The 72,089-nt window shown below is 40.6% G+C and overlaps 1 long non-coding RNA gene across 1 annotated transcript; it reads left to right on the top strand.

Moving 5' to 3' along the window:
- The first annotated feature begins 43,907 nt into the window (after positions 1-43,907).
- Positions 43,908-45,882, top strand: LOC133240362 (uncharacterized). The gene is made up of 2 exons (XR_009734204.1): positions 43,908-44,585; positions 45,512-45,882. It is a non-coding gene; the product is annotated as an uncharacterized LOC133240362 (long non-coding RNA).
- The last annotated feature ends 26,207 nt before the right edge of the window (positions 45,883-72,089 follow it).

Genomic DNA, 72,089 nt, shown 5'->3' with positions numbered 1-72,089 from the left:
AGAGTAAGTGTTCATCTGTGACATTTTTGAACAATTTATGTGGATAAACAAGCACTGATGAAAAGACATAAGATCCAAGAAAGCATTTTGTAAATGGATAAGAGGTATAAAAATTCTACTGGAGAGCCCAGGAGCGCTATATTTATGATAAAATTATTCACTAGCGAATTTACATAATCCCAACATCCACCCAAGCTACCTTTGCTTTACTAATTAAGGGAAAAGTGGCACACCTGCAAAGTCCCACAGAGAAGCTCCAACACACTCATTGTCCATTCTTACTTCTACAACTCCCTGCACTTCCTGACCCAGAAGGCCCCCCTTTCAGTAATGCTAAAAAAATAAAAGGTGATCTGAACCAAGATGAATGACATTTACTGCATCACCCAGAATTTCATCCATTTTTAAATTTTCAGATGGATTTAAGAGTTGTACAAGTGTGTACTACTCAGAGCTGGAAAGAAATGAGGACAGAGCTCAGAGAAGTCAGGTAAGGGCATGAGCCTAACATAGAGAGCAATACCCATATAAGTTGAATTGGTGCTTGCAGTATGGCGAGTTGGATCAGATGACTCTAAAGCCTTCTCCAATTTGGACATTCTTTGTTTCTACTTCTTTCAGTTTTTCATAGCTGTAACTCTGAGAAGCAGCCCCAGCCCCTTTAAGAGGCATTGGTAAGTGTAGGGAGATGTAAGAATGTTGAACATGATGTTTCAGTGGTTTATTAAAAAAAAAAAAAAACTCTACTCATCTACAAATAGAATTTTCATTCAGGAAGCATTTGTTACTAGCCTATTGTTTACAAATAAGTGTGCTAAGGTGCTAGGAGGAAGGGCAAGAAGAAATGCAAAGAAAAATAGTCATACTTGCTGCCTTTCAAGAGCTTATAATTCACTGAAAATTATGTGGTGTCACTGTGCGCTTTTTGTACCAAGACCCCTCTTTGTAAACAGTATCCTTTACAGACTGACTAGTGACAAAGAACTCTTCTTGCCTTCAAGGAGCTTTTAGTTCTTTATTCTGTCACTGATTCATTCAACAGTCTACACTGCACTAGACTCTGTGCTAGGTGCTGTGGACACCATCATGAGAAAGATTTACAAGGTCTCTCCTTCAGGGAGCTGAAGGGAAACAGGATGACCTAAGTCTCTATTTAGTTTCTATCATGCTAGTTCTGAATCTTCTCCAAGTCTTTTCCTCCTGTAGTCATAGTGCCATTTTGGAAAATCACATCTGACCAGGTCATATGTCCCCTGTTTCAAACTGTCCAGTGGCTTCCTTTGATGTGTTAAAGTGTTAGTCACTCAGTCGTGTTCAACTCTGTCACCCCATGGACTGTAGCTCGCCAGGCTCCTCTGTCCAAGGAATTTCCCAGGCAAGAATACTGGAGTGGGTTGCCATTCCCTTCTCGAGGGGATCTTCCTGACCCAGGGATCAAACCCAGGTCACCAGCATTACTTGCAAATTCTTTACCATCTGAGCTACCAGGGAAGCTCCCCAGGTGTGTAGTTCAGAGTAATGCAAATAAGGTCCCTGCGTCATCTGGCTCTTGGCCATTTTCATTTGAAAGGCCTTTAAGTGGCACAATGGCAACTGCTTACAATCTAATTCAGCCTGGACAGATTACAGTTGTTGGAATGTAGGCTGAAGTGCTATCACCAAACTTACCATAAATACTCATAAGTATTTAGTGATCATCTTTACCAAGAAATCCAGCAGGAATGTGGTAAAGATCCAGAACTGAAACCCATGGAAAAGTAGATCAAAGGCAGTGCAATAATCTAGCACAAATGATTCGCCTTTTATTGCTCCAAGGTAAGCACTCTCGCCTCAGTGAAATAGATATATAGGTGGAAGAAATGAGAAATGAGAAAACATGTTATCCTGAAAGGATAATAGTGGCAACAATTTTTATCACCTTCTTAGACCTTTGAAGCACTCTCAGAACAGTTACTTGAGATGTTCTTGGATCCTCTTAGGCTGCTTTTAAAGACCGTGGGCAGAATTTGACTCTTTATCTAAGAGATGATCTAAACCATAAATGTGCCTCAAAGGGTCTGTGATCTCTGCTGCCATCCATACAACATTCATCAAATTCCCTAAGTAATTCAGTAAAGGTTAAGAACCATAATAAACAAGCCAAGGCTATGGACATAATTCCAATCTGAATTCAGTTCTCTTTGTTAATAAGGAGGGAAAACCAGATTATCAAGTTAATATATGAGCAAGTGGTCCCTGAAATTTTTGAGTGTCTGAAGCTCAGTTTTCTTAGCTATGATTGGGACTGTTAGTACTTATTTCACGGGGCTGTTGTAAGGATTAAATGAAATGATGTATGTAAAGCACTAGGCACAGTGCTTGAAACTTGATGGGCACTCAAATGGCTGTTCACACTGTTACTGTTTCTCTGATTCTCACATGTTAGGGCCTGCAACACTGCGAATGTTTTCACCGGGACCCTCCTATGTGCTATTTCTATGCTCCTTTTGTCCTTCATGATAAGCAGTCTTTTAGGTCTTCAGAGTCTGTTTAAAAATATAGAATATTCAACCCAGAAAGAATTTGGAGGAAGCTCTTTAATAAGGACAAATATGCTAAGGCCTGAAGTCTTATCCAAGGTCACATGGCTAATTAGTGGGCAAAACTAGATCTTGACTGTCTCCTGACTCTAGTCCTGTGGCTCTACTGTTATTATCTGCTGCATTATTATTATCTGAAATTGTGAGGGACACCCTAAATCAATACATTAGTATTTATTTACTGAGCATCTACTTAAGTGAACCTAGAACTGCTAAAAAAAATTTTGGAATGTATTAAATAAGTATGAGACATGTTCTTTACAATTGAATTATTTTAATTTATTCCTTGAGTGAATCAAATTGCTTCTCTCACTGCATACATCTTTCCTCATTAATTTTATACTAATTTTGTGTTCTCTTTTTTATGTTTCTATCTTCAACTATGAGAGTATGGAAAAGCAGTTATATACATGAATTCTTGCTAAGCTGTTTATAGCTGGTTATTGCTATGCAGAAAACTCTATTATTAGAGTCAGGCACACATTCACACATCATCCAATTAGATCTCCCAATAATCCTATTTTATAGTTGAAATATAAAAGGCATGGAGACGTGAAGTAACTTGCCCAGGTCCCTCTCAGATGCCAAAGCCCATGTTTATACCACACATTCCTTTGAACTGTTTAACTTCAATTTTAATCCCCAGAAGCAAAATAAATAAAAAAGGACAATACAGAAGTATGATGCATATAAATTGCTTAATTAGTAGAAATTTATTCCACAAACATTAGTTATTTCCCAAGCTACATCTTAAGAGGGTAAAATGAGTATTACAGCAATAGCCACATGTGGCATTTCCTTCATTCTGCCCACACCCCCACCATGGCAGCTCCTGCCTCAAGGTCTTGCCAAAGGCCCTCACCTATTTATTTCTTCTTTTTCTGTTTCATTTTCTGAATGATCAAGTGTACTGCTCAGGCCACTGTGTCCTTGACTTCTTTAGGTTCTAGAAGTTTTCTCAAGGGGGGAAAGTTTAGTTCACTCTGACCTGTAATATTAAGCTGGTTACAAAGCCATGCGGCCTTGTGTTCTTGATGTCCTACAAATGTGTAAATGAAGGTCATTTATCTTTTAATGTTAGTTTAAGCATGAGACCCAGAGTCAGGACCATAGGTCGTTTGAGTAGCTGACGCATTCAATATCCCCCTCCTTATGGAGCCTGGCCTGTAGCCTCCAGTCTCGAACCTGGAAGAGTTCTTGCCCAGGAGCCTCCTCAGTTCTTCATGCTAATAGACAGTGGTGGGCCAGTCCCAGAGACCATCAGATATTCTCATTCCCAAGTGTGAAGAACATGCAGGATCTCAAACCATTAATTGTCACATTTTCCTATGTGATCCAAAAGAGAGCATGACACCATCTCCACCAGCAAAAAGTCCACTTTTCTTCTCTGCTAAACCGGGCTCCCAGATCTCTCCTGGGTTTATCCATTCATTAAACTCTTCCTCTATCTGGACATCTGAAACAAAGATTCTGAGCAGCGTGACTAAGAATTCAGTCTCTCCACACCAAAACATTTTTTTTTTAACTATGATTAATTAATCTTTACTATTTGTCAGATACTAATGGTGCTTTCTTTGCATGTATCATTGCAAACCTCTAAAGAGCATAATAATGAAGATTTGAAAAGGAATGTTTAGAAAGGGTAAATAATTTCCCTCAGGTCATTCAGGTCTTAGGTAATAGAACTGGCAATAAGACCAAGTCTGACCACTTGTGACCACAAAACTCCTTTCCTGCCTAGTACGTTACATTGCGTTCCTTTAACTGCCTTAGTTTAATACTAATTTCTGAAATGAAAAATAGATAAAAGAACAACACGAGTAAGAGGAATACAAATGCATAATTAGCATGAGTAAAGTGTGCATTATCATTTTTATGTCAAGCCCATTTCTGTGAATGTTCCATTATGAGAGCATTTTAGTTGATAAAAATTCAAAGATGCACATTTGCTAGTTGAAGCAAGAAAATGTCAATAATCCCACTTTATTTTATTAATTTAGATATGGTTCAGGCAAGTACAGCTGGTACTGCTATTCTTGGAGCTGGAAGGAATGAGGGGGGAGGTGGGAATATTTCCATTAACAGATAGACTCAGATTAGACTAGAGAAGACTCCACTATTCCAAATCTCTAGTCCTCCCTCATCCTGCTCTGCCCCTAACAAATCATCCACTGCAAACTGTGCCAGAGAGATGAATGCGAGAATGGAATTAATCAAAATAAGATGAGGGCCCAGCAGTCTATCACAGGTGGCAGTTTGATTAATGAAAGCCAGAAAGCAGCAAGTACAATTTGGGAAATCAATGAGACCCAGCCGAAGGCAAAAACAACAGGAAAGCTCTAGCTCTCCATAGAAAAAAATAAAAATAAAAAAACCCTTTGTATTTGTTTAGATCTTTTGACCTAAGGATGTCAAGGCATTTCACAAGCAATTTCTTTTTTTCTTGTCTCTGTTACAGAGAAACCCATACAGACATTAATGCAACTTTTCCTCTGAGCTAAAAGAAGAAACAGAAGAGAGAAAAAGAGTCAGGGTTCTCACAGCTTTCCTTGTAATTAATGCCTCCATGAATGGGCAATCAAATCTTTATGTAGTCACTTTAAGATTTAAGTAGGTATCTTTGCGGAAAGTGAAAGTTGCTCAGTTGTGTCCGACTCTTTTTGACCCAATGGACTATACAGTCCATGGAATTCTCTAGGCCAGAATACTGGAGTGGGTGGCTTTTCCTTTCTCCAGGGGATCTTCCCAACACAGGGATCTCAGTTGGTAAAGAATCTGCCTGCAGTGCAGGAAACCCCTGTTGGCCTCCTGGGTCAGGAAGTGGGTAGGCTACCCACTCTAGTATTCTTAGGCTTCCCTTGAGGCTCAGCTGGTAAAGAATCTTTGGGGGCATCTGCCAAATTCAGAACATTTCTTCTCTAAGTTAAACTACTCCCTTTATTCACAGAAATGGCTCATGGCTGCCATGTTTGTTCTGTGTATCTTCCTTTATCCCCACCATGGCCATGATTGATTATCTCATGGGTAGACACCTGATCCAACTGGGGCCAGTCTAACGACTTGAAATTGATATTACTCAATATGTAAATTATTCAGTATGTAAACCAGGCACTTTGAGGTGGGCAACAGCAGAGAGTCTGCAGAGAGATAAATGAAGCAGTTGTTTAAAGAACTGAGCAGATATACCCCCTTGGTTCATGACAGTTGTCCAGTTTCTGATTCTAGCCCCCTGTGAGGCCCAGCCACATGGTCTGCCTATGGATTTAAGTGAAACACTCCTGAATTCTGTAATTAAATTCTCCTCTTCCACTTAAGTGAGCTCAAGTGTATTTCTGCTTCTTGCAACTGACAGTATCATAAGAAGTACTTTACTGATGGGTGTGTTGTGTCCACATTCTCATAGAAATGTCTGCCTTGCGATCTCTTAGTTATTCTTCTATGTCTCCATCTATTTCTCAACCTCCATTAACTGTGCTGCTTTTTCTGCTACCCCTTAAGTATAGGTATTCCCTAATGATTTGTGCTCAACCCATCTCTGACCTTTTCAGAGAATCTCACCTCCTCCACAGTTTCAGTTCATACCTATGAGCACCTAAATCCCAGATTTTCATCTCTAGCACGTATCTTGACTGATACTGCCAAGCCACTCTGAAAAGCCTCACAGGCTGCTTAAATTAAAAAAAAAAAAAATCTGAAATCATTGTCCTGTTTCTCATCTCAAAAAAATCTGCTCTTTTCTCCCATATTTTCTATTAGAAAATGGCATTACTCTCTCACCAATCACCCAGGCTAGATGGCACAGAGTTATTTTTAATGGCCCTCTCTCTTACCCCTCGTCATCATTCAGTCTTCATCTCTTAGTTGGATAATTTATTATAGTTTCCTAAGAACTTTTCCTTCTACAATCTCATATAGTCATCTCTAACCATTGTCAGTCCATCCTCTATACTCTGCCAGAGTGTACAGCACTTTCATTTCTGTTTCATTAATTTATATGTCTGTACTTAAGCCTACTACCCTGGCACTGATTCCTGTGGCTTTCCAGTAAGTTTTGAAATTGGAACATGTGAGGATCTTTTCTAAAATGTAGATTCTCAGACTTCCCTGGTGGTCCAGTTGTTAAGACTCTGAGCTCCCCAATGCAAGGGGTGCAGGTTCAATCCCTGATAAGGGAACTAAGATCCTGCATGCCACTAGGCACAGCCCACACCACCCCAACCCCTGCCAAAAAACAGTTTAAAAAAATGAAGATTCCTCAATTCCACCTTCAGAGATTCTGATTCAATCAGTCTGATGTAGGCTATGAATGTGATTTTTCACAAGTTCCCTCAAAGTGTCTATTACAGAGTTCCAAGGATGCTTTAGAGTTATGGTTAAGACTGTGGGTTTTGGAGCCTGACTGAATTCTGGGTGTGCTCTTACTTGCTGGGTGGCACTGGGAAGGATGTATGCTTCTCCTTTGGTAAAATAAGGATGATACGGCAAGTACTTTTCATATGAATTAAACTCTCTAATTCATGTAGACTTGAAGGGTGCCTGGGACTCCATAAATGTTATGTAATTATTTTTACTAATAGAGAGCAGACCATGAGGAAATGCAGAAAGATCAAAGAAAATATGTGCCAGTCTGATGACATCAAAAAACTTTCCAGTGATTGGCAGAACCTAAAAAACTGTTCTTGAGTAGCAAGGAAACTGAATGCTGACTGAGTAGGTGATCTGTTTTGTGTGGTAAATATATATGGCCTAAAAGTTGCTGTTTTAGCAATTTTTAAGGGTATAATTCAGTGGCATGAATTACATTTGCAGTGTTGTGCAACCGTCATCTCTATTTTCTCAGAGCGCTAAAGAAGCTGCAGCAATTAAAAAATAATTCCCCATTCCACTCTCCTCCCAGGCCCTGTTGTATTGTTGTTCAGTTGCTAAGTCATGTCCAACTCTTTGCAACCCCATGGACTGCAGCACGCTAGGCTTCCTTGTCCTTCACTATCTCCCAGACTTTTCTCAAACTCAGGTTCATTGAGTCAGAGATGCCATCCAACCATCTCATCCTCTGTCATCCCCTCCTCCTCTTGCCCTCAATCTTTCCCAGCATCAGGGTCTTTTCCAATGAGTCATTTCTTTGCATCAGGTGGCCAAAGTATTGAAGTTTCAGCTTCAGTCCTTCCAATGAATATTCAGGGTTGATTTCCCTTGGGATTGACTGGTTTGATCTCCTTGCTGTCCAAGGGGCTCTCAAGAATCTTCTCCAGCCCCACAGTTCGAAAACATCTGTCCTTTATGGTCCATCTCTCACGTCCATGCATGATTACTGGAAAAACCATAGCTTTGACTATACAAACCTTTGTCGGCAAAGTGATGTCTCTGCTTTTTAATATGCTGTCTAGATTTGTCATAGCTTCTTTTCGGAGGAGCAAGCATCTTTTAATTTCATGGCTGCAGTCACTGTCCACAGTGATTTTGGAACCCAAGAAAATAGTGTCACTTTATTTTCCAATTTTTCCCTATCTATTTGCCATGAAGTGATGAGACCAGATGCCATGATCTTAGTTTCTTGAATGTAGAGTTTTAAGCCAGCTTTTTCACTGTCTTATTTCACCTTCATTAAGAGGCTCTTTAATTCTTCTTCACTTTTTGCCATAAGGGTGGTGTCATCTGCATATCTGAGGTTATTGATATTTCCCCTGGCAATCTTGATTCCACTTGTGATTCATCTAGCCTGACATTTCACATGATATACTCTTCATATAAGTTAAATAAGCAGGGTATAATAATCTACTTGCTGTCTCTATGATTTTGACTATTCCAGATATTTCACCTAAGTGGAACCATGAAATGTGTTTTCTTTTGTATCTGGCTTATTTCACTTAAAGCAAAATTTTTGAGGTTTATCCATGTAGAATATATTAGAACTTCTTTCCTTTTTATGGCTGAAAAGCATTCCATTGTATATATATATATGTATATGGACTTCCCTGATGGCTCAGATGGGAAAGCATCTGCTTACAATGCGGGAGACCCAGGTTCAATCCCTGGGTCGGGAAGACCTCTTGGAAAAGGAAATGGCAACCCACTCCAATATTCTTGCCTAGAAAATCCCATGGATGGAGGAATCTGGTAGGCTACAGTCCATGGTGTCACAGAGTCGGATACGACTGAGCGACTTCACTTTCACTTTCATATATATATAAAATATATACATGCCACGTATTGTTTATGCATCCGTCTGTTGATGGACTTTGGGATTGTTTTTACATGTTAGCTATTATGAATAATGCTGCGATGAACACTAACATACAAGTATCTCTATTAGTCTCTATTTTTAGTTCTTTGAGGTATATATCTAAGTGTAGAATTTGAGTAACTGATCTTTTAATAGAAATAAAATGCTGCTTCGGAGTAAAGAAAGCCTTTGGCTCTCTCTCACACACCCTGTCTGTATGACATGAGGCTGATACTGTCAGTCCTCCCTTGACCCCCATGTCGGCAGCTCATTGTAATTGCTGTCTGGACCCTAGAGCTGTGAGTGCCTCCGCAGGAGGGCAGGCTGGGAGATGGGGAATTCAGACTATTGCCAGGTGACAGATATCAGTGACAGACTTGAGGGAACTCAGGAGTCTTCCCTGTAAATCTTCTTTGCCTCCTTTCCTCTGATCCCTCTTGCTTTCGACAGGATGCTCTCTTCAGCCCAAGAGACCATGAGGTTATGTAAGGACTTGGAAAGAAGCGAAGAGAGACTGTAACTGTGTACATCTCTTGTCCCTGCCAGCTGCCAAGGCTATCGTTACAGCAGTGGGAGCCACTGAGGGAAAAGTGAAGGGGACATTGGGATGGGGCCGGCAGGGCAAGGCAGCTGCGGCTTGCTGAGGCGTTTACAAGGAAGGCGGAAGTTCCTGATCCAGATGTCCTCCCCACCCACCTCAGTACAGTACTGAAGGCCCGCCTCAGAGACTGTCCCATTGCCTCTGGGTTTACCTCCATCCCACACCTGGAACTGCACCTCCTGGTGCTGCTCTCATCTCCCTGACTCATAGTGACCTTTCCTCTTAGTTTGGTAAAGATGAATGCAGTTGATAGTGGTACAATTTACTATATCCTGGGATAGACAGATTGTTACTCTAAGCAATACAAAGAGAAATGTAAGTTGTGTACATAAAAGGCATAATATATGTGGTTGTTCATGATTGGAAATAATTCATATTACATTTTTTGGTAGAACAAAATATGTTAAAGTGGTAGAACTAAGCAAAAAATTAACTCATCAGTAATAAGAATATATCTTTCCCAGCCTATGTGGGGTACATAAGCTTGTTAAGGGAGAAGGAATTATATAGAGGACTTGAATAGTTGTGGTAGGTGTGGAGGGAGTTTGGGCTCTGTTAAGAGTCGATAGAGAATATTTGGGGCTGTGAATAGAAGGATACCTGAAGTGACATACTTGAGAGCTTCTGGGCATCATGCCACCCTATTGTTTGTCCACCAACTTAAGGAACAGTGTAAGTTGAGTGGTATCTGTAATTTCCTGTCCTGAGTGTCAAAACCATCATTGGATGGCAGAAACCCTGAAGTGTAGATAAAAAACTGATGGCTCTTGTAGATGGCATGGCTTGCTGGCCTTCTTGGTAGCTCATTTACTTCAATGCTTCTCTTGCACCTTGCTTGTATCAGAGAAGCTTACCTAGAGAGGGTAAGTCAACAGAGACAAGGAGGGGAAATAAAAACCAAGCAAATAAAAATTTTTTAATGTCCTAAGAAATCATGATTTTATAGAGTACAGAATTTTATTGCCAAGATTATCAAATACTGCCAATGACATTTGACTGCTGCTGCTAAGTCACTTCAGTCGTGTCCAACTCTGTGCGACCCCATAGACGGCAGCCCACCAGGCTCCCCCGTCCCTGGGATTCTCCAGGCAAGAACACTGGAGTGGGTTGCCATTTCCTTCTCCAATGCATGAAAGTGAGAAGTGAAAGTGAAGTCGCTCAGTCGTGTCCGACCCTCAGCGACCCGATGGACTGTGGCCTTTTGGGCTCCTCCGTCCATGGGATCTTCCAGGCAAGAGTACTGGAGTGGGGTGCCACCGCCTTCTCTGACATTTGGCTAGCATACATTAGAAAATCCCTCTTAATGTGCTCAACCCAACATTACTGGAACAGTATCTAGACTAGCATATCTACTTGTTAGGTGAGATGAAGAGCATCTTAGACACCTTCAGACCTGGGGGACTCATCTTTTGGTGTCTTATCTTTTTGGCCTTTTATGCAGTTCATGAAGTTCTCACAGAAAGTATACTGTGGGGGTTTGCCATTCCCTCCTCTAGTGGATCATGTTTTGCCAGAACTGTCTGCTATGACCCATCCACTTTGGGTGGCCCTGCACAGCATGGCTCATAGCTTCATTGAGTTACATAAGCCACTTCGCAGCGACAAGGCAGTGATTCATGAAGGGGCTGGGAAGCTTAGGGAACTAAATATGATCTATATTGAATTGCATTTTCCCCCTGCTTCTGAGTAACCAAGTGTCCTATTCTTGCTCATAACATTTATTAAAAGTTTTTCTTCATGTGATTCTGTGAGGCCTTTTATATGACCTTTCAGATTTCATTTACCATTCAGAAGCACAGTGTAGTGAAATTGAAAAAAACTAGAGTCTAGATTCAAGCCAGTCTGGCCCTGTGTCCAAGATCTATTCCATATCAGCTAACTTGACCTCTGGGCCTCAGTTTTCTCATATGTGAAGTGAGATAGTAATAATTCCTAAGTTGTTTTTTTCAATACTATATAGGATAATGAGTATTAGGTTAGTATCAGGTTCCCTATCTCCTTGTTGCTGCCTCCAAGAAAGCTCATCGTCCTCATGCAGTGTGAAGGTGATGAAGTTTCTTGTGGTCTCCTATGTTGAGGGTCCTCTTACATCTTGCAGAGTTCACATCCACGTTGAATTTCTTACATCAGAACTTCATACTATTGTTGGGAGGCCTTTGAAAGTTATGTTTTTTGAGGCATATTTAATCATATGAGGAAATGAACAGAACGTATTAGTGAATCAAGGAGATAAACTATACAGTATAAATATAGTTCTCAGAAAATGACATGTCTATACATTTATGTATGTGATGCTTGTTGGTGTCATATTTGCCTTCACCTGGATATTACGTGGTATCTGTGAAGCAAGATACCAACCTTTTTTTTTTCCCCTGCTTGTGGTATTTGTAGGTTGAGAAACACAACTGACTGTGTGGGGGCAGGAGGGGAATACAGTGGGACAGAGGAGTTAGCTAGGTGCTAAATAGAGAAGAAGAGTTTTTAAAGCAAAATGCTTTGTGCTCTCTGAGGCCGTTTCTACCCTTTTAATTTCATATGCTTGAAATTATTAGTAAAACGGAAATTTCTCATTGTGTGTGGAATGCTACATATAAGATGAGTGTGAGGAGGCTGCTGACAGGCTCCACCTATGTAGAGAGGATGGTCACACACATGCATTGGAAAAAGATTAGGAAAAAACACAGAAATGTCAACAGTGATCATCTCTGTGTAGTGATACCTTCTATGGAATTGCACTCCCCAAGTTTTAAATGCCTCTTGGAGTTAGATTATTTGACAAGCAGAGGTAATGGACCCATCGTGATACCAAGAAAAACCAAACCTGTCCGAGGTCAGAGTTCCCATCCCTCCACTTCCCAGGCACTTTGTGCTTTTGGTGGCTCCTCAGTAGAATTGTGTCTAATTTTGAATTTAAAGTTTTTCAACACCCAGTGTTTCTGATCATACAGCAACATACCACATGAAAAGGAGGCCACTTTTCAGAGAGACCCACCCAAAATCACATGTAATTAGTAGAAGCCTGGAAGCTTGACTTCATGTTACCTCTAGGCCTCTCCTTCCCTTGTTGCTTTTGATATCAGTATGCGTGAGCCTTAGGAAAAAACAGTGTGTGTGTGTGTGTGTGTGTGTGTGTGTGTGTGAACTGTGCTTGTGTGTTTGTATGTGTATAGAAAGAGGTAAAAGAAGTTATATATTTATAAGTACCAACATGCATACATATATATGTATATTTTTTCCTTAAGGATGCTACTGTCTGTACTTCCATGTGCCAGAAATGTCTCAAAACCTCTAAATCTCTATCAGGTTTACCCTGTGATGGAGCTGGAGCTTAGGAAGCCAGTAAGGAAGATGAGATCAAGAAACAATTCTTAGGACTTAGTCTCTCAAATAAAGACCTCATACATCATGCAAACCCTTCAGGGTCCAGGCTTGGAAAGAGTGGCTTTCCTCTTCAGGGATTGCCAGCAATTAGTCTCTGTTTGGTTTAGTTACTCCATCAGACACAGCCCTGAGGGGTCTCCAGCAGACATTCAGCTTCATTTTTAGCCATGGATTTAGCCTCGTTCTCTGTAGGGTCAGCCAGTCCCTCACACAAGAATTCTCCAAGTACAAAAGGAGACTGACTGGGTTGGAGAGGCTCAACTGCTTAGTTCAGCTCTCTTTCACTCCTAGGCCAGTACTAAATCCAGTGCTCATCCCTCCTCATTTTGCTTCACTGGCTCCAAACTTCTGCTGAGTTTGCATTATGATTGTGTCACAGGACAATCCTCCAAGAGAAGGTTAAAGTCCTAGAAGGAAAACTAAGAAGGGTAACCCATCTGCCCTTATAGGATAGGAACTATCCTATGTTAATAATTAAAGATCAGCAAAGGACAGATGTGAGTTTAACACTGAAAAGTCCTTAATTAAAGATCATCTAGATAGGGACTTGCAAAACTGTCTTGTGGTGCTCAGGGACTCCTTGGATGCTCGCTAGAGATGTATGAGTTGCCTTACCTTGCAAAAAGACTTAGGCTTTTGGCACTTCTGTGAAATTACAAATCTTTAATAAATTACATATTTGTACAAGGGCTCTTGTTCTGTTTATAACTTTATTCTCCTCTTTGATCCCCAAGTTATGCCTTTGTCTTTCTTTCACTGTATTACCAACACTGAAGCTGCATGTCACAGCACAAGGAGCATAGACTTGAAGCCAAGAAAACCAAACTCCATTCTCCAGGCTGCCATTCATTAGCCTGTGCTACTAATTCCATACTTCCATTTCCCTGTCTGTAAAATGGTGTGTGTGTTTGGGGGAAGGGTATGTGAAGGATTCAGTAAGGTCGCTGTTTGGGACAGTGACTGGTGTATTTTGAGAAATGGCTGCTATGATAATTACTGGTGGCCCAAGTGCCTGAGCCGGATTGCTGTACTTTGTCACCTGGAGGTGGAAAATTAATGCCTAATTTGACACTCAGAAAAGGAATGACATGAAAAGGAGAAAAATATTGCAACATCCACCCCTATTCTTATTTTTAGTACTTCATTAACATTGTTATTATTATTTTTGGAGTCTCCCAACCATTTCTGCAGAATTTTCTTTTTAATTCATGGATCATGGGACTCAAACTGGTATAATTCTTGCTTCATTATAATTTGCCATATGTGGGCATGTTGTCTATATTTAGCCTATGAATATAAAAACTTTACCATGTTGCCAAAGTGCCACATTTAAAAAAAAAATTGAATCTAGTCAAAAGTGTTTGGTTTGCAGAGGAATTAACAGGCCCAGAAATTTTTAAATACTTGCCAAAATAGATTGTACACCAGAATTTGGATTTTCTCATTCCTTAACATCTACGTAATGGAAAATTTACATAAGAGCCAAAGAGCCTCAATTTTAGTAAGATACCTAAGAAACACATTTAATTGTGATGTGAGTTTGCAACAGATGTAAATTTAAATAGAAATGAAGCTGCCCTTCACCCGGATGGTATCAGCACAGTCCCACATTATCCTTTAAAGGTTGCCAGGAGAAGCAGCAGCCTGAAGAATTAGGATCCAATGCCCCTTTCATAAGTCCAGGCCAGGTTTTTCTTTTCAAATTCTGGATTTAAAGAGAAAGAAAGAAAGGGAAAGGAAAATGGGGTGGGGGAAAACCCTTTATCATTATCTGGCTGATTTCCTCAGTCTTTTCCTAAGAATACCCGTTAGTTAGTCACTCTTCATGATACTGCATTTATTTCTCATATGATGAAAGGTTGGGAAGATCCTACATATTGTAAAGATGATGTCTAAATAGCCACTCCATTGAAAATCTTTTTTTAAAAAAGGGCTTTCATTTTTATTGTAGTGATTAATTTGAGTGAGGGTTTAAAAAATTTATTCTCATCATAGTTATTGTTGGTTGTTTGCTTGCAAGTAATGAACTTATTTTTCTAAAGAATCATCTTGACCAGGTAGCTGTCGAAATGTTTTAGGAATCCAAAAGAAGCTTAGGAAGGATGTGTTCTAAAAATAGCTTCCTACACACTAGAAGATTGATTAACACACAGACGTGTACACACGCACATCCTCTCTCCCTCCCTCCCTCTCTCCCTGTCTTTCTTTCCCTCCCACCCTCCCTCCATGTCTCTCTCTCTGGCTAATCCAGCAACTTGCTGTCATCAATAAATTATAAACGTGCCTCGTAGGACTTGCCTGCTGCATACTCCCGCTGCCATTCTCTTATTGTGGTTCATTGTGGAGATCGCAAGCTCAGCTGCGGCTTGGGATCTCCCAGGCTGGTCAAAGGTCGAATCATGCCATGCTTCCTGGCTTGCCTATTTCTAAGTATGAGTTACAATTTGTGACTTGGATTCGGCCTTGTTTCTGAGTCCGTTTCCTCTTTGCAACCATTTCCGGGACCCAGGCCCTTATTTTGGTCCCCTGTGCCACAGGCATCTATAAAGTGTAGCAGCTTTCCAGGGTGGAGACTCACTCCTATTCCTGTCAAAGTCTCGTAAGAACTACACCCCTGGGATTTTATTTCAGTCCTCCTTTATATCTATCCTGGACCTGTTGCCTGGATCACTGCAAATCACCTACTCCTGGACTAACTGTTGATAATTCTGCCCTGCAATTTCTTGAGCATCAATCATGTACCAGACACCAAACTGGTGGTTACCTTATTACAAGCAGTATACAGTCATGTGGTTGACAGTACTGACTCTGCAGGGGAGGTTCAAATTGAAGCTCCATGAATGATACCTATTTGAGAACAAGACACTTAATACTTTAGTGCCTTAGTTTCCTTATCTATATGCTTAAGTGGGGCGTATTATTATCCTCAAAATCATAACTAGCTCACATATTCACAATCACATAAACAGAATTTTAATACTATATTCTTTTAGAACCAGTTCTGGGGGTACAGTAAATAAAATGAAGTCGCTCAGTCGTGTCCAACTCTTTGTAATCTTATGAACTGTAGTCTACCAGGCTCCTCCATCCATAGAATTTTCCAGGCAAGAGTACTAGAGTGTGCCATTTCCTTCTCCAGGGGATCTTCCTAACCCAGGGATCGACCCCAGGTCTCCCTCATTGCAGGCAGACACTTTGCCATCTGAGCCACCTGGGAAGCCCTCAGTAGGTGCTTAACAAATAGTTGCAGAATCAATAGATAATCCATTGTTATATAGCAGACTTTGTTTGCTTGTTGATTTATTGTAATAAAAAAAAATCCCCACAACAGTTAGTCTCAATAAAGGAGGAGAATAGAAAATCAAAAGCAGATGATCATATCTCAAAAAAATTTATTTTAGTTTCAGAATATCTTTTGCTTTCCACAGAGTCTCAGTTATAAAAGAATGACAACTAGGGTCATACCCTTAATATACAACCTCCACATTGTATCTGATTTAAATTTAAATTTAGAATAGATTAAATTAAATTTAGAATAGATTGGCTTTTAAAGATATTTACAAGCCATGACCCACTCCTACTTTCTCGATCTCCTGTGTTGATTGTAGGAAGGCAGGGGATGGATAAAGGAAAGAGGGAACAAGGATGAGTCAGGGATTATTGGCTAAAAGGTCAGGCAGAGCTTCACAGTATGGTTTTGAGGGGCATGCTGGATATTGACCTGCCCAGCTTCTATTCTCCCTTCACCTGGTATTAGTACTTCTACTTTCTATTTGGGAACTCTCCTTCCCTTAATTCCCCACGAATTGGGAGAGGCCATCTCCCCTTCCAGCTGCAGTGAAAGTCTAGGATCCAGATCCCAGGTCAGTTGGCACATTCTGTTTCCCTAGGCTCAGTGATTAATTCAAGCTTAGAGCCATGTGACTCAAGTCAAGCCAGGTAGATACTGGTGCAGGATTTGGGGGTAACTATTGGAAAGAGAGATTCTTTTCTCACTGGGATGTCTTAGAAGTTAGGACTAATTTAAATCTTTTGACAACCATTTTTTCAAGGCAAAAGGAAAACCTGACTAAAAATGGAGCTAATGGAGGATAAAGCAGAGCCTACCAATGAAGAATGCAGTATTCCTAAGCAAATTATTCAGGCTTCTGAATCCAGCTTTTCTGAAGGATATGCCACCTTGAACTTGGAAGTTAAATGAGCCAGTAAATAAATTTCTGCTTTTGCTTAAAGAAGTTTGAGTTGTATTTCTGTCACTTGAAAACTAAAAATTCTGTGCTAATACAAGGAGTCATCACAGCCTTAAGATGCATGAACTTAAAATTGAGGTCTTTAGAAATGATTAGACACAAAGGAATTGGCTTGCATTAACCAAATTTAATGCAAATTGCCAACCTCCATTGGTTCATAGAAAAAAACAACAATTCCAGAAACATCTACTTTCTGCTTCATTGACTATGCTAAAGCCTTTGACCGTGTGGATCACAGCAAACTGTGGAAAATTCTTGAAGAGATGGGAATACCAGATGACTTGACCTGCCTCCTGAGAAATCTATAAACAGGTCAAGAAGCAACAGTTAGAACTGGACATGGAACAATGGATAGGTTCCAAATTGGGAAAGGAATATATCAGGCTGTATATTGTCACCATGCATATTTAACTTATATGCAGAGTATATCATTCAAAATGCTGGACTAGATGAAGCACAAGCTAGAATCAAGATTGCCAGGAGAAATATCAATAACCTCAGATATGCAGATGACACCACCCTTATGGCAGAAAGCAAAGAGAAACTAAAGAGCCACTTGATGAAAGTGAAAGAGGAGAGTGAAAAACCTGGCTCAAAACTCAACATTCATAAAATGAAGATCATGGCATCCGGTCCTATCACTTCATGTTAAATAGATGGGGAAACAATGGAAACAGTGACAGACTTAATTTGGGGGGCTCCAAAATCACTGCAGATGGTGTCTGCAGCCATTAAATTAAAAGACACTTGCTCCTTGGAAGAAAAGCTATGACCAACCTAGATAGCATGTTAAAAAGCAGAGACATTACTTTGCCAACAAAGGTCTGTCTAGTCAAAGCTATGGTTTTTCCAATTGTTATGTGTGTATGTGAGAGTTGGACCATAAAGAAAGCTGAGCGCTGAAGAATTGATGCTTTTGAACTATGGTGTTGGAAAAGATTCTTGAGAGTCCCTTTGATTGCAAAATCAAACCAGTTGATCATAAAGGAAATGAGTCCTGAATATTCATTGAAAGGACTGATGCTGAAGCTGAAACTCCAATACTTTGGCCACCTGATGTGAAGAACTGACTCATTGGAAAAGACCCTGATGTTGGGCAAGATTGAAGGCAGGAAGATAAGGGGATGACAGAGGATGAAGTGGTTGGATGACATCACTGACTTGATGGACATGAGTTTGAGCAAGTTCTGAGAGTTGGTGATGGACAGGGAAGCCTGGCATGTTGCAAAGAGTAAGACACAACTGAGCCACTGAACAGAGCTGAGCTAAAACAAGTTTAAAGGAGACTGATGAGTAATACGGCATATAAATTATATGAACCTTTGCAAGTGTCTAAATATTCATAGCTTCTACTTGGTGCACTTATTTCCTAGAATTAGGTTACCTGAAAAGTCTAAATCAGCAAACAAAAGCTTGCCTCAAGATTAGATGAAGTCATTCAGTCCTGCCTGACTCCTTGGAACCCCATGGACTAGAGCCTGCCAGGAATTCTCCAGGCAAGACTACTGGAGTGGGTTGCCATTCCCTTCTCCAAGGAATCTTCCTGACCCAAGGATCGAACCCAGGTCTCTCACATTTCAGGCAGATTCTTTACCAACTGAGCCACCAGGGAAGTCCTCAATATTAGGGATTAGAACAAAGAAAGGTGGCTCAGTTCAGTTCAGTCGTTCAGTCATGTCCAACCCTTTGCGACCCCGTGGACTCTTTGCCAGGCCTCCCTGTCCATCACCAACTCCCAGAGTTTACTCAAACTCATGTCCATTGAGTCAGTGATGCCATCCAATAATCTCATCCTCTGTCATCCCCTTCTCCTCCCATCTTCAATCTTTTCCAGCATCAGGGTCTTTTCCAGTGAGTCAGTTCTTCACATTAGGTGGGCAAAGTATTAGAGTTTCAGCTTCAGTATCAGTCCTTCCAATGAATATTCAGGACAGATTTCCTTTAGGATTGACTTGGTTTGATCTCCTTGTAGACCAGTGGACTCTCAAGAGTCTTCTCCAACACCACAGTTCAAAAGCATCAATTCTTCGGCACTCAGCTTTCCTTGTAGTTCAACTCTCACATCCATACATGACTACTGGAAAAACCATAGCCTTGACTAGACAGACCTTTGTTGGCAAAGTAATGTCTCTGCTTTTGAATATGCTATCTAGGTTGGTCATAGCTTTTCTTCCAAGAAGCAAGCGTCTTTTAATTTCATGGTTGCAGTCACCATCTGCAGTGATTTTTGGAGCCTAAAAAAATTTAGTCTCTTACTGTTTCCATTGTTTTCCCATCTATTTGTCATGAAGTCATGGGACTAGATGCCATGATCTTTGTTATTTGAATGTTGAGTTTTGACTCTTACCTTTCTCTAAACATTCAATTAGTTTCCATTTTCTAAATTGCAATCATATTCTCTTTCTGCCTTCACAAATCTATGTTCTGATCACCTTGGTAGAAACTACTGTTTTCACACTTTCCAGACACATATTTGCCAGAAGTTTTTTGGTTTGCACTCATAGGTGTCCAATTTCACCCACCAATGGTGATTTTTAGTAGTTTAGCTCACAGAATGGAAGGACACTTCACTATCATCCCAAATATTGCCTAAAGGGGAAAGCTAATTAGGATTTGAGTGATTGTTGTACATTTGGTTGCCAACTTTCCAAATACCTGAGCCTCATTTTTAAAGACTGAGGTAAGATTCATAATGAAATGTATATATCCTAAGCATATAATTCAGTGCATTTTGACAAATGTGTACATGCACATAACCAACACTCAAATCACAATATAAAACATTTTCATAACTCCAGGAAGTTTACAGGGGCTCACTTTAACAATCTGAAGTTTCACAATGTCCAAGCAATATTAGTTGTATTCTCAGTATTTATTGATAGAAAAAATACATTTTGAGAGAAAATTGTTTGTAATTCAGTCTTGTTTTTATATAATTTTTTTAATAATCATAATTGTTTGGAAATATTTTAATAATAAAAGGACTATTTGCACATATTTGAGATATTAAATTTTTGGTGTTTTTGACTATACGTTTGTGTCCTCTCAAATTCATATGTTGAAATTCCAAACCCCTCTGTGTATGGTATTAGGAGGTGGGGCCTTTGAGTGGTGTAATTAGTTATGTAATGGGATTAATATCCTTATAGAAAGAAACCCTGGAGAGCTCTGTCTACTCTCCAGCAGACTGCAGCCTTGAGGAGCACTCTCACCAGTACTCGTTACACTGGTTTCCTCATCTCCTGCCTGCAGAACAATAAGAAATAAACTTCTGCATAAGACACCCAGTCTGTGGTACTTTGTTAGAGCAGCTTGAACTAACTAAGACATTTAGTGACCAAGTATTTCCTAGTGTCCATGAGGGTTTGAATTCCTTCAGAAATAACCTTCCTACAACCTCCCCAGGGGTCTGCATCTTACAGATTGACAGCTTCTGCTTTGGCTGTTCCAAAATGTGTATGATCAGGAGCATATGGTTGGAAGTTGAAAGGCATATGGAAAAATACAAAAAGGTTCCCAGTATCATCATGACCACCAGCATTTCCCAGTGGAATAAAAATCTATTTCTGCTACTTGTTAACTATTAATATGTAAATATTGGCAAGAAATGAACCCTTTTAAAATCTTAGTTATTTTCTTCTGTTGAACTGAAGTGATGACTTACCTTATAGAGTTTTTATTAGGATCAGAAACAATGTGTGAAAATCTTGAAAACTAATTTTCATTCTTTTATTGCTACTCATTAATAAATACGGTATTTGAAAGGATAGATTTTGTTGAAGTATTCCACACATAGTTCTTTTACCTGGCAAGTCACATGCTGACTTATATGGGTAGAGTCCCTTAGCACAGTGCAAAAAGATTCCTTCTCTTTGAGAAAGGTTAATGGAGCTCAATCCCAATCAAAAAAATCTCAGCTTGATCACATAAGACTTTCAGAATCTCAGGAAATGTTATAATTGGACTCTGTTCCATGGATATGAATCTGAAATTAACAAATTAGGGGAAAAAGACCAAAACATATAAGAGATTTACTCAAGTCAACACAAACCACTGTAGTAGTATCAGGGTTCAAATTCCATTCTCCCAATGTCAGTGCTTTTCAATACTACTTGTTAATAAATAAACTATTTGAGGGCATATGTTTCACATTTATCACTGTATCACCAAACACACCCAAACCTCTAGGACCCTCTTTGACATGTGGAATCATATTTCTAGTTAAAATATATGTGTGTAAAATTGTCTTTCTGACAGTTTCCACTCTTCTGATAGTTTTGTGTCAGAAGTATTTTAATTGCTCAAGAGACTAAAACATTTGTTCTCCACTACATCTCTGTAATTCACTTGCAGGATAGAGTTTTTCCAGGGTTGATTCGGTACCTAAGAATCTTAACTGTGCATCCCAACTTTGTAAACTCTGCCATCACCATTCCTACCTGTGAATGAGGCTTTTAGAATCACAGCTGTGCTCTACTTCTGATGTCCGGGGCTTTAGTAATCACTTTACTCACAATGGAGTCCACAGGGGAAATATTAAACTGAATGATTTCAGAGGAATCAGAGCTGATAGCAATTGGAGCAACATGCCTAGTTAAATTGCAAACCATACCTTCAGTGGTACCCTGGGGAGCAAGAAATTTGGCTTTCTTATCTTCCAATCCACAGAGGTAGAAGTGAGCAGGGGTGTAAACAGAAGCCAACTTTATATTTTCTAATATTTGATTTTCTGAAGGTCCCAAGTCTTGAAGAGCAGGCAGTGGAGTTGATAATTAATCTGCGATGGCAATGAACAGTACTTCCAAGTTGGCTCTGTTGTCATGGGATGCTCTGTTGTACTTGTGAAGTCCTGATGGCTCCTAGGTGAGGCAAATGTACTTTACATTAACATGGAAAGCTGAACAGTATCGCTAGTAACTTGGAAGAGATTATGTTGGACAAACTCTACCACCTAAAGTACATTCAATAGCTGCAATCTCAATGTCACTAACAGTCATTCTGCTTGGAACTGCTTAAGCTGATGAATGATAGAACTTACCAGACCTTTTCATACAGTGTAGTTTCACCCGTGCTCTCAAGATAGCTTCAAATTGCATGTCCATTGATGCCTACAAATTGCAGATTTAATTAAGCCCTAGGTAAGAGATTAAATTCTAACTCACATACCTTCTACACAAATTCTAGCTAATAAAAATATCTTACATTTGTTGAGCACCTATTTGTCAGACAATAAAAAAAAAATGTATCTTGTGTATCTCATTATTCATGAGAACTCTGCACAGTTGGTTTGATCAGTATCATAAAGTTGAGGAAACTGAGTCTCAGAGGAGGCTAAGTAAAACTGCACCCAGTTACTAAGCTGGCATATGGTAGGCCAAGGATAGAACCCAGATGTGCCCAGTCCTAAACCCCAGCTTCTTTCAACCATGGGAAGCAGCATTTGGGCATGGGTTTTATATAATTCACTCAGCTTTCAAAGGCTGCCTCAAGTCCCAGTGTTTTCATGGAGCCTTCTTGGAATGTTCCCTGGAAAAAAAAAGAAAAACCACAGTCCTGGTCAGAGTCAGATAGACCTGGTTTGAGTACCCCAGCTCTGACATTTGTTGACCATTTGGCCTTGGATGATTCATTCATCCTCTCTAAACCTTAGTCTACAATGGGGGTAATAATACTACAGCATGAGACTTTTCAGAGAATAGAGAGATGCCTGAGAAGCATGTTTGTAATGTCTGATACATGATAGTGGCTAATGTGTTTTGAGGACTTTGTGGTGAGAGCTTTCCACTCATTATTTCACTTAGTTCTCACAACCAACCTGTGGTTGAGCTTTCCACTTATTATTTCACTTGGTAAGAGCTTTCTACTCATTATTTCACTTAGTTCTCACAATCACCCTATGATGTGTGGTTACTAACACCATCTGCATTTTGTAGATGAAGCAGTGAAGCTTCATCATTGGACACTGGGCCAGTATCACACCACCAGTAAGTGGCCGAGCAGTGGGCAGTCTGACTCCAGAGCCCATGCTTCTCACTGCTGTGGGGGAGTTCTTCAGACCACAAGAGAGACACAAGATCAATTTAGTTGGTCATGAGCAGCATTTTTTAATGAAATATAAGAGAAAGCATAAAATAGATTAGAATAGAAATATCAGTATGCCCCTCACAGTAAAGGTAAATATTCTGTGAAAATTTTGTTTTGTTGTGTGTTTTTTTGTGTGTGTTGTGTGTACTGGGTGTTCCTATAGAATATATATTTTACTTAAGATTATGAAAATTTTTATGTACACTACATTATACTCTCTCTAAATAACACATACTTAGAAATGATCATTCTCTTTCCAAATAATTGGTCACATTGTTTTATAATAATTTATTATAATTTATTATTGTTAAATTACAGTATTTATGTTAAATTATGTTAGATAATGTTATTGTCACTGTTGTTTTTAGTTTCACTGGTCACATATAGTTGGATAACTCCATATTGATTCATGCTAATATTCAATAACATTGACTTTAACTTGAGCTATTTCATTAATTTGTTCACTTATTTAACAACTATTTATTAAGTTCTTACTATATTTCAAGTATTATACTAGGGACAGAGGATTCAATGGTGAACAAAAGACACAGTTCTGCCCTTAAAGAGTTTACAACCCAGTGGGGAGACCAGACATCAAACACAATAACAAGCAGTAAGTTCTCCATCAGCATATGTGAGTGGTTCTGTAGTATGTTATAACCTGGCTTTTAGGGTAAAAGTAAAAAGATAACTACAGTCAAGTGTCAAAAGCAAAACAAAGAACACAGTTGAATTAGTTCAGGAGTAACCTAGAAAGCTTATGAAAGTGAAAGTCACTCTTGTGTCTAACTCTTTGCAACCCCATGTACATACAGTCCATGAAATTCTCCAGGCCAGAATACTGGAATGGGTAGCTGTTCCTTCTCCAGGGGATCTTCCCAACCCAGGGATCAAACCCAGGTTTCCCACATTGCACAATTCTTTACCAGCTGAGCCATCAGGGGAGCTCAAGAATACTGGAGTGAGTAGCGTATCCCTTCTCCAGGGGATCTTACCAACCCAGGAATCAAACCAAGGTTTCCTGCATTGCAGGAAGATTCTTTACCAGCTGAGCTACAAAGGAAACCCAAAGTATAAGCTTCTGGCCCATATGGGGATCAAACCCACTTCAGTTCAGTTCAGTCACTCAGTCGTCTCCGACTCTTTGAGACCCCATAAATCGTAGCACGCCAGGCCTCCCTGTCCATCCACAATTCCCAGAGTTCACCCAAACTCATGTCCATCGAGTCGGTGATGCCATCCAGCTATCTTATACTCTGTTGACCCCTTCTCCTCCTGCCCCCAATCCCTCCCAGCATCAGAGTCTTTTCCAATGAGTCAACTCTTCGCATCAAGTGGCCAAAGTATTGGAGTTTCAGCTTTAGCATCAGTCCTTCCAAAGAACACCCAGGACTGATCTCCTCTAGAATGGACTGGTTGGATCTCCTTGCAGTCCAAGGGACTCTCAAGAGTCTTCTCCAACACCACAGTTCAAAAGCATCAATTCTTCAGTGCTCAACTTTCTTCACAGTCCAACTCTCACATCCATACATGACTACTGGAAAAACCAATAGCCTTGACTAGATGGACCTTTGTTGGCAAAGTAATGTCTCTGCTTTTGAATATGCTATCTAGGTTGGTCATAACTTTCCTTCCAAGGAGTAAGCGTCTTTTAATTTCATGGCTGCAGTCACCATCTGCAGTGATTTTGGAGCCCCCAAAAATAAAGTCTGACACTGTTTCCACTGTTTCCCCACCTATTTGCCATGAAGTGATGGGACCAGATGCCATGATCTTCGTTTTCTGAATGTTGAGCTTTAAGCCAACTTTTTACACTCCTCTTTCACTTTCATCAAGAGGCTTTTTAGTTCCTCTTTCCTTAGTGTTATTAGCACCACACTCTAACTAACTGATCTAACCGGCCCAGCTTCTAGGAAGGAGGGAAAAACAAACAAACTAAAAAACTTTAATCTCAAACTTTGTTTACTCCTACACAAAGATCACTGAAAAACAGTTATCTTTCTTGGTTGATATATTAAGCAGGGTAAGGAAGCACCAAAATAAACCCCAAAATAAAAAAGCCCTGTCCAATTAAGCTAAGGAAGACAGTTTAATCTTTATCAATGGGTTGCAGTATTACTATTCTCTTTTCCCCTTATATACAGATATAAACACTTGCTTTTTTCCTAGGATAGAATAATGTATAATGAGGGTTTTTCAAGTGCTAGTGAGATTGAAGTATTTTCCTACATAATGTACCACAAACAGATTTAGAAATGTTGGTTTTAGATGCTATGATGCATATTCAGATTTTCCACGCAACGGATTATAAAGTAGCTTGAATAAATTGAAGAGCCAGTGAACTAAAATACCTCCTGTATGTTTCATAAATTGAAATATTGATAAAGTAGAAAATTAGAATAAGGGAAATTTAGGGATTCTCATGTCCCTTATTAGAGTCTTATTTCTATGGGTCTGATTTCAGACAAAGAGAGTTATAATGGAAAGGAACACAGCAGGGTAAACAAGAATGAAAATAAGTAAGAGAAAAAAAGAATTAAAGCGAAATTGAAGATTCAGCATCAAAATACCTCATCTCCATAAAACAATTCTTATTGTAGTCCTCTCAGGAGAATCTCCAGCTGAGTTACTGGGCTGCTCTATCAAAAATTGGCAAACCTTCATACACTGCAGTGCATCACTCACTGTTTATTGCCAGTTGGTTGGAGAGCTTCAGTTACATTTAAAATTTTCTAGTTTGAGGTGACTTTTCCATGCCATCTGAGAGCCGAATTTTTCAGGAGATCTGTAGAGTCTCTGCTTCTCACTACTTTTGGGGACCTTTTCAGGGCTGTGACTGCCTGGACCCTGGGAGTCAGCTGGTGAGCTGGCGGAGAAGTGGTTTCTGCTCCACACTGAGAGGGTCTGTACTGAGTCAGGCCAGAGCAGTCCTGACATGGCAGGGTGTAGTTTTCTTGGAGCTAGAATGTGGAAAGCGACAATGCAAAGATAATAGTCAATTCCATCAGAAGCTGAAGGACTGACCCTGCAGGTTTCTTTATGGTGCCAGTGACATTAACTCAGACATGTAAGAAACACAGTAAACTTGATTGGCTCACATAACCCAGGAATCAAAATCGGAATACCTGGATCAGATGGTCACATGTTATTTTTTGGATTCTTTCTCCACTTGCTGGTCAGTTGTCCCCTATGTTGCTTTATTCTTGGGTAGGCTGCCCTCACTGATGGCAAAAAAAATGACCATAAGCAGCACAAAAATGACTTCTAACCAGCTTCAAAACTTCATCCAGAGGAGTTCACCTCTCTATTAATAATTTTAGCAGCAGTTTTGAGACTAAGTCTGTGCCATGTGCCAGCAGTGGATATGGAAAATTCCCTAAAGGAAAGCAGATTCTGTTACCAGAAGCAGGAGAGATTAAATCGGGGCTGTAAAGAAACAACAAAACCACTTACCTGCTATACCCGTTGGATGCTCCTTTTGATCATCCGTAGAAGCAAAAATTCCACAGAGATAGCTTTTATTCTTCCTTTTGTACATTGACTCATAATCCATGCTTTTTCCTCAGGAAAATGTCAAAGACATTATGATATACTAGGTATCTGAGTGCTGTGCCATTTTGAAGCTTAGACAGAACACTAGCAGAATTGACAAGTTGTTCCTGTGAGTTTGCTGACATAGGGTACTTTAACACCCATGCTAAATCAAGCTGCAGGCTTCCATAGCTCCAAGGTAAAGCAAGGATGTGTCAGCCAGTTTCCTGACAGGAATTGATAGCTTTGGGTGGGAACCTCCTGCTCTTTTTCTTGTGGAAATGCCTTCAAATTTCTGACCTCTTTCATGTTTCTTCCCATTTTTCTGATCTCATGGGAACCATCATTATTTAAAATTAGCGATTCCTGATGTTTAAAAGTTTGAAACTCCTTTCAAATGTAAGAGTTTGTAAATGTCTTGTGATGGTAATTGAATCTCTTGTGTATATTGATATATTGACTAAAAAAACATAATAACAAATAAATTTAGTAAAATTAATATTTTAAAACAATTTGTATCATATTGATTACAGCCATGAAAATGAATTGTATATGCATGTGTGAGGTGTTTATTCAACCTACATAGGGATGTGCAAATTTCTTACAATAATTCCATAAACTCTTTCTGTAATAGTCAGGAAATTGAGGGCAGATGACTTAGAATGATTTTTTTTTATCGCTCTTGTGTTCATCTTAACTCTAAAGGCCCAGGCCTCCAAATGGAAGATCATAGTCCCACACTCAGCCTCCTGTGTCCCTCTGTTTCCATTTACTTTAAACAATTAGCTTAAACTCTAATTTCAGTTGGTTAAGGACTGACTAGCTTCCAAGGAAATTTATATTGACCATAACTGCCAAGATAGTAAATTAATACCATTTCTGAACAATGAAAATGAAATTGACTAATGTGTACTCCATGTTGAAGGCATCTGCCCAGAAAAGAAAAATAGGATCTGTTGATTTGAGACCTATCTTTCAAAGAATAATGATGAATCTCATCAGAGATATAGCATTTCACTTTCAATTGGGATCAAAGCTAGTATAGAAACATTTATAACAAAAGGTAATTTTTGATCAAAAGATAAAAATTTAATGTAAGGACCACTTTGGAGGCTGTATATTCCCAGGTGGTGCAGTGGTAAACAGAGAAGGCAATGGCACCCCACTCCAGTACTCTTGCCTGGAAAATCCCATGGACGGAGGAGCCTGGTGGGCTGCAGTCAATGGGGTTGCTAAGAGTCATACACGACTGAGCGACTTCACTTTCACTTTTCACTTTCATGCATTGGAGAAGGAAATGGCAACCCACTCCAGTGTTCTTGCCTGGAGAATCCCAGGGACGGGGGAGCCTCGTGGGCTGCTGTCTCTGGGGTCACACAGAGTCGGACACGACTGAAGCGACTTAGCAGCAGCAGCAGCAGCAGTGGTAAAGGATCCACTTGTCAATGCAGGAGTCAGGGGTTTGATCCCTGAGTCAGGAATATGCCCTGGAATAGGAAATGGCAACTCATCCAGTACCAGTATTCTTGCCTGGAAAATTCCATGAACAGAGGAGCCTGGTGGGCTACAGTTCATGGGGTTGCAAAGAGTCTCTCTCTCTCTCTCTCTCTCTCTCTCTCACACACACACACACACACAACACCAGAGCCTACAACTGCATTTGGAGATCTTTACCTGTGCTCTGTGTACTATTCATCATTGTCTCGCTCTGATGAGCTCCTAATCTTCCTCCTAAATCCTTTCTCCAACCTCACAGAGGAGGCTCAGTGGAGATGAGTGAACTAACACACTCAAGATCATGACCCTGGGCCACAGAATTTCCTCTGAACTTTCATGAGGAAAATAGTATATATGTATGTATGAATAAAAATAAACATAACATACATGCACAAATAAACCCTAAAATTTAAATTTTGAATTGCCTCCCCACATCACAAGTATTTATATTTGGGAAGTTCTAGTACTAATTTGTCAGAGAAGGCAATGGCACCCCACTCCAGTACTCTTGCCTGGAAGATCCCATGGATGAGCCTGGTAGGCTGCAGTCCATGGGGTTGCTAAGAGTTGGACACGACTGAGCGACTTCACTTTCACTTTTCACTTTCATGCATTGGAGAAGGACATGGCAACCCACTCCAGTGTTCTTGCCTGGAGAATCCCAGGGACGGGGAGCCTGGTGGGCTGCCGTCTATGGGGTAGCACAGAGTCAGACACGACTGAAGCGACTTAGCAGCAGCAGCAGTTCTAATTTGTAGACAGCTGTCAAATGTTTGGTAACTAGTATGCTAATACAGATTTGGGTCCAAAATGTTACATTCGGCTAAAAGCTTGTGTAAAAAGGAAAAAAAATTCAAGGAGGGAGTTGACCTGTGGTACTTAGGTGCACACCAGTGTCACTGTGTTCGAGTGACTGCTTCATTCTTAATATAACCTCAGCCATTGGGGGTGCTGGTCCCTGAACTTGTGCTGATGAATACAGGGGCTCTGGAAAGAGACTAAGACCAAGAAATTCATGTTCTGCTATTAACTAGCTATGTTACTCTGGGCAGGTCACTCTCTTGCCCTTAAACTATGGTTTCTTTATGTTTTCAGGGTTGTTAGAAATTTGTAAAACAGTATTAGAGTTATTATGACATAATTATTAAAAATAGTGAAATAAGTAGAACATGTTAACTACCAATAAATGTTGGCTCAATTTTGAGCATTACATTGCTAGCATGTGAAATGAGTACAGTTGTTCAGTAGTTTGAGCATTCTTTGGCATTGCCTTTTTTGGGGATTGGAATAAAAACTGACCTTTTCCAGTCCAGTGGCCGCTGCTGAGTTTTCCAAATGTACTGGCATATTGAATGCAGCACTTTCACAGCATCATCTTTTAGGATTTGAAATAAGTCAGCTGGAATTTCATCACCTCCCCTATCTTTGTTCGTAGTGATGCTTCCTAAAGCCCACTTGACTTCACATTCCAGGATGTCTGGCTCTAGGTGAGTGAGTGATCACACCGTCGTGGTTATCTGGGTCGTGAAGATCTTTTTTGTACAGTTCTTCTGTGTATTCTTGCCACCTCTTCTTAATATCTTCTGCTTCTGTTGGGTCAATACCATTTCTGTCCTTTATTGTGCCCATCTTTGCATGAAATAGTATTATAAATTGTGTTAGGGACAAGTATCTTAGAAGGTATCTTGGAGTCTGAGACACTGAGAAGAAAGCAAAGGCAGTTTTGAAAGATGTTTTACTGTGGATTATAAATCGAATCTCCTTTGTTGATCGTTAAGAGATGAAAGTAATGATTAGCTCTCTGTTGTAGTATAATACTGTGGTTCTGGGAACATACTTTTTAGTGAAGCATCATGTGGACCTCAGGCCATGTGGTGTCCCAGTTTGTACTTGGTTCACATTATCACATTTCCTGAATTATCAAGTGGACTTCTCTAACTGTGCTAGGATAGATTTACCCTGACTTGATTGCTCTCCCCACAGCTTCTATATGTGTTAGGGGAACCTTAAACTTAAAAAAGTATTTTTTCTTCCACCTTAACCACCAACCTTTTTTCCACCAGCAACTACCCATAGAATAACATTGGCCCATCAAAGGAGCAAACAATAGCCAATGGTCCAGTTGTGGACACCCAGTCTTTATGGCCACTACCCAAGATTCCCAAACCTAGCTTTAGCCAGGTTGGAGAAAGTGACTAGAGAAAGCAGAATAATACAATTATTCTTTGATGATTCCTTATGTGACAGTGAAGTGCTCAAGTAATCACTGGCATCATAGCTTTGAGTTAACTTCCAAAAGATACAGTGAATATTTCTCTTTGGAAACACACATCAGAACTCTTTTAGGATCTGTTCCAGATAATTACACTATTTTGCTCACAACAAAATATCACCTGTTAGAGAGCTTTCAGGTATTACTTTAAATTCACGTAGTGACCAGTTTGTTACCAGGATTATAGGAGAACGAGATCAGTATCATATATGTCAAATACACAATTGAATATTCAACACAACTCAAATGTTTAAAACATTTAAATCATTCCTGTTCTGATTTATTCTTCAAATATTAATAACAGTCTCAAGACTGGTGGTTATTACATCAGCCTCTAAATCACTTTTGTGTAATCAATTAACCTCATCAGTTTCAAACAGTTCCTACCAATACACATTTTTAACATCACCAATACAATTTGTTTTCAATTACCAGCTTCACTAATGGCACGGCCTCCTGAAATTAATGCTTACCAAAGTACTAGAAAGTTTCCTGTTTTGTCTGAGGGCTGTATACATTTTCTACACAGCAGCGAAATGATTTGATGCTATTACATTTTAAGGCTTGAGATTTTTAATTTTCTCATCTAAAAATGTGCAAGTCAAGCAACCCAACCCACCCTGTCCCACTCAGGGAATTTCAGCTACCCACTCTATTTTCCAAACAAATGAGAATGTCTATACAGGTTCCTAACACCAAGGACTTTGTGGTGTTTGTTGTAAATAAGTCAGTGGATAATCATAAAACACTTCTTGGCAGTAACTAAATCAAGAAGATCAGTGATGGCTGGTCTAAGCCAGTTCTAAATTTTATGGCAATTTTTTAATGAGCCAAAGGAAGAGAGTTTGTCAGCATTTTGTCTTTTGGGGTCAAATGAAAGAAAGCAGGAGAGAGACAGAGAAATGAATCTAAAGTACCTGGTGTTTGGGAGAAGAGGGGAAAGAGTGAGCAAAAGAGGAAAAGAAAATAAAGCTAAGCAGAAGCCAAGTGTCTAGTTTATACAGCTTTTAGCTTAAGGGCAGAACATTTTAGTTTGATTTTGTCCTTTAAGGAAGCCTGCAGAAAGACTTTGGTGCCAGTGTGACCTTGGAAAACATAAGGAAGACTCACAGCTTTGGAATTTGGGTGAAATATAAGGGGAAAAAAGAGGAAGAGAGATGAGAAATAGATTGGGTAGAAATAGCAAATAGCAGAAGAGCAGCCATGCCTAAAAGATAATAACCAGAGCTGGGTCATGATTATCATGACCCTGTATTTCTTTGACCAATTCTAGCCACTGTGGTTTCTCCTCTGGAAACTGGCTTGAAAATATCCTTGATAATGGAAGTCCTTGCCACCTTGATGGAGAAAGTTAGCATTTCCGTCAGGGACTATGAAAATGTATTCTGCTTCAATAAAAACCTGAACAAGCCAAAATAGAATCAATGTTCACTGTTCCAAATTAAATTAGACGTTTCATTAGTCCAGTTAGATGTCATTGGCTAAATGTAAGCCCATTATGGTGATTTTTGAAGGGAAAAAAAGTGAGGAGGGGAACAAATGCCCTGAGAATCTACCCTTTCTTTGTAGCTGCATAGACCAAGCTGGGACTTCCCAGGTGGCGCTAGTGGTAAAGAACCTGCCTGGTCAATCCCTGGGTCTGAAAGATCCCCTGGAGGAAGATATAGCAACCCACCAGTATTCTTGCCTGGAGAACCCCGTGGACAAAGGAGCCTAGCGGGTTACAGTCCATAGGGTCTCAAACAGTTGGCCATGACTGAAGCAACTTAGCATGCACACATGCAAACAAAACCAGGTCCCTTGACAAGGAGATACAGGTAGCACAGGTGACATGTGCCTTTGGTGAGTTAACAAGTAACCCTTAAAGCAAAAAGAACCTGTGTCAATGAAGAAAGCAACCAGTGTCTACACAGCAAGAACTCTGCCTGGATTCAAGCATAAATGTTCAGTTAGCTTAACCTTTGATGCAAAACTGAGTTCTGTTCCTCATGACATTGCCACTGGTTTTTACATAAGTTCTTATGGTTGTTTCTCATCTCTGACTATTGCCCTTAGTGATCCCTTTATCACCTAAGATCTTGCCTGTCACTTTCATTGTCTTAAAAAAAAAAAAAAAGATCACAAAAACCTTGTCTTTTCTAAAAGAATTTTTTTTTTTAATTCAAGAACTCATCTCTGATACCTAAGGGGGCCTTTCAAATTTCCCCTGATAAGACAGTGAGAAAAAACTTAGACAACTTAAAAAAAGCCCAGTTCCATTTTCTTTTTAATTATAAAATAAAATAATGGAGATGGGTTTCCTACAGAAATAAAGATTCCAATAACACTTAATTCTGGAGTGTCTTGCATAAGTCAAAAAGAAGAGTATTCAGACTAGTGACAAAGTTGGTTAAGGATAAGGTAATGCACATACTAAGCTATAAAATTTTCCAGAGTGCTAAAGGAAAGAGAAGAGTTCAGAGCTGTTGGAAAATTACTGATGTCATAAGTAAGGCAAAGCTTAGAAGGAATTAAAAAAAACTTAAAATTTATTATTTAACACCTAAGAATTTTTGCTTACAAAAAATAGAAAAGAAAGCAAAGACAAAAAAAGAAAGAGCTAAATAGACAATTCAAGTAATTTATTATAATGAACAGCAATCAAATTCCATAAAGAAAATATCATAAAGATATAACTGGACAGAGCAAATACTCAATGTAAGAATTCAAATTTCAGACTTTCCTTGCTTCAACTCCCATGCTTCAGCACATCCTATGAAGAATTATAAATTACTCCCTCTGAATCAGACCCCAGGCCAGCCATGCTGCTTCTGGTTCAGATTTTCTTTCTGTCAATCGGTCAAAAAATGAAGAAAATAAATCACTAGAGTAAGAACTAGAGGCCTTAGGTTCTTGCCTTATATCTTGAACTAGCTAATATTAGCAAATAAGTTTTGGCAGAAATTAAACAGACTTTTGAAGGGGCATCCGTCAACCAAAGCTTAACTCCAGGCCGGCTTCAGAGCTGGCATGTAGCCCACATGTTGCAGAAGGGCCCCGCAACTTAGCAGGGGCCAGCCTTTGGTTTATTGCTTTGCTGCCACAGTTTTGAAATTCTTAGTGTTTAACAAGGGACATCACATTTTCATTTTGCCCTGGGCCCCTCAAATTGTGCAGTCAGTTCTGCCTTAACATTGCCTAGCCTCTGCATATCTTATAAAATCAGGATTGGAAGATTTCTAGCATCATTTGAGCTCCACTGTGTGATGACACAGATGCTTCAGGATCGTCCAGCACTGTGAGAGCACACCACCACAGTAGCTCTGAAGACGTTTCTCCAGACTTCCACTCCCAGCACATATTCTCATCCTCTAAATCGACAACTAGTCTCAAGGTATAGAAATCGCAGGATTAAACAAAGAGTATTATCCTGCTCCTTCTTTCTCACTCAGTGACTGACCTCTCATTATGGGTGCTGCTGACTAGTTAGAAATTGCCATAAACAAACCACCCCAAAGCTGAGGGGCTTAGAACAATATCCATTATTATTGTTCACAAATCCAGAGCTGGCTGGCTGCTTCTGCTGATCTTGGTCGGGCCTTGCTGGGTGTTTCTCTGGTTACTGAGAGGGATACAGAGAGGGGAAGAAGTGGAGCCACTTTTGCAGTAAATCTGCCCCTCTCCCATGAACCAGAAGTTCTACTTGTTGTAAAAACTCTAACCCAACAACATATCAATGTGTGACCCTAAGCAAATCACTCAAGGCCTCCTTCTACTGTCTCATGTGCATAAACAAGGGCACCTGGCTGGATCATCTCTGAAGCCCCTTCTGCTCTGACATCTCCATAGCCTACAAATCTCTCTGTTCCCATTTTAGCCATGGTTCCCACACTTGTCTTCATCCTCTGGCACCAGACAAGACACTGGTCTCTGTAATGCCATGCGTGTGTGTGTGTGTGTGTGTGTGTGTGTATGTGTGTGAGTCACTCAGTTGTATCTGACTCTTTGCAACCTTGTGGACTGTAGTGTGTGTGTGTGTGTGTGTGTGTGAGAGAGAGAGAGAGAGTGCATTACTCAGTCGTATCTGACTCTTTGCAACCCTATGGCCTGTAGCCTGCCAGGCTCCTCTGTACAGGGCATTTAATCACAGATGGATCAAAGTGATCCATTTTTAATCTACTTTGATCATTACAGCCTTGTCAGGCCCTGAAAACATAATGCCAAAAACAAAAGTTCAGAATTCTCAGGGGAAAAGCTTAAGTTCTTGGCCATGCCAGAAATCCTCTTGCTACACGGGGGAGGGCAGTGAATGGTGAATCCTCCAGGTCCAGTGTCCAAAGCTCTGGCTGCTTTGTCTCTGCAGAGCAGAATCCTTTCTCATTTGAATGCTGTCTGTGCTGCCCACCAGACTGCATCAAGCCCTTGTGGCCCAAGCAAAAGGCCCTGGCACAGCACTCTGCAGGCCTCCGAGCCAGGCAGCGTTCTCTCAAATAAATGAGAGGGACGGCATGTTCTCTCTAGAGGCTGCAGGTCCTGTCAGCTTTATGCTTGCCGACTCACATGGCTTTTAAAAGACGAAACCATAAAATGTCACTCCAGAATGAACTCTGGACAGTCAGATCTTTGCCTAGGCTGGACACTGTTAATTTATCAAACTGACCAAACAATAGCTTGATTTTTTTCTTGTTGGAATCCCCTCTGCTCTTTGTAACTCACAATGCAGCTGTTTGTCTCAATAAGCTCTCTGATAGGACTCTGTAGGAATCAAGATCTTGTTTTATTTTTCTGAGGAAAAAAAAAAGTTAAAGCACAAGAACAGTTCCTGCAAATACGGGGCCAGCAAATGTACCACAGAGATGGGCCAGCATGCTGGATGCGGCTTGTTGGGCACGTGCCATTGCTGCTTTTTCAGCTGGTTCGGGGAATAGGAGCTAAATTTGGTTTGTGTCATTGTTTTAAACAGCAGACTGTTTCTTATGCTGCCAGATATGCCTCTTGTTTGTGCATTCATTTGTGTTCCACTGTCTCCAAAATAAACCTGTCTCTTCAGATCAGGTAGTCTTCCACTAAGCTAAAAAAATAAAACGAGGGGTGATGATAGAGGGCCCGCTAGTCTGTCTTTCACACGGTGACATGCCTGTTTCCTCTTCAGTGGTTTTTGTCATTTTGCTGAAAGCGCCCATGTTGGCATTAGGTTAGAGCAACACAGTGGGTTCTTTTATTGGCCCTCAAGGTGGCTCTTGAAGGTCTCTGCTGTTTGGTCATTGACCTTGCATACCCTTCAGTCAGTGTGCTGCTTGCCCCTGTGAAGTCTAATGCTTTGTTCCTCCAATAATTAAATAAGAAAATAGAATTTTTCAAAGCTCCTGAATCAGGGCCTATTAGGGTGGAGGGCAAGGAAGGGCAGGGACAGGGTGGCAGCTTGTCCTAGCCTTACATTTACAAAAATCCTCATATGTTCACTTTTTGCCTATAAATCAGGTTCTATACATAACCACAGAGATATAGAATTGAAAGTAGGCTTTAATCTTATGCCCCATTCTGCTTCTAATGTATTTTAATGTTTATAAAACTATAATTATCTGTAAAATAGCATATACTCATGGTCTGCTTGTTATGGTAAGGATTTTAATTATTCAAGGGAATATTTAAAATACATTGTAAACTTTGTCACCTTATTTTGATTTTTAAATAAGTCAGAAAATTCAAATATTGGAAGTGGTTGCAGCTTCTCTTAACCTCTGAGAGGCCCCACTCTGGGCGTTACATCCTCTTTCAAAGAAAATCATTGGAAGAGCAGAGTCTCACATGTTTGGGTGGGGTGGGGAGGAGGCACCAAATCAAATAAGATAAACTAGGGCCAAAGTCCTAGAGAGAAGTCACCATGGTCCTCTGCATGTGACAGAGCCAGTTGGAAGACACACACTTAGACAGGGGCCTCTGATCTTTGTGTTCCCTTCCTCACCTCACCTTAGCTTTCGGGATGTTATTGTGTCAACATCTTTGCTTATTAGCACACAAGGCCCCCCGGACCTGGCCCCTGACCACTGTTCAGTTCTTTTTCCCTCTGCACCTCTGCCCAGAGCCTGTGCTCTGACCAAGTCTAAAACTGAAAACTACCATAAGGATGCTGTTGAACACTTCCAGGTCTTCACACATCCTGTTTCTCCAGCCCAGATGGAATTGCCCCATCCCTTTACTCTCCACAGCAACCTTTTATCAAGGAAGCTCTTATCCATCCCTCATAAGTCAGCCTGCATTCTATACCTGTCAGTTCAGAAAGAAGCTTGAGAATAGTTCTGTTAATCATGAAGTTATAATCTTGGCTTTACCTGTCCTCTTCTTGAGGGATGGGCTGTATTTTAGTCATTATTCTATGTCTGGTTTATAGCACAATGCGTAGTGCGTGGCAGATTCAGTAATGAACAAATGCATAAATACACAAAGTGGACAAACGCATAAAATAAACAAAGAAGCCTGTTAGAAATGCAGAATCTTGGGTCCCGCCCCAGACCTGCCAAATTAGAATCTGTATTCTAACAAATCCTAGGGAGATTTGATTGCACCTTAAAATTTGAGTAACACTAACGCACCTTACCCTGATTTCTCACTTCCATAAAACTCTGAAGCGTTGACTGTCTAAGGTTCTGGGTTTTGTAATCACGAATGTACCTGTTCTGCACTGGGCTGATACATGCGCATGTGTGTTTGTGTATGCTCACACACTTCCATTCTTGCCTCTTCAGCCAGGAAACCATAAGGGGACTCTTGGCATTCTCTCACTGTTCCTCTCCACACCCAACACGTGGAGGCTATGCCCAAAGTAGGTGCTAGGTACAGATTTGTGCAAAAAGCCAAGGGCCACTGAAAAAAATAGTTTTTGTAGAACTGTGTCATGCATGTCTCTACAGTGGAACAGACAATGTCAAACCAAGTTTGAGACTATTGGGAAGGAGACCAAGGTAAATTACCTTGTCTCTAGAAAGCATCAAGTAAACTATAAATTCTTAGTAAACACTGCTGATAGCTCTTGCCTACTTGGTCCACAGCTTCCACCGCTGTCCTTGAAAGGACATCTGGCAATCCATTAGCATCACATTTCCTGATTCACATTCTCTATTTAGCTTCCCTGAATCTTGTCATGCCTGGAGATTTACTGCTGTTCAACAATCCATATTCTTCCTTGGGACCCTCAGGAAATGCTTGTCTGCCTCATTTTATTCCACATTCCTTGAGTTCATACTTTGCAATTTAATAGCCTCGAGAGTTAATGCTAAATTAGGTTGTGGCCACAATCCCCAGTGTGATGGGATTTGGGCGTGGTGCCATTGGGAGGAAATGAGGTTTGGATGAGGCATGCAGGTGGAGTCCCATGATGGGGTTAGCGCCCTAATCAGAGAATGAAGAGACCTGAGCTCCCCCCATCCCTCAACATGTGAGTTTACCGGGAAGATGGTTCCCTCCTCAACTCAACCATGCTGGCTTCTTGATCTCAGGCATCTAGCTTCCAGAACTATGAGAAATAAATTTCCCTTTTTTAAGCTACCCAGTCTATGGTATTCTGTTACAACAGCCTGGATGAATTAAGACAGAGCTGAATGGGAGAGGAACAGTATGAGGGAAACAATTTAAGTGTTTTTTGGCTTATGATTTTTTTTAGACAGGACACACATAAACACACAAAAGAGTTAATGCTGAATAACAGTAACTGTTTATTTATTATTCTCTAGGTAGACCACAACATTGGAGAAGGCAATGGCAAGCCACTCCAGTACTCTTGCCTGGAAAATCCCATGGATGGAGGAACCTGGTAGCCTGCAGTCCATGGGTTCGCTAGGAGTCGGACACAACTGCGCGACTTCACTTTCACTTTTCACTTTTATGCATTGGAGAAGGAAATGGCAACCCACTCCAGTGTTTTGCCTGGAGAATCCCAGGGATGGCAGAGCCTGGTGGGCTGCCGTCTATGGGGTCGCACAGAGTCGGACACGACTGAAGCGACTTAGCAGCAGACCACAACATGTATGCATACCAACTAATGAGGGACAGGAGAAGCAAGCTAAATTAAACGGGCAGTAATTTTTTTTAACCTCTGTGGAAAAATATTCCACAGGAAGATAAGATCTGATACTAAAGCAATGAGGAGAGGAATTGCTAGAGGAAAGTGATAGAAGTGGGAGAGGAACACTAGCTTTTATTGAAATTATACTGGTGTGAAGTACTGTACTTGGCAATTTATGTACTTTATCTCATTTAACCTCATCAATTTAATGAGATTAGAACCCTAACCATGAACTGATAATGAAGAAAACAAGGCTCCTAGGTATTCTCAGGAGAAGGCAATGGCACCCCACTCCAATACTCTTGCTTGGAAAATCCCATGGACGAGGGAACCTGGTAGCCTGCAGTCCATGGGGTTGCTAGGAGTTGGACACGACTGCGCGACTTCACTTTCACGTTTCACTTTCATGCATTGGAGAAGGAAATGGCAACCCACTCCAGTGTTTTGCCTGGAGAATCCCAGGGACGGGGGAGCCTGGTGGGCTGCCGTCTATGGGGTTGCACAGAGTCGGACACCTCTGAAGCAACTTAGCGGCAGCAGCAGGTATTCTCAGATTCACACAGTCATGGAGCTGGATTTTGAATGACTTTTTTCCTTTTAAAAAATTTTAATTATGGTTAAAAAATGTAACATTAAATTTTAACCATTTGAAGCTAACAGTTTTGAAGTAAATAATCCAGTAGTAGTGAGTATATTCACCTAGTTGTGCAACAGGGCTCTACAACTTTTTTTTATCTTGTGAAAGTGCAGCTCTGTACCCACTGAGCAACTTCTACTCATCCTTCCCCCAGTTTCTTTCTGTCAGCTAATCAAACGTAGTATTTTGCTCATCTTCTCTTTACCTTTTTTCCATTTTCTCCATCTTCTCGTGGTACCATATGCTTTTTGCTGCTTTGGTCTGTCTCAGCAATGAGGAAAGTGACCTGAAGATTCTAAGGTCCCAGGATGTTACCTTGCATATGGGATTTCGGAAGCAGGCAACAAAGAAAATCAAGAGAAAATTACTTGGTTCTTGTAATTCTGGAATTTTACCTGCACATTTTGCCTGTGTTAAGGGAAACTCTCTGAATTGACCATTATTTCATTGAGAAATCAGTCAAGCCTGTTCAGAATTCTCAATTTGCCATGTAGTCACACACCTGCAGCCAGGGTTCCAGCATTGCAGCCTTAGTTCTCTGATCCGGAATCGAACCTGTACCCCCTTCAGTGGAAGTGCAATCTTGACAACAAGTCCCTGATGTTATTTTTATTGTCTTACTATTTCCATTTCTTACAGTATAGCCTGAACTAGGACTTAGATCCTCTGATATTCTCCAGGAATGGTCCTATGTTCTATCAGGAAATCACAAATTATAGCCCATGTGCCAAATCTGGCCCATCGTGTTTTATAAATTAAGTTTTACTGAAACACATACATGTTCATTTGTTGATATGTATGGCCTGTGCCTGATTTTGTGCTATTAATACAATGGCAGAATTGAGGAACTGTGTAATGGAAATCATGTGGCCCACAAAACTCTAAATATTTACTCTCTGGTCCTTCACAGAAAGACTCCTGACATGTAAAGGATAAAGAATGCTCTAGAAAAAGATCAACGTGGGAGGAGAAGTAAATTCTAAGACAGAGATTTGACATTATGTGAACTTAGAAATTGCCTAGACTTAGAAATGAAAAGTTAGGATTCAAGTTTTATCTCTGCTCTTCTTAGCTGGATAACATTCAACAAATCATTGCAACCTGCACTTTAAGTTCTTTATTTGTAAAACAAGAACACCTACACTGCATGTTGGTAGTGAGGATTAAACAACTTATATTCAAGTCCTGTATGAATATTCAAGTCCTGTGAGCATCCATTTATTCATTCACTCATGTGACAGACACCAAACTAGACACAGTGAAAAAAGCACGTTCTCTGGCCTTATACTAATTATCTTCTGGCTGAGAAGACCGGCTGCTTGATGTAAGGTGTGTTTCCTAATTAACAAATCTCTTTGTACTAACATTTTAAAATATTCAGTTTAAATTTTAAAATCATACAGTATAGAATAAACGTTTATATTTTATAATTTTGCCTTTGGCTCAGCCTGTGTCGGAGATATGAAGTTGTACATCTTTCAGTATATAGCTGGTTCTTTGCTTTTATTAAACAATGGCTCAGTTGAGACCCTCAAAAGAAACACATTCACAGAGTTAGACAAGTTGTCTGGTGAATGTGACACATGCAGAGATGCCCACAGGATGATTTAAGCCTTTGTGCACTTAGAGAACAAAGTTCAGCCAAGCAAAATGGTGCTCTGCAGCAAAAACCCACAGACCACGTACAGATACACATCCATCTGGCTCAGGCTCATAAAACTCAACTATGAAAAGAAAATACATGTCATTAGATATTTTCCTATGGATGTTTTTAGTTTTTTCATTTAGATAGCATTACCTATTTGACAATTACAAAGAATAAGCAGGCAAAATATAACTGATTCAAAATGTTTACCTCTAAATCACATTTCAGATGAATGACCCAAAACTCATTTGTCCTAACACTAGGCCAATGTCCCATGATGTTTTTTATGGGCCAATTTGGAGTAAATATGTATTAAGAACATATCACTCCTCACTAATTTTATTAAGAGGTTTCTTCTCCTTGAGTTTTCCCTGCACTGTGAAAAAGCTGATAATGTGTTAAAGATTTATAATCTAACATAAGATCTACCAGTTTCCCTAGTTAAAGGGTATCACTTTCTTCAAAAGAAGAAAAGGCTCTCAGACACTGGTCAGTCTACAGGCATGTCTCCCAGTTCAGTCATCTGACCGTGGTTTTTACACCCTGTGCACAAAAGGGACATTTAGTATGAAAGCAGTAAATGAAAACTAGAGGCTGTGGTCAAATTGTCAGCCATTGTGTTCATATTAATATCCACTGCAGCTGCCTGAGGTTCAAATTAGCATATTTGAAACAAGTTAAACACTTCCAGCCCTATTTAGAGCCCTTTCAAAGAGAACAACAAAAGTTTACGTTGAAAATTTTTGCTAAATGGCCTTTAAAGTAAAAATACCGCCAGAAATTTAAAAGTACACTTTTTTTTTGAGATGCTACTATGTAATTACCTGATAAATCCTCATTTCTGATTAATTAAATATTCCAGAAGCTGGACTCATAGGCAGATTAGTTAATGCCTGTATGCTAACATGAATTCATATAAAGTCTTTCAATTTTAAGATAGATAAGAACTTCCCTTAAGACAGGCACACTTCTCACTTATCAGATACCCCAAATAGAGCAGTGCTGTTCCTAGCTGCTCACCCTGGCATTGGAAGAGAATAACCATGTCTAACAGAGACAGCAATTCAGGTTGAAGCCAGTTGAGTGTGCCTCTCTGAATTGAGGAAGAAGACTGGCATCCCTTTATAGGAACTGTTCCAAATGCTCAGTAACTGCAGGGGGAAAAAAAAGTCCATCTTGGAATTTGAGAAAACCTGCAACTTGATACAGATGAGCTGGCAATGATTCAATCAGTCATCATGTCCACTGCCCCAGAGGAGCCTGAGAGTGCGGTCTTAAAGCTATACCACTTAGATTCTTCACATGGCCTCTCGAGACTTATATAGGGAAATCATGCTGTGCTAAGCTCCTGAAGTGAGCTTCCCAAATTGAACAGTGATAAGACACAGACCAATACATGGGAGCAAATGATTGTGTTTACCAAATAAGGAGAGACAGCTGAATGTATTATCCAAATAGCAAGTCCATCTGCCCTCTATTTCAATCTAACCCTTTAATTTTCTAGTTAATTAAGTAAGATGGATGTGCCATTCCATTATTCCTGTTACATTTGCATTATTGGGAAACACCAGATCTACTGGGAAGTCAAAAGTCCTGGGTTCTAATCTTGGGTCTACCCTCATTACCCTGTCCATCTCATTGGAAAATTAGAAGAATAAGTGGATTTTATTCTATAAATATAAAATTATATATTTTTATAAAAGTCTTTTGAAAAATGTAAAGTAATGATCTATTTATTAGGTAAACGGTTATTACCTCCATACTATGCTCCAGGCACAGCCTCACGTGTCACCCCATCCTCAGAACAATGCTACGATATAAATATTTTACAGATGAAGAAAGCAAGTTTCAAAAACATTATGTCACTTGCCTCAGATTGTTATCGCCATGACATGAAAAGCTGAGGTTTAACTTCAGGCCTTTCCAGTCCAAGTCTATATCCACTTGCTTCTGTGTCAGGTCGCTTCTGAATTTGTACTAACGCATTAAAGATCGCCAAGACTTGAATGTTTTCTGTTAAGTTAGCTGGTGACTTCAGTGCTCTAACTCAGGAACTGTCTTGTGTAAAAGAAGTTTCTATCCATTTCCTTAAAACATGGATGGGTAAAACTGGGCAGTAGATCAAGTGTGAGGGCAGTGCCGCTCCTCACGGCCCTCCGCGAGATTTCCAACAGGGGGCAGAAGAGCGATGAGGACGGTGGTGCCGAATGGCTTGGAGAGCGACCATATAGTCTGCAGCATTTCCTGGTAGCTTTTCATCTCGTAACTGGGACGCCTTGCCTTTCTGCAAGAAGTGTAGTCTGTGAGAATTTTGTGGAGCCCTAGTGGAAAAAATTGGGGGATGACTTTTTCTTTCAGTTCAGTTCGGTCTCCCAGTCGTGTCCGACTCTTCAACCCCATGGACCACAGCACCTCAGGCCTCCCTGTCCATCACCAACTCCCGGAGTTCGCTCAAACTCATGTCCATCGAGTCGGTGATGCCATCCAACCATCTCATCCTCTGTCGTCCCCTTCTCCTCTCACCTTGAAGACATTTTCTTAGGACCTCTTACATCTCAGTATGTAGGAAACCCCCAGTTATTAATAAGTCATGCCAACAGTTGCAGTCTAAAACTTTTGAGTTTAATCATTCCATGTGAGTCATATAGGCATAACTGAGGGTATTTAGTTGTGTATTTTCCCTGTTCCCATACAGCACCATAACCTTCCTTCTGATTTTTATATCTGTGGGCTCCTCATTTCCCTTTCTCCATATTAGCTCTACTTCTCTCCTCTATATATCTTTATATCTGTCATCTTGATCCTAGGTCCTGGCAACCTGAACCTAAAAGGCTGTCTTCACTAACATCTTGAAATTAGAGTTGTCCACTTAAATGTGTCATGCCTACAAATCCCAGTGGGAATAAAAGCTCTTTGAGTAAGAACTCAGTCTGCTCCTAGTCAGACCAAATAGCAAAGATGTTTCTTTGTTTTGAGTTCTTAACAATGGACTTAAAAGCAGTTGGGTTGGAACTGGATTTTAGGAAATTTTCTGACAACAATTCTTTTAACAGAAAAATGACAGATTAAAATGTTCCCAAGAAATTTCAAAGGGCCACTTAACCTCTTCTCTGGAATTCTGTGCTTTCTCAAATTGGCATTCAGGTACTGGGGATAGAAAAAAAAGTGATGGCTGTATAGCTCTGTAAAGCTAAATAACTTCTTGTGGTCAAATAAGTATTCCAATGTGTGGGCAGGAAAAACAGCTCTAAAATGAGCTGTCTTCATGTGTACTTCGATTGCACTCTTTTTTTTTTTTTTTTTCCCTACACACTGGCCATTTGCTCCCAGGGCATCTGTCTTGTCAGTGTAACTTAATGCGTATCAGTCTGGTGATGGAGAAAGTGATGAGGTGTCACCATCCCTTGTTTCTCAGCTAGTCTTTCACAAAGTGGAAGTACAAACTCTAGAAAGAATAATTTGTAGGTCTGGAAGTGAAGAGGTAGGAAAAATGGATCTCAAAAGTGTGGCCACTGCTGATCTCGTGGGTAAAATTGCTTTAAGCAAAATGGAAGACAGCTTAGCACAAGGTATCTGAGGAGCGTTGAATTGCGTTCCCAAAAGAGATATGTTGAAGTGATAACCCTGGGACCTGTGAATGTGACCTTATCTGGGAAGAGGGCCTTTGTTGATGCAATAAAATCAAAGTGAAGTCATAGTGGGTTAGAATGGGCCCTAAATCTAATGACTGGTGTGCCTGACTCACCTAGGTTTGCCACTGAAAAATGGATGTAGTTAGGTTTCAGTTTTCACGTGAGGCTCCACAATCTCATGGAGTTGTTCAGGCAAAATGCAGGCAGCCTATGTAAGTTCCTCTGCTTAGTCCAAGCCTACTTGATAATCGAATCCTCTGTTCCATCGGCCTTCACCAATTACCACGTGATCCCTATCTGCTCTCTTATTGAATTTTTACTTTAAATGGGTCTCCTAATGGATCTGAGGTTTCCCAAACTTGAAATATGTATAAAAATCAGAAGTTTATAAACTTCTGAAGAAGTTTAGGTTCTGTGCTCAGAGATTCTGGAGTGAATTTGGAGTGACTCAATGTTTCCCTTTCACTCCCTTTTTCTTTTGAATTTCTTTGTCCAGTTTTTCTTTTCAGTGATTCTTTCCCTTTTCTGTTTGCCTCTTTCTCTTAAGCCTGATAAGAGACCCAAATGAGTCTGGGGAATAACAGAAGTGAAAGTCACAAACATTAAACATTTCCACAACAAGCATTACTGAGCATAGAAGAAATATATAAGAGCACAGTCCCAAGATTTTCAGACCTTATAGAACCACCTGGGAAACACCCAGTTCAGAATTGACCTGGGGAACATTTAACAAATGAATATCAGTGCCTGGCCTCACCCTAGACCACTTAAATCAGAACCTGTGGTAGGGAAGTCTTTGCTGTTGTTGCTCAGTCACTGAGTTATGTCTAACCCTTGCGACTCCATGGTCTGCAGCCTATCAGGCCTCTCTGTCCCTCACTATCACCCAGAGTTTGCCCAAGTTCATGTCTGTTGAGTCGGTGATGCTATCCAACCATCTTATCCTCTGCCATAGCCTTTTGCATTTGCCTTCAATCTAAAAGATTGAAGGGGAACCTAGGCACTGGTTAGTTTTGATTAGCAACCCAAGTGATTCCCCTGGTAAGGAGGAAGCAGGGTTGAGACTGAGACCCATTGGGGTGATCGGGGGATATGTTTGCATAGATGTCAGTCCACAGTGTCCTCCTGTTCTTCACAGGAATGCTCCCAGCTTGGGGATGGTGGACAGCTGCTGAGGGGTGAGGAATCAACCAAGGCTGAGATGCTCTCTGCAAAGGCCTCTCAGACATTTACCCATTGCCCATCCTCCCATCCACATCAGCACCTGAAAATATCTTAGGCCAACAGGAAGGCAAGCACTGTGCTTCCAGCAAGCCATGGCTCCTATACCTGACTTCTGGAGTCCTGGTCCTGACATTTTGCTCTGACATATTGAGGCCATGTCTCTTGATCTGTCTGTGTTGCCAGTTATACAACCTCTTATACAACTGGACCTAGGGATTTTCCATTTATGTCTCCTTAAGGGTTTTCCAGGAATATTCCTGACTACAATATACATCTTTTCCATTCTCTCCTTTTCATTCACAGGGATGTCCAATAAAGGGCAGGCACAGTTTATGCACTCTACCTGTCTAAAATTTAATGAATTATACTTCTAATGAGTTATTCTTTATTATAATGAATTTAACTGAAGAGAGATGTTACCACTCATAGTGCCTCCCATCTTCCTGATAACTTTTTGAGATTTTGCCAAAAAGAGACAAGACCTTGAAGTTGTGCAGTGGTCAAGGAGAGCTAATATTTAAAACTCATTACTTTTAAATTTACTTTTAAATTTTATTATTTTAAAATTAAAATTTTTAAATTTAAATTATTTTAAATTTTATTAAATTATTTATTATTTTAAATTTTATTATTATTAAATTATTATTATTTAATTATATGCATCCACCAAGTTTAATTAACCAGCACCATAGTGACAGAAAGAATTGATGCTTCTGAACTGTGGTCCTGGGAAAACTCTTGAGAGTCCCTTGGACAGCAAGGAAATCAAACCAGTCAATCCTAAAGGAAATCAACCCTGAATATTCATTGCAAGGGCTGATGCTGAAACTGAAGTTCCAATATTTTGGCCACCTGATGCGAACAACCAACTCATTGGAAAGGACCCTGATGCTGGGAAAGATTGAAGGCAGGAGGAGAAGGGGACGACAGAGGATGAGATGGTTGGATGGCATCATCAGCCCAATGGACATGAGTTTTGGCATACTCCGGGAGGTGGTGAAGGACAGGGAAGACGGGCATGCTGCAGTCCATGGGGTCGCCAAGAGTCAGACACAACTGAGCAACTGAACAACAGATACTGACAGACACTTAGGTTGTTTCAGTCTCTTTTATAAACTATCATGGAGTGAATACGTTTCTACATACTCTGTATGTATGTGCTAGTATACCTGTAGGACACATTTTTAGAAGTGGAATTTCTAAGATAAAAGGAACATGCATTTGTAGTTTTGAAAGATATTGCAGATTCCTGTTCGCAGGATTGTCCCGGTCGCTGTCCCACCACTGATATCTGATGTGGATGACTCTCCATAGCTTCACTCGTGCAGTGCACTAACAGACAATACCATTGCCATTCTGATGGGGGAAAAGGAAATATCACTGCAGTTTTGACTTGCCTTTCTTTCACGATCAGTGAGATTGGACATCTTTCTAAATATTTAACAACTGTTTTCCTAATGAACTGTTTTTTCATCTTTTCCAGTTTTTCTGTTGAATTTTTAGTGTACTCTCACATTGACTTAATAAATTAGGAAAATGTATCTGGGATATGATACAAATACTTTTTTTAGATGGTCGTTTAGCACTATTGTGCTCTTTGTTTCTTGTGGATTAAGATTTATTTCTATATATATATTGATAGTTTTTATGATTTCTGGATTTTTGTTTCATACCTAACAAAGCCTACTCCTCTCTGCAAGTATATATACTTACTTTTATATATATATATATATAAATACTTGATATTATATATCTACCATATACACTAATACATATTATATATAATAATTTATATGGAGACTATATTTTATAAATTTTATATGTATTGTGTGTGTGTGTGTGTATATATATATATATATATACACACACTTTTTTCTTCTAGTACTGTTATTTTTTTATTGAAGTATCATTGATTTACATGTTGTGTTACTTTCTGCTGTACAGCGAAGTGATTCAGTTATACATACATATGTGTTCTTTTTTAAACATTCTTTTCCATTATGGTTTATTATAAGATACTTAATATAGTTCTCTGTGCTATACAGTAGGACCTTGTTGTTTATTCATTCTATATAAAGTAGCTTGCTTCTGCCATCCCCAGTCTGCCACCTCATCCCTCTCCCAATCATCTCGCCCTGGCATCCACAAGTCTGTTTTCTATGTCCATGATTCTGTTTCTGTTTCATAGAGAGGCTCATTTGTGTCCTGTTTTAGAGTCTACATATAAGTGATATTATATGGTATTTGTCTTTGTCTGACTTACTTCACTTAGTATGATAGTCTCTAGTTGCATCCATGTTGCTACAAATGACATTATTTCATTCTTTTTTATAACTGAGTAGTATTCCGTTGTGTGTGTGTGTATGTTTGTGTACATATATATGTGTGTGTATGTATGTGTGTATATACATGCTGCTGCTGCTAAGTCGCGTCAGTCGTGTCCGACTCTGTGCGACCCCATATATGGCAGCCCACCAGGCTCCCCCGCCCCTGGGATTCTCCAGGCAAGAACACTGGAGTGGGTTGCCATTTCCTTCTCCAATGCATGAAAGTGAAAAGGGAAAGTGAAGTTGCTCAGTTGTGTCTGACTCTTTGTGACCCCATGGACTGTAGCCCACCAGGCTCCTCCATCCATGGGATTTTCCAGGCAAGAGTACTGGAGTGGGGTGCCATTGCCTTCTCTGGTGTATATACCTACATACATATATATGTGTGTGTGTGTATATACCATGTCTTCTTTATCCATTCATCTGTCAATGAATAAGTTAGGTTGTTTCCATGTCTTAGCTATTGTGAATAGTGCTGCTAAGAATAGGGATGCAGGTATCTTTTTAGATTAGAGTTTTGTCTGGATATATGCCCATATACCCAGTGGGATTTCTGGATCAAATGGTAATTCTGTTTTTAGTTTTCTGAGGAACCTCCATGCAGTTTTCCACAGTAGCTGCACCAAATTACATTCCCATCAGTAGTATGTGAGGTTTCCCTCTTCTCCATATCTCTCCAGAATTTGTTATTTGTAGAGTTTTAGTGATGACCATCCTGACTGGTGTGAGGTGGTACCTCATTGTAGTTTTGATTTGCATTTTCCTAATAGTGATGTTGAGCATTCTTCTAGTATTCCTGATTTCTTTTTGTACTTTTGAATGTTTACTGAGAAATCTCTTCCCACTGATAAGCAATGCCACATTTATCATATACTAAATATATATTGGGGGTCTATTTCCAGACTATATATTAGCCCATTAATTATTCTATTTTAATTACTGTCTTTATAATTTACATCTTATAGAACTGGGCCTAACTCATTACTCTTCTATTTCATAATTTATCCTGGTGACTATTGCTTTCGGGTTTTTACAGATGAACTTAGCATCAGCTTATCTATCTTAAATCCTGAGAGTATTTTGATCATGAATTACATTAAATGTATATGTTAAGTTAAAGGAAATTGATAGATTTATGATGAATCTGTGCAAAAATAAGGTATATATTTTCATTCATTCAAGTCATATTTTGTATCCTTCTTTAACATTTAAAAATGTTCTCCATGTAAATCTCACACATTTCTTATTTACACCTAGTTTTTAGCTCTTTAATGGATTTGGGTTCTTTTCCTTTTTTGATATTTTGAAAGAGATCTTTTCTTCCCTTATAAAATTTAACTTGCTGAGATTTGTATACTTGAACCTTATTGATTTTTGTATATTAAGTTTTACCCAGTATTCTGATTTTCCAGAAAGAACAATAGCCCCAAGGTCCAGCAATTTTAAAAGTCTCTAGGGAAAAGATACAGACAGATGTGACATGTTTGCCAACTAAAGATCATCAGATTTCTCCTTTCTGCCTTTCTTAAAAGATATTATTTCAGGATCAAGGCAAGGAAATTTAGAATGGTGACCATATTTGCCAAACTGAAAATATAAATAGATTCCAAATGGATTTACATAAAGTCATAGATGATAGCTCACTAATCCAAGTGATGCAGCATGCTTGGCCTTGCATTTCCCTCGGGGATATAGCCTCCCTGTCCACTCACCTCCTAACACTCCTCAGCATCCCTATATGACCTCCCATACTAGCCATGCCAGCAAAGTTGAACTTCTATGCCTCTGCTCATGTTACCTTGCCTAGAAGGCATCCTGCTGTGTCTTGTCAATTCCAAATCTTATCCTCTCTTTAAAGAATTCATGTGCCCTGATCATCTATAATCTTCTCTCTGATATTAGTGGTAACATTGTCTCTAAATAATTACCAGATTTGGGAATTGGATATCCCAGTATTATATACCACTTACTGATTCTGTCATCCTAGATAAATTCATTAACCTCTCGAAGCCTTGATTTTCTCCGATATACACTGAGAGTAATACTATGTAATGTACTTATCAGCCTTGGTCGTTATCAGGGTTAGTGCATTTTAAAATATTATATAAACTCTAAAGCGATATCCAAATATCAGATATAAGGAATCACCTCCAGGCTAAAAAGTCAGTCTACAAAGAGAAAGAAATAGTGCTCTTTCCTCTTGCTTTAAGAGGGATTAAGAAAGGGTACAGAAGAATAGGAGCTGTTCTCCTTTTCAGATTCAACTGATTGAGTCAGTTGGGCAGTGCGCTGCGCATTCTGGAATAGCTGGAATAGCAGATAGGCTTTATCACAAGTACCACTACTAACTGTCCATGAGTGGCTGCACAAACACTGTATTCAGGAGTCCTAGGACCCATCAGGGTGGAGAGGACAGATGCCTGTGGTTCCTTAGTAATGACTACATGAGCCGGAAGATCAATGGCAGAATAAATGACACACATCTGCCTTTCTTCCCTCAGCTTTGCAATCCCAGCATGGAAGAACAGGAGCTGACTTCTATCACTGTCACCCTGTGATGTTTCTTCAGTGTCTTTCTTGCCATTAGCCTGATTGTGTCTTAAATCTGATTTGAGTTCCACTTGTTTCTTCAGGGTCTAACCAGAAAATTCAGGCTGCCTCTTAGGAAGCCCATCTCAAGAGCACACTTCAGTCACGTCAACAGTTATCTATGTTCTTACACTGTGTACGACACTCCATGCTGGGGGCATGGGAAAACCAATAGCATTTATTGAATACTTTCTATGTGCCAAGCACTGTTTCAAGACACTCCCTGATCTTTTTTATTTCATTTTTTTAAATTTTATTTTATTTTTAAACTTTACAATATTGTATTAGTTTTGCCAAATATTGAAATGAATCCACCACAGGTATACCTGTGTTCCCCATCCTGAACCCTCCTCCCTCCTCCCTCCCCATACCCTCCCTCTTGGTCATCCCAGTGCACCAGCCCCAAGCATCAATAAACTCTGTCCATTCTATAGATGAGGAAAATGAAATTATTGAGATCAAACATGTTGTCCTTGAACCTGAAAAATTCTTTTCCCTAAAGTATAATGTCTCACCCTCAAGGGTCCTCAAGAGTCCTCTGAGTGTGTGCTGTCTCAAAAGACATTTATTGACTGTTAGGTCAGCTGACATACAATTCTTCTACTTGCTAATAACAGGGCTGAAACTCTTCAGATCTTCCATTTATGAGACTTATTTTAATTTTTCTGTTGTCTTCATACAGGAGAGAGAGACTGTCAACCAGAACAAACCTTGAGACGTTTGCAAGATTACTTGATGATCTAAATTTATACTGCAGGAGCTGCTAACTGTTATTTTATTTATGGCACTCTGGATCTCAATCTCCTCAGTTTCATTACTCCCAATTAAGCTTATGTGTGCTCACAAAGCATCATTACATGATTTAATGACAGAGTATTTTGAATTAATTATATGCAGACATTTTATAACGTATTCTAGGTGCCTCACTAAAATTGGAGCTGCTTTTTATAGATGCACAAATGAGGGTGGCTATGTTACTCAAGTTCTACTTCCGAGAATTATCCCCTACCTAAGGTAAAATGACATACCCCTACATGCATGCTTTTAGAATTCCATGATTTAACACATAGCTATTTACTCTCACTAAACATATAACTGGAGAAAGAAGCCTCTCCAACCTGGATATATTAAAACATATTCAAACATTTATTCATTACCTTCCCCTTACTGATTATTGGTGATGAATTGAGGTGAAAGGTAGATCATCACGCCACAATGGCCACAACTACATTTGAGGCATGGAGATTATTAAGGTTCTCAGAAAAAAACAGAGGGATTTGTATTTTAGCTGGAGTTAATTCCATGGAGAATCAAGTGAGAAAAATACTTAGCTCTCCCTGAGGCAAATGAGGTTACCATGACCTCTTCCAAGACATTAAGTGGTTCGTGGAAGTATAATTTTATGTAACATTTTATAATATTTCACTACCAGAGTGCTTTTCTCTCTTAAGACTGTGAAAGCATGATTCCCTGTTCCTTCTGGGCTTTCCCCTCCAGCCCTATTTTGGGGGCTGATCTATACACAAGTCTTCATTGCTCTTACACTGCTACCTCTACCCTCGGTCCAACTCCACCATCCACCCACAGCCTCCCCATCTCCTCTGCCTAGCTTCTTCATCCTTCTTCCCAAGTCTCCCCACCTCCCTTCCTGGAACTAATCTACTGAGACCTGACCTTTCTGCTTCTTAATCCTACCATCAGAAATTGCCTGTCCTATATCATATTCTTTCAGGGTTCCCCTCTCTAGCAGAACATGTGATCAACAAGTTAATGCTTGGTACAGATAACAGAGGGCTTCACTGGTGGCTCAGCTGGTCTGCAATGTGGGAGACCCAGGTTTGATCCCTGGGTGGGGAAGATCCCCTGGAGAAGGGAAAAGCTACCCACTCCAGTATTCTGGCCTGGACAATTCCATGGACGGTATAGACCATGAGGTCTCAAAGAGTTCAACTCAACTGAGCAACTTTCACTTTCACAGATGACTGAGGATAGGTCAGTGTGTTATACTTCAACAAATAATTTCAAATAAAAAATACATTGTGTGAAACACAATACATGTGACAGAGGAAAGCAAAGATGAAGTCATCTTGTCCTTCTCTATTGTTTAGTCTAAATAACAAAAATGACATCATGCAATGTGGTCATCCACTCAGTCTTGATTTCAAATGAACTTTACTCTCCAAAATTAAATGTACTTTGAGCAATGGTCTAACACCAGTGGGGTTATTTGAAAGAATATGCCACCAATTCTGAAGGTAAATTTCAAAAGAGATAGATGCTTTAGTTGAAAGAGCACAGACTTTGACAAATCTAGACAGATATGAGCTCACATCTAAGCTTGCTAAATGGCTAAAATTAGGTAACTCTGCAAATATTTCCAAGGCTCAGACTTCCCAGCTTCACAACGGGGATGAACTCACCTACCTTGTAGATTTAATAGACAAAATTAAATGGTAGGTATAATATTTTAAGCAAAGTGAGTGAAGTGAAGTTGCTCAGTCATGGCCAATTCTTTGCAACCCCATGGACTATAACCTACGAGTCTCCTCCATCCATGGGATTTTCCAGACAAGAATACTAGAGTGGGTTGCCATTTCCTTCTCCAGGAGATGTTCCCGACCCAGGCATTGAACCAGGGTCTCCTGCATTATAGGCAGATGCTTTACTGTCTGAGCCACTAGGGAAAAGGTAGCATCTTAATTAAGTGAAAACTTTCCCAAGAGTCAACCTTCTTTTTACAATTACTTCCTGGTATATTCATTTATACAACAGAAAGATGATATTCTTTATAGTTATGCCTACTGCAAGTGACCAAAGACCTGTATATTGGCAACCCACCACTTAATTGCACATTCAAAAATCATTGACTCCTCTGAAAACTCCCCACAGAGTAAAACAGCTGTTCTTCTGTGAAATTCTTTCAGCCCACAAACCTTGGCATTGGAAGGTAGCAATAGGATGTCATCTTGTAGCAATAGATTGCCTCCATTCTGGTTCTTCCCTGGGTGAATCTAGAAATGGGCCATTTTCTGCTTTCAAGAAGGATCCATACTCTTTTTTAAAAATGGCTCAAGTCCTGCTGCGATCTATGCTTGTGCTGAGTGAAGACTTTTTGGCTTAGGGCTTTTGGATATATTCTCAGTGACCATATGAAAGCTAACGGCTTGTAAAGGCTTTATAAGGGCTGGAGGGTTCTGCTGCTTTCCAGGGCATTCAGGGCAGAGTTTTGCTGTGCCCTGGTACTATTGGGAGAAGAACCTATCTGGAACTAGCAGCATCTGTTGAAATTCCATTTTCAGTCCCTTACTATTGGGAGGCAAGTTGCTAAAAATTCAAAAGGCTCAGTGTCCACATTCAGTTCAATTCAGTTCAGTCTCTCAGTCATGTCCAACTCTTTGCGACCCCATGAATCTCAGCATGCCAGGCCTCCCTATCCATCACCAACTCCCAGAGTTCACTCAAACTTCACATCCATCAAGTCAGTGATGCCATCCGGCCATCTCATCCTCTGTCGTCCCCTTCTCCTCCTGCCCCCAATCCCTCCCAGCATCAGAGTCTTTTCCAATGAGTCAACTCTTCACATGAGGTGGCCAAAGTACTGTAGTTTCAGCTTTAGCATCATTCCTTGCAAAGAAATCCCAGGGCTGATCTCCTTTAGAATCAACTGGTTGGATCTCCTTGCAGTCCAAAGGACTCTCAAGAGTCTTCTCCAACACCACAGTTCAAAAGCATCAATTCTTCAGCGCTCAGCTTTCTTCACAGTCCAACTCTCCCGGAGAGTAATAATCAAAACATAGGCTATTATGAAGAATGAAAAAGTGATTAAGTAATTGGAGAACAAAATCAACCTTGTTAAAGCAGTGAGTACAGCAAATTCAATTGGCTTCCTTCTTTCATCTAGCCCTAATCTCAGATTCAAGATCAATCTTAACTCATAGCCAAGTAAATTTCCATCTATTGATATAATTCTAGAGATAACAGGAAATTCCCCCCCAAACAAATATTCCAACAAAACATAACTGATTTGCTGATTTCTTTCCAACAGAGCCTTACCTGACTCGCTCCCTGTTTCACATAAAGCTCTCTGCATGTCTCCTCTTCAGAGAGATCTGCCCTGACCATCCTGTCTAAAATAGTCCCTCTCTGTGTGACTTTATCTCCTTTGCTTCATTTTCCTCATGGGATTTACTAGTACCTAAACTTAGATTATACATGCATTTGTTTAGTCTCTGCCTTCCCCCACTAGTATGTGGGCTTAGTAATGGCAGAGAGTTTGTCCATCTGGTTCATAGCTGTTCTCCCATCTATTGATATAATTCTAGAATAGGGTATGGAAATGTTTGACAGGTACGCAGTAAGCATTTGTTGAATAAATAAATAACAGATATTATTCTACAACTAGTCTTAATTTCCTTTCCTTATAGCTGTATTTATAGCAAGAACCATCATTTATTAGGCATTTATTTGATCCCTTGACACTTTATATGGATAATATAATTTAATATTTTGAACATCCTCTATGAGAAAGGAATAATTATGATCTCCTAATATGGGTAAGAAAATGAAAGTTTAAAGAGGTTAAGTGTCTTGCCCAAAGGCAGAAGTACAGATGGGATTCATTCTCCATTATTGGACTATAGAATCATCTGCATTTTCAATTCCTCCCATCCCTTCCCGCGTCTACACTTAAATTCTACTGTATTTTAAACTGCCTTCCTATTGCATGTCAAAATTAAAGTACCTCTAGGGATGAACAACATTAAATGTGAGTCATTCACCCTCTTTGGTTCACTAACATGCTATCAGATGCAGCTGGGGAGAAGGAGATAGAGGTTGGAAATCTGAGCACCTGAGATGGGAAATCTTAGAATACTAGCATATAAGACTATTGAGATGTTGCAGTATTTTTCCAAAGGTTACTCCACTTTATAGTCATTCCACATCCAGAGTGTTCTTCCTCCTCAACCCAGGGCTGTTTTCCCCTTTGAAATTTAGCATCTCCAAGACAGCAGGGCTCTGGGGGATTGCTGGTTTGACAATACTTCCCTTGGGTGTAAAAGAAGCCAATCAGACACAAGATGAGAAATTGCCAGAAGTTGTTTTGTTTTGTTTTAACTCCAGTGTCGTTCCACCCTGCATTATTGAGAGTCCAGGAAAAGGTACTGGCTAATTTGATTCGACTCTCACCTGGGCAGTCCCAGCACTTGGTATCCTCCATAGGACAGATCACAGCCAACCTGTCACTGTTATCACAGCCGATAGGACATAGCTGCTGAGCAAAAGGGAAGAACAAGAATAACAAGGTACCAGGTTGGCTGTACATGTAGGTAGGAAGGAAGACTGTTTCCATGTTGTCATTTGAGAGGTATCACAGGCTACTTGTAGTCTTTTAGTTTGAGATCCTCCATTAGTGTCATTTCAATTCCAGGAAGAGATGTCTCCAGAAGTCTCCATTGCTTGAGAAGGCAGGAAGGGCACATTAAGCTTGGGTTAGCTAGCTGTTACCATAGCAACTAGAAGCAAAGCCCTGGGGGAGATGAAACTTAGGGCAGGTAAGTTTTGATGAGGAGGAAAAGGGACAGAGTGAGAAGTTAGATGAGGTGGCACCATAATTGGTAGCCCTGGGCAGCCATGTAACAGTCATCTATAAAACAAAAGTTTCCTACCCATTTTAGTCAGGTATAATCTTAAATTTCTGCATCACAAGGTTAGCCATGGTTCACCTTGAAATGGTTAGCTCTCACTCTAATGATACGTGAGTTGTTTTTTTTTTGGACGTGCTGGGTCTTCGTTGCTGTGCAGGCTCTTCTCTCGTTGTGGCGAGTTGGGGCTACTCTCTAGTTGGAGCTCAGGCTTCTCATTGCGGTGGTTTCTCTTGTCGTGGAGCACTGGTGTGTGGGCTTCAGCAGTCACGGGTCTCAGGCTCTAGAGCACGGGTTCAATAGTTGTGGTGCTTGGGCTTAGTGGCTCCGTGGCATATGGATCTTTCCGGATGAGATCGAACCTGTGTCTCTTGCATTGGCAGGCGAATTCCTTACCACTGAGACACCAGGGAATTCCCAATACATAAGCCCTCCTCATCTTCTAGTCCATTTCCAGTTCAGTTCAATGGCTCAGTCATGTCCAACTCTTTGTGACCCCTTGGACTGCAGCATGCCAGTCTTCCCTTCCGTTTCCAAGACAAATACAATTTCATTTTCTCAAGCAGCAACGAAACCAAAAATTAGATTCTACCTCTCACATTGTACATGAGAGCCAAAGACAATTGGCCAGATACCAGGGTCTTTCTTATTATATTTCCAGATTCACCTGGGACAATAGATTGTAGGAGGAAATAGATTGTAGTTCACTTTTTTAATTGAATATTATAAAAGTCATTATCTTTCAAAAGAAGGTTTCCAATGAAAAATATATCTTATAACATCTTAGAGTAAGGAAGGATGTTAACTCCTCTTTTCAAATTCCATCTGCTTCTCTCACAGAGAAGAGTGCTGAGAGTCAGAGGTTAATTGTGTCCTCTAACCACCTAATCGCTGTCATTTCTAATTATTGCTAGAGAAGAAAACCAGGAATTCCAAGTGCCCTCCATTTATGTGCACTGAAAATCCAGTTTGCATATCAGCAGGAAATGTCAGCATCAGGACCAAGAATGTTCAATTTGTTGTAATAAAAGTAATAAGAGCTGACATCTGTTGAGTACTTACAATGTGCCAGGCATGGGGCTAAATGCTTTAAAACATGTATCTCACTTAACCTCTGTCCTCTAGGGATGTTTAACCCATTTTATAGATGGGAACATCATAGCTGGGAGAAGCTGGGTAACTCGTTTATAGTCAAACAACTAGAAAGGGATGGACTCAAGGTCTGACTCCAGCCATTGCTTCTGACCATAACACTAAACCATGGGTCCTGGCTGTTTCTATGTCTCACTTTTCTGTAAGAAAACTAGGGATCAGTAATCAACTATATTCATGAGTTTAATGCCTCCCTTCCACAGCTAAATCCATGGCCAAGGAAAGTCACCCAGCTCTAGCCAAGCAACCATATTCCCTAAGTATCTACTTAAAACAAAACAAAACAAAACAAACAAACAAAAAAACAGCTTTTTTTCTGACTATACATGTAAATCATATTCGACATGCAAAATTTAAAAACAAAGACAAAGGTAAAGGAAAAAACTTATATCTCCTATAGTAATACCAAGACTCACATGCATTTCTTCCATTTAAAGACCACTATATTTCTTGTAAAAATCAACAGTAATCTCTGGCTTTTTCTTCAGATGTCATTTTCCTTAAGGAAATTCACATAGCGAATGATCACCATCAAAAATTATGTACTTTTAAGTTCATTTATTTATTCAACTGAGATCTACTGCTTGAGTGCCTACTCTGTGCCAAGTGCTTTGCTAGTTGCTGGAACTCACTGATGGTTGAAGACAGGCCCTGGTCCTGGGCTCATGGAACCTACAGATTAATTCTCTCAGTGGGTTTTACCTTAGCCAGCTTGGAAAGATACAAATGCTCTTAGTCCAGGCACCAAACTGAAGTAATTCTTTTCCTCAGTGTGATAGATGGAGGAGTGATACAAAGATATGTCACAACAAAAAGCTACTTAAAATTGTGGGTCTTATGATCCCTGTCATGGCAAACATAGGCCACAGACTGGGATTTTAAGAATGTCCCACCTTAAAGATTGTTCTTGTCCCTGACAGATATTCCTTTGGTGCTATGCTGGCAGCCTTCCATGAAGAGGGGGTCTTTATGCTTGGAATTCCTTTAACACGGACAAGATCGGCCATTAGACAAACACTGCTGAGGTTGACTGAAATGTGTGATTAAAATTCATTCTAAACAATACAAGATGGGGCCTTGTTTTCTAAGAACAGGTATTTCTGGGAGTAATGCTAATAGAAGTCTAAAGGCTGTGGGAATAGAGGAGACAATTCATAAGTCAGCCAGACTTTCCTAATTTCCTATTTCTGCTGTAACGAATTGCCACAAGTTTAGTGGTTTAAAGCAACACACATTTATTCTCTTCTAGTTCTAGAGGTCAAAAGTCTAAAATGGGTCTGCAGGACTGTGTTCCTTCTGGAGATGCTAGGGAAGAACCAGTTCTTATCTTTTCCAGCTCCTAGGAGCCCCATGTTCTTTGCCTCACAGGTCACTCTGACCTCTGTTTTCATTCTCATATCTCCTTCATTGACTGTGGTCTTCCTGTCTCCCTCTTATTATGAACTTTGTGATTACAGTGGTTCCATTCAGATAATCCAGGATAATTTTACGATCTCAAGAAACTTAATCATACTTGCAGAGTCTCTTTTTACCATGTCTAGGACCAGGGGTTAGGACCTGGATGTCTTGGGGAGGGGTCATTATTTGGCCTCCCACAGATTATAATGACTAACTTGAGTATCTCCCATTTTTGTCAAGCTGGGAGTGTCTGCAGTAAGGATTTGAGTCCATCTCACATACTTTTCTCTCTCTTCTCTCCATAGCCCCTCTCCTGTCCTTTCACTCAGCTCTGTCTGGATTCATATACTGAGTCCTCCTTTCTGGGCTTTTCCTTCCTCCCACCAGCAAGACGTTGGTATCAGAGTTCTGTTCCAGTACTCTTCCTTATTTATTTCACCATAATCATTATTGGTGCTTGAGAAGCCCAAGGATACATTGTGTAATTGAATTTGTGCTCAAAACTGCCTACAGTAGACTCTTGAAAGGAGACTTAGTCACTGAACATTTATTTTAGCCATATAATTGCAAATTTCTGGTCGCTTACTTTTGGGAAGATGAGCGAAATATAGAGGTCTGTTTAATTTTTAGAGGCTGAACCTACCAACAGAAGTGTGTTCTCTCTGGCGTAAGGTCTGCAGGCATTTTGGTAATGGAGGCAAGCTAATGGAGCCACATTTCAGTGCCATGTGAATCATACACTGGCCAATTCCTTAGGACCTAAAGGACCTAGAAAAAGATGCCATTACTGACTTCCCTTTTAGATGGAAAGCTCCTTAGGAGAAGAATCTAAAAAAAGATAATTACATGGAGATTATTATGTTAATGTCAGTGGTGGTCATGCCCCTACAGAAGGAAAAACATCCCAAAGCAGAGATGACAAGTAGGAAGCTCATGTACTGCCCTTGTTCCACACCCACGACAGACATCACTAATCAATCAAGCACAGTTCCTCCACAGAGCCTGGCCTTAAAACCATTTCCAACTGAATGTTCCAGCCAGCCACAGCTATTCACGTGGGATTGGCAAATCAGTGGAGCTCTATCTGACATCCCTGCATTAGAGATCCAACGCCCTCTTGTTTCCAGACCTTAAGGAAAATTCCTCCTACGGCAATCCATCAATAAAACACTCTGGTGCCTAGAACACCACTTGAACTCAATTTTTGGAGCTGGCAAAACCCTGAGAGAGACTCATTTACAAGGGAGGCAGATACATCCTCTTCCTGTTTCCCTATTACCTGTTTGGAGACTCTCTCAGGGAGGATCCTGTCTCAGTGTCTCCAGCCCCTCCTCTGGGGATATTGGAAAATGGAGCTTTGGTACTGAACTTCTGTGCTTTGAATTCCTGCATTAAATATGCAGCCCTGCCCCCAATTTCTGCTCTTTTCTTCCTTAATCATGTGCCTCTGTCCTCAAACCGGAATCCCGCTAGGTCCCCAGGAGTACCCTCCCCAAGGACTACCAGGCAGTACTGTCAAACTCTTCAAAGGCAAGGAGGGGAGATAACCACAAACTTATCCATCCCTGTCTTTTTTCACCTTGTGGTTTCCACTCACAATAAGCAGCCTTAGAGGTTATCAAATACCGCCCGGGGTTTTGACAGCCATTCATCCATTAAAGCCTCTGATTGCCTGGCATAATTGCGACTGTACTCCTGTCCCTGTTCCATGAACATGGCCCCTCAACTGTTCTCAGGCACTGGCTGGCTTTTACCCCAGAGCTTGCTAGGAAAGAGGAAAACCCAGCTTATTCAAACAGCTCAGTGACAGGTGAGCCAGCTACATCAGACATGGGAAGGGAGGAAGACCAGCACTGCTACCGTGTGCTTGCTTTGAATCAAGAGAAAATTATTTATGCAGCTGACTCCCCCAAATTCTAGCTTAAGATCACAGGGAGGTTTTTGCTTTGGACCAGAGTCATCAAGAGTCTGCATAATCTTGGAAGAGCTCGAATCAAAAGAGCAGATCTCTTCAGTCTCCCAATTTCAGCGTCTTTCTCAGACTCAGTCAATAATCCAGCTGCAGGCTCTGCAGCAAAGCACAGTCATCCAGCTTTGAGTCTGAATTGCTACCTTCAGAGGGGGCTTTTCAGCGTGGAGATAAGCCGCCTGATTGCCTTCCTTGCCGGGTTCCCTCCTGGGAACGCGCACCTGAGTGAGGGCTCTGCAGCAGCCTGCCTGGGTCACACCGCGGTACCTGGGAGCTGAACCGTCCAGAAGGATGCACCAGGCTGGGACTCTGAGCACACTGCCGCTTCTGCCCCACTCCCCTACCCCCCACCCCCCAATGGACAAGGACCAAGACTGAGAAAGCAGCCTAAAGCCGCCCCTGCTGCATGAGGGAGGCTGTGAACCTCTGTTGGAGAAGGCGGTTAAGGGAGTGCTGAGAGGGCGCGCTGAGAAGGACCTTCCCCCAGCACCATTTGTGACTCTGCAGAGGTCAGTGGCAGATCCCTTGGGTGGAGTTCTGAGGCCCAGGCTCTGCCCCTGACATGGTTATCATGTCAGTTATGCCTCAGGACCTCTTAGTTCTCGGGTGCTAGATCTTTAATTACTTATCATTTTTGTCTTGAGAACATTTTTTAAAAATAGAAAAGTAAAAAAGAAATATAAGTATGTACACACCTTCTAGCCAAGAGAGAAAGTTGGTAACATTTTTAATGTTTATTTCAAGATCTGTTTTTCAAATAGAAATGAAGTGGGGCAGGACATAAGATGGACACCCCTTCTGTCCTTTTATCCTCTCTACTTAGCACTTTCTCCACCCTCGGAGAAAACACCTGGAAGAAATTAAGACACTCTCTTCTCATCCACTTGCAGACATTTCCTTTACCTATACAAAAAAAGAGAGAGAATATATAATATTGGGGGTGCATTTTAGAATTTGTCTCTTTCTGCACATCTCTTCTGCAACTTGCATTTTTCCACTCTGTACTGGGATGTGTTGTTCTGTGTAGAGAACTCATGTTCACCTGTATGGCAATGGGTCAGATGATTTCTAAGCCCCTACCTGGCATTAACACTAAGCCAGTAGTTCTCAGGTTGCACATTAAAGTCCCCTGGGGCATTTTAAAATGCAGATTTCCAGGCCCTGGTCTTAGAGATTCTGAATTTGGTGGTCTAGGCATTTGCCTCGGAGAAGGCAATGGCACCCCACTCCAGTACTCTTGCCTGGAAAATCCCATGGACGGAGGAGCCTTGTAGGCTGCAGCCCATGGGGTCTCTAAGAGTCGGACATGACTAAGCAACTTCATTTTCACTTTTTACTTTCATGCATTGGAGAAGGAAATGGCAACCCACTCCAGTGTTCTTGCCTGGAGAATCCCAGGGGTGGGGAAGCCTGGTGGGCTGCCGTCTATGGGGTCGCACAGAGTCGGACACGACTAAAACGACTTAGCAGCAGCAGCAGGCATTTGCCTTGGGATTCTGTGATTCCAGGGAGGAGAATTATGGCTGGCTGCTGTGCCTCTCCTGGTAGATTAGAAGCAATTTTACATCTTCCAACAGAATTATACCAACGAAAATGAATTTGCTAGGGATACTCCCTGAAACCTGCTGGTAGCTGTGTCTGAGGGATGGCAAAAGTCTCTCTCCCTCTATCTTACTGCTAAAAAATGATGTTTATGATCCCTAGCAATGGACACACCCCCGTCTCTGTTCCCTGGCAGAAATGGAGATGTTCCTGTTGAGAGAACCATCAGGGAGATGACCCCATCAGATAAGGGAGAAAACCTCAGAGAGTAAAATGTGAGAGGAATAGGAATCATGCTCTTTTCATCATGTTGCAGTGTAAGAGGGAAGAAACTACTGCACGAAGGGCAGATAATCTATCGACAACTACCCCCCCCCCAACTTTTATTATTGCTGGTCTCAGCCTCCTCACAGGAAGGCACTTGTTACTATGCCGTCTGTAGCTTTGCTAGAGAGAGAAATCATAGAAATCTGGGCCCTGCCCTCTAAGGGTCAGTCTTGGAACAGAGTTCAGGCATCAAGGTGACCTTGATGGTTCTTTCTCTTGTCCTCATTCCTTATGCCACAGATAAAACTACCTGGAAAGAATGACACAGTAAAGTGCATTTTAACTGTCTATCCTTATGTAATACATTCAACTAATATTTATTGAGTGCTAACTAGGGGCAACCACTGAGCTGCTAGGTCATGGGGATCCCAAGGGCCCAACAATGCACTTTTCTCTCCATGGCATGTAGGCCAGTAAACAGACAACTAAATAGTATGTATAAAGTGTGCTACAGCAGAGGGACGCACAGATGATCTGAAACAACAAAAGAGGCTGGAAAGAGAGAAATCAACTTAATCTTGGGGTCTCAGAAATATTTCCTAGAGGAGCAATTCTCAAAGATAAGTGTGCATAGGAGCACCTGGAAGGCTTCTGGCCCTCCAACCCCGACTGCTAGCCCTCACCCCAGAGTTTCTGCTTCAGTCAGTCTAGGACAGAAACTGAGAATTTGCATTTCTAATACTCTTTCAAGCAATACTGATCCTGTTGGTCTGGAGACCACACTTTGAAAACCACAGTCCTACAGGAACCAAAGTCTCAACCTACGCTACTCAAAGGATGGTCTGCAGACCAGCAGTTTCACAACATGGGCTTCACTTGGAAACCTGTTAAGAAATGTGGAAATTCAGGTCCCACCTGAAATATACTGAGTCAGAGTCTCCCTCAAGACCCTGGGTGAGGGAATTCCTTGGTGGCTCAGTGGTAAAGAATCTGCCTGCCAATGCAAGAGACACGGGTTCCATCCCTGGACTGGGAGGATTCAACATATCACAGAGCAACTAAGCCCATGGTGGTGGTTTAGTCACTAAGTCATGTCTGACTCTTGTGAGCCCATGAACTTTAGCCTGCCAGGCTCCTCTGTCCATGCCCTACAACTATTGAACCTGTGCTCTGGAGCCTAGGAACCGCGAATACTGAAGCCCACACACCCTAAAGCCTGTGCTCTGCAACAACAGAAGCCACCGCAATGAGAAGCCCGAGCACTGCAACTAGAAAGTAGACGCCACTCGCCAAAATTCGAGAAAAGCCCGCACAGCAGTGAAGACCCAGTAGAGCCAAAAGAGAAAAAAGAAAACTTAAAAACCATAAAACAGAAGCAATATTGTAACAAATTCAATAAAGACTTTAAAAATGGTTCTTATCAGGGGAAAATAAAGACTCCAGGTGATACCTGTGCACATTAAAGTATGGAAACCACTAGTTCTCCAACTTGACCACACACTGGAATCACCTGGGCAGTTTAAAACACTAGTGATGCCTGGCTTCCACCCCTGGCAAGTCTGGTTTAATTGGTATAGGGCACAAAAAGCTCCCCCAGGTGATTCTAATATGCAGAAAATTTTGAGAACCACTGGCCATTTACCTCAGGTAAATTCAGCCTGAGTAGGAGTTTGCCCCACAAAGGACAGGAAGCATGTTGCAGAAAGCAAAATATGCAAAGGCTCAGTGGAAGAAAGAGCAAAGTGGGTTGAGTGAATGAAAAGGGGTTTGGTGAGCTCAGAGTGCAGTGTTAGAAGCAGAGGAGAAGTGATGAGTTTTGAGCCATCTGGGAGATGGTGAGGGATGGGGAGGCCTGGCATGTTGCAGTCCATGGAGTCACAAAGAGTCGGACATGACTTAGTGACTGAGCATCAACAACAGTGAATTTTGAGGCTAGAGGTTTCCTGTTGTTCAATTGCTAAGTCATGTCTGACTCTTTAGGACCCCATGGACTATGGCACACCAAGCCTCCCTGTCTCTCACTATCTCCTGGAGTTTGTCCAAGTTCATGTCCATTAAATTGGTGATGCTATCCAACCATCTCATCCTCTGCCACCCCTTCTCCTTTTGCCTTCAGTCTTTCCCAGTATCAGGGTCTTTTCCAATGAGTTGGCTCTTCACACCAGGTGGCCAAAGTATTGGAGCTTCAGCTTCAGGATCAGTTCTTCCAATGAATATTCAGTGTTGATTTCCTTTAGGGCTGACTGGTTTGATCTCCTTGCAGTCCAAGGAACTCTCAAGAGTCTTCTCCAGCACCACAATTCAAAAGCATCAGTTCTTCAGTGCTCAGCCTTCTTTATGGTCCAACTATCACGTCCGTACATGACTATTTGACTAGATGGACCTTTGTTGGCAAAGTTGTGTCTCTGCTTTTTCATATGCTGTCTAGGTTTGTCATAGCTTTCCTTCCAAGAAGCAAGTGTCTTCTAATTTCATGGCTGCAGTCACCATCTGCAGTGATTTTGAAGCCCAAGAAAGTAAAATCTGTCACTGCTTACACTTTCTCCCTTTCTATTTGCCATGAAGTGATGGGACCGTATGCCATGATCTTAGTGTTTCTAATGTTGAGTTTTAATCCAGCTTTTTCACTCTCCTCTTTCCCCCTCATCAAGAGGCTCTTTAATTCCTCTTTGCTTTCTACCATTAGAGTAGTATCATCTGCACATCCAAGGTTGTTGATATTTCTCCTGGCAATCTTGATTCCAGTTTGTAACTCATCCAGCCTGGTATTTTGCATGATGTACTCTGCACAAAAGTTAAATAAACAGAGTAACAATATCTAACTCCTTTCCCAGTTTTGAACCAGTCAGTTGTTCCATGTAAGCTTCTGTTGCTTCTTGACCCACATATAGGTTTCTCAGGAGACAGGTAAGATGGTCTTGTATTCCCATCACCTTAAGAATTTTCCATAGTTTGTTATAATCCACACAGTCAAACACTTTAGTGCAGTCAGTGAAGCAGAAGTAGATGTTTCCCTGGAATTCCCTTGTTTTTCCTATGATCCAAAGAATGTTGGCAATTTGATCTCTGGTTCCTCTGTCTTTTCAAAATCTAGCTTGTACATCTGGAAGTTCTTGATTCAAGTACTGCTGAAGCCTAGCTTGAAGGATTATGAGCATAACTTTACCAGCATGGGAAGTGAGCACAGTTGTCTAGTACTTTGATCATTCTCTAACACCTTTAGCCCTTCTTTGGAACTGGGGTGAAACTGAGTTAGGGTGAATGGAAAGGGGTTTGGTGAGCTCAGAGTAGAGTGTTAGAAATAAAGGAGAAGTGATGAGTTTTGAGGCTAGAGGTTTACAGAGGCCAATGGTTAAAAAAAAAAAAACAAACAAACAGAACCTGTTCAAGTACTTTGGGTTTGAGGGCTGGACACACTCAGATTTGCATTTTTAAAGTGATCGGTCTGTTGGCTGTATTGGAACAATATGCCTGGTGTTGGATCGGGATTTCTTTGACTATATAGTGAAACATGTATTATTGCTCTTACTGAAAATTATCCCTTTCAGAAAATTCTCCTCTTTAAATTAAAAGGGGGCCAAAGGATGGGAATGGGGGACAAGAAAAATTGGACTAAAGGGTAGCAGAATGTATTACCCCAAAATACACTAGTTTGGCATGAGAACTATTTTGAAAGGAAGCAATTAAGAAGAAGCAGATACAGGGACTTCCCTGGCAGTCCAGTGGTTAAGACCTCACCTTCCAACCCAGGGAGTGAGGGTTCAGTCCCTGGTAGGGGAGCTAAGATCTCACATGCCTTGCAGCCAAAACATAGAAAAACAGAAGCAATATTGTAACAGGTTCAATAAGGACTTTAAAAGTGGTTCACATAAAAAAAAAAAAAAAAAAAATTGGACAAAAAAGAAACAGATACAAGAAAAGCTCCCTGCCCTCCCCCATTTGCCTAAAAACAGGATATAAATTTGTACAAGTGCCGCCCCCCTACTTACATCCAGGAAAGACAGAAGTTAATCAATACAGACAACTCAAGACCATTATCAGCCCAGAGATAGCACCATAGGAATCCACATAACAGACCTTACTAGAACTAGTACTTATCTCCCATTAAGTTCCCCATATGTTTGCTTCTCAAAATCTGCCATGAGTTACTCCTTTCTGAGTATTCCATGAGTATGTGTGATGCATGTGTTTGTTTTCCTCTTGTTAATCTGTCTTTTGTCAGTCTTATCTACAGGGCTCCAGCCAGAAAAGCTAAAATGGGTAGAAGAAAAAGATTTCTTTTCCCTCCCCTAGAGTCCCAGCCAGTGTATAATAGTACTTAGGCACTTTGGCTTAAATCATTTTGTTTAACCAACATCTACTGAGCACTGTGTACCAAGCCCCATACTGGTGCTGTGGGGCATAACCCAGATCCCCACTGCTCTCTCTTGCAGAGCTGCAAGGTGGGGAACTCAGACAAGCAAGTGATTTTTCCAAAGAGCATTAGTTTGAGTCTGGTTGACAATTTGACAGTGCTGTTAAATGGGAGGATTCTGTGCCATCCAACTCCACTTAAGCCCTCAGCTAAATCATCCAATGGCACCATTCATCCTGCAGCTGCAGGATTCCTGAGGTCATGCCAGTGGACGCCAGGAATGCAAACGAGGGCTCAGTCTTAGCTTCTGACACCCTGTGAGCTTTGAGGAAGAACAAGCAGGCATTTGTTAGGGAAAGGCCCACAAAGACACCACAGGAGAGGGGATTGAATGCCCCAGGGATTCCAGGCCAAATGCAAAAAGCTGCTGTAATCTCTGCCACCACAGCTAGCGTGACCTCACTTGCTCACTGGCTTTGGAGGCAGCTGATGGCCCCAGCAGCCGAAGCAAGCTCCCTCAACAGAGTGAGGATGGCAGCTCTTCAAGAAAGGAGTCAGTACTTTGTAATCCACAAGGTGAGGACTATTAGGTCAAGCCAGGTTAAGGAAACAAAGGGAAGGGGAGGATAAAAGCATCTTTTGCTGGGGTCCCCATGCCAGTCCTCTTCACAGATATCCAAGAGGTAAACAGTGAAGAAAGAATGGAAGTGGCAGGGTAGAATTCCTTTAAAAAGTCTGTAGAGAGAAGCAAAAATTCAAACTCTTTAAAGATCATTCTTTGTAGAACTCAGTTCCCCCAGGAATTCAGATAGTTCATTTGCCCCTAAAATTTGATTCTGCTACCATTATTAGTGATACAGTTGCTTATGTAACTCAGAGATCATGTTCAGGTATCACTTAATCAACTGTCCATTACACTCTGGGTATTAGCACTTTTATATATTGTAGTGTGACCTAGACCATGCATATGAAACAGGATTACTCAGCCTCAGCACTACTGGTATTTTGGACTATATGATTTTTTGATGTAGGAGACTGTCCTGTGCATCGTAGTATGTTCAGTGCCATCCTGGTCTCTACCCATTAGATGCCGATGGCATCCCCTGGTCATGTTGCTGAAAATATCTCCAGGCATTGCCACATGTCTCCTAAATGTAAAATGGCACCACCACCACCCCCAGTTGAGAAACATTGGCATAAAGGAAAGGTAGGAGAAGGTTTTGATAGAAGATTTTCTAAGAAAACACAAGAGGGATCAGTAGCCTTTGTTATTTAGAGTTGGAAGTTTCCATATAGGACAGAAGCCTCAACTGACTGTAGCCTTGAGTAGGATTTTAATAGAGGACCTTTGTAATACTAAGATAGCAAGCCATGTATCCAGTCAGTCAGTTCAGTCTCATCAACCCAAGAGTTTTTCAGTTACATTCAGTAGTCATCACCTGTGCTTTTAATGTGCTTGGTATTGTCTAGGTCCTCAAGCAGCCCACACACTGTTAGAATGATGTGATTAAACAGTAATGCCCCAAGTGACAGCCTCTGGGAGAGATTTAATAGTGTTCCGTGGAAAGTATCACGAAGCTGCAGAACAGAAGTTAGTTTCAGCTGAGTTCTGAAATGGAAATGACTTTTTTCATATCCAAAATGTACAAAAGACTTCTTTCATTATCATAGGGCACAAAGGATGGCTGATCCAGTGAAGAAAATGTAACTACCAGAGTGAACTCAGAAGAACTCAGAAGCTGAGAGAGAGAGACAGAGATAGAGAGAAAGAGACTCTCGGGCAATAAGCAGTCATCTTAATTACGAAAGAACCAAACAGGCCGCATTTTACAAAGCAGAAAACAAAATCTCTACAGAAGCAGATGAAGCCTTGGTCTTTTGAACAACTTGAAAAATTACATAAGCAAAATGTGAGAACATTCTCAGTAGAATGTAGATTTTAGGATATAAGGATTTTTAACATCAAGGATTTTTTTCCCTCATATATTCACATTTTTGTGTAGGTCTGTATCCCAGTGCCTGGAACAATGCCTGGTGCTGGTAGATACTCAATAAATATTTATTTAAATGAATTCTGTGATCATGAATAAGCTATCTGAAAAAAGAAACAGAAATTCCAGTACTGTATAGACTCTGTGAGATCCACAGAGAAGACCTAGACTGAACTAGCATTAAGATTATTCCCTCTAAATGCTCAAAGACCAGTATGGATATTTCCAAATGACATAGGAGATAGTTTTTAAAAGCAAGATTGTCCTCAGTTAGAGGACACTAAAGAGAAAGAACAACTAAATGTAATGTGTGATCTTGATTTGATCCTGGAATGAAAACAAAAAAAGTCATAAAAGACGTTTGGGGGACAGTTGGAACAATTTCAAGTTAGGCTATGTAATAGACAATATTGTATCAATATGTCCATAAAACTTTGTACAAGAATGTTCATAATAGCCTAAAAACTCAAAATAGTCCAGGTGAGATAGATAATAAACTGAGCTATATAGATAATTTAATACTAATCAACAATAAAAAGGAATGAATGATTGATACACCGTTCAACATGAATGAAACTCAAAAATACTGAGAGCAAAAAAGCTAAACTAAAATATGTATATTGTATGACTCCATTTATATGAAGTTCTGGAAGAAGCAAAATGAATTGATGGCAATAGAAATCATATCAGTATTTGCTTCTAGGGGTGAAGAAGATTGGGAAAGGGCATGAGGGAATTTTCTAGGTTGATGAAAGTACCTTTTATCTTGTTGGAGGTGCTTGATAGGGACATTTGTCAAAACCAGCTGAACTGTACACACATCCTTATATTTCTCTATATGTAAATTGTATCATAAAAATAGTTTTAAATATATCAATGTTAAATAACATAGATATAGCAATGATATCATGGATAGGAAAAATACCCTAAAGTATTTGTGTATAAAGCACTATCATGGTGTCTGCAACTTATTTTCAGTCATTCTGAGGAAGAGGGGGAAAAATAAAAGGGAAGTATCAAGAAAACGTGAAAAAATTTGACAGTTTGTAAATTTGGGTGAAGGATAGACAGTAATTCATTTTACTCTTTATAAACTTTTTTTTGTAGGTCTGAAAATTCTATAAATGAAATTTTGGGGTAAAAATAAGTAATAATAACTTTAAAAATTCCCTTAGCCATCATTTCCTCAATAAGAGGAATGAGAAACTAAAATCAACCCCCACTGCACATTCCCTCTCATTTGTTGTATATAGGAATGTTCAGTCCCTCTGCATGTTCTTATTATGGAATGTTGTTTAGATATTCAGCTCATCATTTTGTCAGGGCAAAAAAATTTTAAAATCACAGTCTCAGAAGAACCCTGGTCAAAGGTAGTAGGAGGTTTGGGATGCTTGCTAGCAATTTTCCTGGCCACTACCTGAAGTTAACCAGATCCCCTCTAACATTTGCTGAACACACATTTACCTAAACTTTTAATATTTTCCAAATCCTTTCCTCTCCCAAGAAGTGTCTATTTCCCAAGGGTTCTGCACAGACCGAGTTCAGATAATCTGCAGAATGATCAGCACTTGATCTGATTTGTAGTTCAAGATTTTCCAGGATAAACTGGGTCTGGAAGGAGGTGAATATGATTAGGTGGAGGAGCTCCCCTAAGTGTCACAGGTGAGAAAAGGCAGGTGCAGGACCTGTACTTGGATGGCACCCCATGGAGGGGAAAGGGAGAGGAGATTTAATTCACTTGTGTGAATTATACTGTCTCTCAGGATGTCAGATGGGTGAGAAAACAAAGATGTGAATTTATAGGGTGAATGTGTGAAAAGAAACGGATATGCCAGATTCAAGAGAGATTTACTACAAAAAATTTGTTTCAGAGGAAATGTGTTCCAAGAACACAGGCACCAAATTTTGGTACTCTTGGCTTGAAAGGCGATGAAAAAGAACGCTTTTCTATTGCACAGTACACAAGACAGGTGAAAAAGTGGAGATAGCAGATGAAGTTTCTGTCAAGGAATTAGCAAAATAGTCAAGGAGGCTGCAGGAAAGTTTTTAGGCATCAAACATTTTCTGGAAAAGTACAGTAAAAGCACCCCAGATAGCTTCCTGGTAATGAGGAAAAGTTGATTCTTTCCTGAACCACCTCTGCTTCTGGGTTGGTAGCAGCAGCGGGAAGAGGCAATCTTTGTGATGTATTAGGGGTAGTGTAGTGTTGTGTGCCTCCATAGAGATGGTGGTTCTCTTAGAAAACCTAAAAGTACAGCTGGTTCTTTGTGGAAGTTGAGCAGGGAGTTACCAGGGTGTGGATCTTAAGAATACTGAGTTCTCCATACTTGGCTTAGTTTCCTACTGCGGGATAACTCATAAGAGATACTAATAATGCACTGAATCTCCAAGGTTTATCGAAGTGCTTTTCATCTATCTCTCTACATTGGGACCCCACCACTCTGTAAGGCATGGAAAATGGGGATTTTAATCTGTGTTTCATAGTGTATGCTCGTTCACTCAGTCATGTCCGACTCTTTGTGACCCCATGCACTGTAGCCCGCCAGGCTCCTCTGTCCGTGGAATTTTCCAGGCAAGAATACTGGAGTGGGTTGCCATTTTCTTCTCTAGTGGATCTGCCCAACCCAGGGTTTAAACCTGAATCTCTTGAGTCTCCTGCATTGACAGGCAGATTCTTTAACACTGCCCCACATGGGTCAGGGTGTTTCATAGACAAGAACGTTAAAACTCAAAAACATTGAGTCTTTGCTGTTGTTGTTGTTCAGTTGCTAAGTCGTGTCTGGCTCTTTACGATCCCATGGACTATAGCACTCCAGGCCTCCCTGTCCCTCACTGTCTCCCAGAGTTTGCCCAAGTTCATTTCCATTGAATCAGTGATTCCATTCAACCATCTCACCCTCTGTGACCCTCTTCTCCTTTTGCCTTCAATCTTTCCCAGCATCAGGGTCTTTTCCAACGAGTTAGCTCTTTGCATCAGGTAGCCAAAATATTAGCACTTCAGCTTCAGCATCAGTCCTTCCAATGAATATTCAGGGTTGATTTCCTTTAAGATTGACTGGTTTGGTCTCGTCATAGTCCAGACTCTCAAGAGAGTCTTCTCCATACCACTTTGCCTTCTTGTGTTTCTTTTTCTTTGGGATGGTTTTGGTCAGTGCCTCTTGTACAGTGTTACAAACTTCTGTCTACAGTTCTTCAGGCACTAAGTTTACTAGATCTAATCCCTTGAATCTGTTCTTCACCTCCATTGTATAATCATAAGGG

Source organism: Bos javanicus, chromosome 28, assembly GCF_032452875.1.
Source record: "Bos javanicus breed banteng chromosome 28, ARS-OSU_banteng_1.0, whole genome shotgun sequence".
Taxonomy (NCBI): Eukaryota; Metazoa; Chordata; class Mammalia; order Artiodactyla; family Bovidae; genus Bos; species Bos javanicus.
The sequence above is the reverse complement of the archived record's forward strand: the minus strand, read 5'-3'. Positions and strand labels throughout refer to the sequence as shown.